Source organism: Panthera onca, chromosome X, assembly GCF_046562875.1.
Source record: "Panthera onca isolate mPanOnc1 chromosome X, mPanOnc1 haplotype 2, whole genome shotgun sequence".
In the NCBI taxonomy this organism is placed as follows: domain Eukaryota; kingdom Metazoa; phylum Chordata; class Mammalia; order Carnivora; family Felidae; genus Panthera; species Panthera onca.
The window spans coordinates 17,577,352-17,648,567 of record NC_138357.1 but is presented as its reverse complement, the minus strand read 5'-3'; the positions used below and the strand labels follow the sequence as shown (position 1 = coordinate 17,648,567).

The 71,216-nt window shown below is 44.7% G+C and overlaps 2 protein-coding genes and 1 pseudogene across 4 annotated transcripts; all 3 read left to right on the top strand.

Annotated features, from left to right (window-relative positions):
* Window positions 1-1,398, top strand: part of LOC145713692 (zinc finger protein 449-like) — a 5,009-nt pseudogene extending 3,611 nt beyond the window's left edge.
* A 21,413-nt stretch (window positions 1,399-22,811) lies between these two features.
* LOC145713675 (embryonic testis differentiation protein homolog B-like) lies at window positions 22,812-23,946 on the top strand. 2 transcript variants are annotated; one of them, XM_081792578.1, is made up of 3 exons: window positions 22,840-23,038; window positions 23,428-23,473; window positions 23,561-23,946. In XM_081792578.1, exon 3 carries the CDS (start codon window positions 23,604-23,606, stop codon window positions 23,784-23,786), a length of 183 nt encoding a protein of 60 aa, XP_081648704.1. In that variant the 5' UTR covers window positions 22,840-23,038; window positions 23,428-23,473; window positions 23,561-23,603; the 3' UTR covers window positions 23,787-23,946. The 2 variants fall into 2 exon arrangements, with proteins under 2 accessions (XP_081648705.1, XP_081648704.1); XM_081792579.1 differs by lacking the exon at window positions 23,428-23,473 and having other exon boundaries at window positions 22,812-23,038.
* Window positions 23,947-36,614: 12,668 nt separating this feature from the next.
* ZNF449 (zinc finger protein 449) lies at window positions 36,615-58,896 on the top strand. 2 transcript variants are annotated; one of them, XM_081794136.1, is made up of 5 exons: window positions 36,615-36,670; window positions 38,807-39,255; window positions 40,839-41,043; window positions 55,676-55,789; window positions 55,981-58,896. In XM_081794136.1, exons 2-5 carry the CDS (start codon window positions 38,902-38,904, stop codon window positions 56,862-56,864), a joined length of 1,557 nt encoding a protein of 518 aa, XP_081650262.1. In that variant the 5' UTR covers window positions 36,615-36,670; window positions 38,807-38,901; the 3' UTR covers window positions 56,865-58,896. The 2 variants fall into 2 exon arrangements, with proteins under 2 accessions (XP_081650262.1, XP_081650263.1); XM_081794137.1 differs by lacking the exon at window positions 36,615-36,670 and adding an exon at window positions 36,697-37,100.
* The last annotated feature ends 12,320 nt before the right edge of the window (window positions 58,897-71,216 follow it).

The following is a 71,216-nucleotide window of genomic DNA, read 5'->3' as shown; positions in this document are numbered from 1 at the left end:
GATCTTATAGCCCAGTAGCACGATGGGCAGTTGATGGGTCACTGAATTCTAAAGGGCAGCAGCAGCTTGAGGTTATAGAACCAACTGTAAGGCTCCATCTTTTCAATGGCTGGCAGATGTGGGGTGAAGTTTCCTGGGGTATGCAAAGTAGGCGGGGTCTAAATGGCTAACAGTTTGATTCTGGGACTACCTTTTAAATCACTGCGTGTGAGAGAATTTGTTTGGCACCAGCAGCAGACTTTTGAGCTAAGGGGTGTCCGTCTGTGTGGAAGAAATGAATGCCCTAGGGGCCAATACAAAGAGGGTTCGTTCATGCACTTAGGCTCATTTCTAGAAAAACCAATCTGGTGGTTGGTTATGTGGCAACACAAACTGGCTGGTGATGAGGATAAAGAGAAGAGACTCCCCATGACTTCTGAGTGCAATTCAGTGTTGGCCAAAATACCCTGGAGTCAAGCCGTAAAACACAATGGGCATCCTTCTATGGGCATGTGTTGGTAGGACAGATTTCGAAAATAGGAACAGTTGGTTAGTGGACATATATATTTATAACTTTAATAGATATGATTGGGGCGCCTGGGTGGCTCAATTGGCTAAGCATCTGACTCTTGATTTCTGCTCAGGTCATGATCTCAAGGTTTGGGAGTTCGAGCCCCACATCGGAGCCCGGTTGGGATTTCCATTGGGAAAACCAGCAGAACCGTCATGCAGAGATCGTGCAATCCCTGTCCATGATCAGAATCTCTCTCTAGGAGAAACAGCTGAGAGCTCCAACTGGGAAAATCCTTTCAGCCCCACAGCCAGTCAGCAAAACAGTTCCAGAGAGAAACTACACCAATGTATGCAGTGTGGGAGATGTTTTGTTAAAAAGAAGCTACTTAATAAGCACATGCAATTCACTCGGGAGAGCTCCCTCCTGAGTGCCTTGAGTGTGCGAAAAGATTCCTTCGTAAATCAGACCTCCTTAGGCACCATCGACTTCACACAGGGGAGATGCCCTGTGAATACTCTGTGTGTAACAAGCGATTCACTCAGGGGTCACACTTAATAATGCACCAGAGAGCCTCTCGTCAACAAGCAATGAACCGATCCTTTGAGTGTAAGAAAAGGCTTTGTGATAGATCAAGTTGTATGAGACGCCAGAAAATCCACCGAGGAGGAGAGCCCCATAAATGTCCCAGTTGTGGGAAAAGTTTTAGTCGACAGAGCGTTCTTACTTTGCACCAGAATACACACGCTGAAGAGAACCCCAAGCCAACTGTGGCATAGGTGTGAGAAGCATTCCTTTCAGCTCTAGGGCCAGTGTCCCAGTAAACAGGGATGTGCCCAATCGACGTGTATCCATGCAATATTTTAGTCATGTGGAAATGTATCTGCTTTTCCTGCTTTATTCCCACTAACCAGTTGTTGGACCAGCACGCGGATACCCCCCTACCAGGGGCAAAGAGCACTTCCCTCGACTCCCACGTAGATCACGTATCAGAATCGTGTGCGCCTGTGCAGCCATTGCTGTTGACACATCTTCTGAGCCTTTGACACAGTCCATTTTTGAAATGTGGAACAAGGGCAAGGAGAAGCATCCAACTCATAAAGGACTCTGCAAGGCAGGTAACAGTGCCCACCATGCAAGTGCCAGGAAGAGTGGAAGGAATATTTTAGCATGGAGGTCCTACCCAGGGTGAACTCTCAATACAGATTGTATTTTCATTCTCTGTTCTTTGAAATGTGAACTCATTGAAGGCATCAAACTTTACTTGAAGCCTAGCTTTGCTAACACCACAAATTGTATGCAAGGTCATTATTTATGATTTTGCAATGGTTATGCCAATTTTCACATTATTTCCTCTTTGCTCCAAGAGTTGAACAAGGTTGATATTTTCCTGCCAGGTTTTGATTATAATGCATATTCATTAATAAGTGATATTTGTTCTATTTCTGCTTTGAAGTGCATTTAGATTTTCTCGAGGACTCTCTACCAAGACCATAGAGAATAAGGGTCCTGCTTGTAGGGCATACCCTAGGAGTGGGTCCTGTGATCTACACCTATTCACCTTGTCTAAACACTGGCAAAATGTTCTACAGGTACCTTCTCCCCCTCCTTGGCTTATGGTTTCACTTGCTCATTAGTGTACCTTTATTATACCTTGATGAAGAGAAGTTTCCAGGGGTGCCTGTGTGGTTCAGTCAGTTAAGCAACTGGCTCTTGATTTGGCTCAGGTCACCCCACATCAGGCTCTGTGCTGTTGCTGAGTGTGGAGCCTCCTTAAGATTCTCTCTCTCCCTCTGCCCCTGTCTCCTGCTTGTGAGCATGCTCTCTCTCTCAAACAACTAGCTACTTGTGTATTTATTCTTGCTGGTCCTAACTGAAAATGTATGTGAGAAGTTATCTCTCTTTTGAATATTTTTTTAAGCAGTTTCCGCACCCAGTATGGGGCTTGAACTCAAAACCCTGAGCTCAAGAGCTGCATGCTCTGCCGACTGAGCCAGTCGGGTGTCCGGAGAAGTTATCTCTAAATATCAATTTTTCTCCCAGTTGTCTTCCCTATAGGTCCTACCTCCTCCTTGAGAACACTGACCACACCATCCCTCTGATAATGTCTATTTTCTGAGGCCCAAAGGCCCTCCATGTAGACCATACACTTCTCGCTGCCACTTAAAGTCTCTGTGGGAGAATAAGGGTGCCAGGTGAACCAGCCCTATATTCGCCTTGAGTCCTGAAGGGTGACAGCTCAGAAGATAGAAGTTCCTTCCTAAGTGTATCCCTGGCTTTCTGAGACCATGGCTGCCTCAACTCACACACTCTGTCATATAAAGCCAGCCCAAGGCTTTGCACTTAAGCCTATGCCCTTGGCCAACCTCTCCCATCAGCCGAGTCAGGGCTGGTGGGCAGTGAAGCCAGGCATGGAAGCCATTTGTGAATTCTGACAAAGATTCATTACTGGGTCCTCATTTCTTGTTTAAGGAGGCATTCTGAGGCCATCACTGGCTGTTCAGATTCTGGACAGTTTCTCTGCAGGAACTCTGCTCGGAGTTCCTGGGCAAGTTACGTAACTTTCCCAGACAGCAGATAGTATCTGGCTCCCCAGCTTTCCATAAGCATGCAGGCAGATGATAAGGGCAAATTGCTTAGCACAGAGCCCATCAGAAGCAGGCAACAGTCTCTGTGGGTATTCAAAATTGGGAACTTTAGAATTTTCAGATGTCACTGGTACATTTCGAGTTTCATTCTTGGTCTCATTTGCCCGGAGCTCGGAGGGGTGGGTGTAAAGTTGGCCGTGCTTCCGGACTTCGTGTTTAGCTGTGGAAGGTAACAGCATAGGATGCCTCAGAGGAAAACGTGTTCTTCGAATCTTCCCTCTAGCCCCTGTTGGATGCTGGAACCCCTTGGGAGCTCAACTATTGGCTACTTCCCACTGGGTGGTGCGCACTCATTAGAATTATTGTGAGGATTCAACTCAAAGGTGGGTCTCTGATCAACACTGACCTCTCTACTGTGTGAAATATGCCTTTAAAAAGAAGGATGGTGGGGCACCTGGGTGGCTCAGTCGGTTAAGCGTCTGACTTCGGCTCAGGTCATGATCTCATGGTTGGTGGGTTTGAGCCCCGCGACGGGCTCTGTGCTGACTGCTCAGAGCCTGGAGCCTGCTTCCGATTCTGTGTCTCCCTCTCGCTCTGCCCCTACCTCAACTCATGCTCTGTTTCTGTCTCAAAAATAAACAAACATAAAAAAAATTTTTTTAAAAAGTCATACTCTACTAAAGCGGATATAGGGGCTTCTTTGTAATTAATCACACACCAATGTCATTAGCTCATTAGGGACTTCCTCTAATCAAACACCTGGTGACAAAGCCCTGAATGAAAGTTGATTATGAAAAGAAAAGCAAATGAGAAGTTTGAAGCTAGGGGCACTGTCTGAGGGGGAGAATCACAAGTGTAGGAATCTGCACTGGCATCTTCCTGGGCATCTGGAAGGCAAGGGGGTCAAGAAGTTTACCCAGTTTCCTGCTGGTAAAAAACAGCTGACCTGGCACTCACTTCTCTCAGCTGCCAAGTTGCCCAAAGGTCACGATTTCTCTTCCTGCTGTCGCCGCTTCATTGTCGGAGGGAGCTGATTTCACCGGTTACCATGTGCCAGGCACAGTGTCAGGTTGGACTCTGCGTATTTGCTGACCGGCCTGGACCGAGGTACCTGGGATAGTATCAGGAACCAACACATGTCTGATGCTTGGGGAAGGCAAGGCCTGGCACATGAAAAGCCTCACTGCATTCAAGAAATCCCCCAGTCCGAAGAGTCACTGGCGTCACCGAAAACAAAGAAAATACTCTTGTCATTTTTTGTGTTTATTTGCATGAAAAAGAAACACACAGACTGCCTTATCTACCTACCTCTCTGTCTTTGTGGAAAATAGATGTCAGAAGCACACCCCCATCATCTGACGGAGTTTTCTTTCAGTTCTCGCCCTGTAGGAGCTACCTTAATGCAATTTAGGGCCGGGATAGGAAACACCTCAGAAAACCTTGTCGTGTTCTAATGTATTCTCATCAGTAAAATGCACACCTTCACAGGTATCCATTGAGCAGCCACAAAGTGCCAGATTTTCGAGTGGTTCCCGCCTGCTGCCAGCCTACAAATATGTCACTCATCCATGTGGCTTCCAAAGATCTGCCTGTCTCACTCCCCAATCAGAACGAATCTCTACTATTAGAAATATTGAAAGGATGCCTTTCAAGGTGACTGCATCACAAAACTTTCTATCACGAAAGAATCTTTTATGTCCCCGAGAAGGTGAAATATCAAATCACACCTGTAAGACACATTATCCGTGCCCCGCTGGCTGGATTTGGGGGCTGAGCAGCCAGTTTGGGGGCAGTCAGACAGGCGTGCGAGGTGGCCCTGGGAGACTCAGCTGCCGGCCAGGAGGAGCTCAGGGTGGCTGGTGTGACAGGCTCTGACTGCAGCTGTGACGGCCTGTTCGGATGCCCTCTCGAACCAGCCTGGCTGCTGGAATCCCCACTAGTAAAGTGAAATGCTTAAGGTTCTCCAGTACAGACTATGGCTACATTGACCTTCAGTTTAAGAAAAGCCCTTTGAAGATCCCACAGAGGGCCCTTGTGCTTGTTACATGGCTCCTGGTGCCTTTCTCATTATCGTAGGCTCCCCCTGCAGGCAGGCAAGGAGGGGGTGTGAAGAGGCCGGACCCATCCTGATCCTTGCTGGTCTGACCTTTGGCATCCCGGTGTTCTGTGGGGGGGGGGGGGCATTTTACCACTGGGGAGTCACTTACATCCAAATACCCCTGGGGTACTCCTGACATTCCAGACTTTGAAGATTAGCGCCCACCTTAGCTCTAGCAGAAGAGTCACAGTTGGGCAGGCAGTTCCTTAAGACACTGAGCAGAGCCAGGGATGATGCAATTCTGGATATTGCAGATAGCTAACAAGCAACAAGTTCACTCTGAAGGTGTCAACTGACCGCAAGTTTACAATTAGCTGATTACACTCTTTTAAGCTCTATTTTTCACCTCCTGGCCCTGGCAAAGGCTCCTGAGCAGTTCGGCCATTTAAATACATATCCTAGAATGGGGCTCCTAAGTGGCTCAGTGTGTTAAGAGGCGACTTCAGCTCAGGTCATGATTTCACGGTTCATGGGGGTTCATGGGTTCAAGACCCGCGTCGGGCTCTGTGCTGACAGCTCAGAGCCTGGAGCCTGTTTCCAATTCTGTGTCTCCCCCTCTCTGCCCCCTCCCCCACTCATGCTCTGTCTCTCTCTCAAAAATAAGTAAAACATTAAAAAAATTTTAAATATGTATCCTGGAAGAGCAGCCCTATTACTGGTACAGGAAATTTGGAGGTTATTCTGGAGACCACCAATTAGAGGTTTGAGCCTTTCTTTTAAATAGTGCTTATCGTCCATTTGTTGTAGTGGCAAATGGAAGAATGTACTGTGTCACATTTCTTATTACTAAGGAATGTATTTTGAAACTATCTAGGAATCTTATCCCTGGCCCCCGCCTCTAACTGCTTTCTGGTGGAAGGCTCTGGCAAAATCAAGTATCAGCGTAGGTTCATCTGAAATATGTTTTACGTGCTTTCTTTTTGCTGGTAACCGGGAATTGTTAAAACTCCAGAGCCAGTTTTCCAAACGTAAACACTTTCTGTTCACCAGCCCTTGTCCAGCTCTAACCTGGTTAACCAACACATTGGCCGGCATATAATTTGGGTCATTCTGTCCTTTGTCGATCAAGATGTTCTGTGTATCATGCCTTTAATGACTAGACTCCTGAGAGTCTTCTAAGGGGAAAATGTAGGTAAGTGGTTATTATTTAAAGATTAGAAACCTGTCCTTAGCACCTTGTATTAGGATGCTACCCCACTGAAGGTGGCAAGATATGGCCTGGACTCCTAGAAGACTAGACTACCACGGCTTGATTCTATGTCCTAGCTTGCAAAGAGTGATATATTCCAAAGTAACTAAATGGTCAAAATCTAAACCAACCAACCAACAAACAAAAATTCCCACATCTTTAAGCTGAAGGTTTCATGAGAAGTGCAGAAAGTTTAAACCGTGATGAACAAATAATGCTGACTAACAGGTCTCCTTGGAAACATTACCATCTTCAACCACCCTTATAATTATTTAGGAGGAGAGCATTGATGGATGCGAAAATCACTGAGTGAAAAATTGTAAGGAAATCAGGCATTTACACACGCTTAGATTCTTTATTATAAAGAGGAAATTCTCCATTAATTACAATGGAGAAATCTTGAGACGATTTAATGTTTAACTTTGGCCTGATAATGAAGAAAAATGAGACAAATGAAAATTTAGAGGCATTCTACTTAGAATGAACTTTTCAAAAACATCACACTATCTTACAAGAAAAAAAGATACTGGAGAAGAGTGGATATTTTCTATATCAAATTAGACTATGGAGATATGACAAGTAAATGTCTTGTATAGTCTTTGATTAGAAATAAGGTACAAAGAATGATGGGGATAATTGGGAATTTTTGATTGTGGACAGATAGTAGAATTATAACTATAAAGAATATGTCTGTGTAAGAGAGAGACAGAGACAGAGAAACAGAGACAGAGAAACAGAATGAGAGACAGAAGATCAAATATACATTTGACCCTTGAACAACATGGTGTTTGGGGCACCAACCACCCCTCCCCCAGGCATAGTCAAAAATTCGAGTAAAACTATTGACTCCCCAGTAGTGAAATTATTGGATCATATGGGATTTCTATTTTTAATTTTTTGAGGAAACTCCATAGTGTTTTGAAGAGTGGCTGTGCCAATTTATGTGTACAAGGGTTCCCTTTTCTCGTCATCCTCGGCAACGCTTGTTGTTCCTTGTCTTTTGGATTTTAGCCATTCTGATAGGTGTAAGGTCATATCTCGTTGTGGTTTTGACTTGTATTTCCCCGATGATTAATGATGTGGAGCATCTTTTCATGTGTACATTGGAATATGATGCTGCCATGAAAAGAATGAGATCTTGCCATTTGCTACGGCATAAATGGACCTAGCGGTGATCATGCAAAGTGAAATAAGGCAGTCTGAGAAGTAAATACCATACGATTTCACTTATACGTGGAATCTAAAACAGCAAAAGAAGTGAAAAACAAACAAAAAGGAGAATCAGACCTATAAATACAGAGAAGAAACTGATGGCTGCCAGAGGTGTGGGGGGGAGGTGAGGGGATGGGCAAAATGGATGACGGGGAGTGGGAGAAACAGGCTTCCAGTTATGGAATGACTAGGTCACAGGAATAAAAGGCATGGCATAAGGAATATAGTCAATAATATTATAATAGCACTGCATGGTGACAAATGGTAGCCACTCTTGTGGTGAGCACAGCATAACATATAAACTTGTCAAATCACTATGTTGTGCACCTGAAAGTAATGTAACATTGTGTGTCAATTACACTCAAAAAACAAAAAAACTTTTCACACCCCCCAGACTCAACTAATAGCCTACTGTTGACCAGAAGCCTTACTGATAGCATAAACAATCAATGAACACATATTTTATTTTATTTTATCTATTTATTTATTTTTAGAGAGACAGAGAGCAAGTGAGAGCAAGGGAGAGGCAGAGGGAGAGGGAGAATCCCAAGCAGGCTCCAGGCTCAGCACGGAGCCTGACATGGGACTCCATCTCAAGACCCTGAGATCATGACCTGAGCCAAAATCAAGAGTCAGTCACTTACCTGACTGAGCTACCCAGGTGCCCCAATACATATTTTATATGTTTTATGTATTATATACTGTATTCTTACAATAAAGCAAGCTAGAGAAAAGAAAACGTTATTAAGAAAGTCATAAGGAAGAGAGAGTACATTTACACACTACTGCACTGTATTTATTTTTAAAAAAAATCTGCGGGGCGCCTGGGCAGCTCAGTCAGTTAAGCGTCCGACTTCAGCTCAGGTCGTGATCTCGCAGTTCATGGGTTCGAGCCTCATGTCGGGCTCTGCACTGACAGCTCAGAGCCTGGAGCCTGCTTCAGATTCTGTCTCTCTCTCTCTCTCTGCCCCTCCCCTGCTCATGCTCTCTCTCTCTCTCAAAAATAAATAAAAACATTAAAAAAGAAAAATAAATTAAAAAATCTGCTTCTATGTGGACCTACACAGTTCAAACCCACACTGTTCGAGGATCAATAAGCTTGGAACAATTGCCGAGTCTAGGTAAATGATCTATGGGTGTTCACTGTGCTACACTCTCAACTCTTCCATAGGTTTGGAAGCTTTAAAACCTAAAAATTGGAAGAAAAATCAGGGTATGCAGAAAGACACAGGCAGAAGGTAAAAGTCGGCTCATCCTGCATATAACTTTCATTAGTTTCAGAACCACCTCTGGAGCTCCACCCTGGGTTGTGAGCTCTGGAGAATGACTCATGTCCTTTCCAAAATTGCGTCTCGAGTATCCTGGCATGGTCTTCAGAATGTATGTCAGCTAATGAGTGTGGGAGAGTGACTTCTTTCCAGGATACGCTCCAGAAGAGCAAGGGTAGAGGCATCTCTAGAGACAAACAAACCAAATGGTGTTCCCAGGCATCACGTCTTGAGGCCTTTGGGTTTCTAGAAGAACCAGATGACTGGAACTGCATCAACATAGATGTTACCGTAGAGCTGAATATCTGTGGCTGGATATTGTTCCCTGGCAATGCCCTTTGAACCTCACCTGCCTTCTTCAGCAGGAAATAGCAGAGCTTTGCAGGCCGTCTTTGCTGTCTTTCTTCCTCTTGCAGTTGGCCCTAAAGAGTCCATGAAACCCAAACTTGGCTAAAGGGCTTGACGCTCTTCATTGTACCCTCCAGTATGGGACCAGGTTTTCCGTTGCCACCCCTCTCCTTGATGTTATCAGGACTACACGAGTCAATCTTCAAATGTTGAATGAGTGTTGCATACCTGATGTAGTTTTTTGACATCTGTGAGCCAAGACATTCCCAGAGCTCTTTACCCCAATGTCACAAACCCTAGATAAGAACTTTTTGTTGCTGCCATTGGCTGGACCAGATGGCCAGACCATTGTCAACGGCCAAAGAGTCTGTAATTGCAGATTCAGGAGATTGTTGGCAAGGGCCTCTGGTCCCAGGGAAACTATCTGAAATGCAATCACATGTGTTGATCCTTGAGTCCCATCCTTTTTAGAAGCTTCTTGGTCAAGCTCCATTGCATAGGATGGTGGTGATAAGGTAGACAATCTGCCTTTGCTTTTCAGTCAGTTGATCCCATGGGCTTCCCCATTAGGTCAAGGGTTCCAGGATAAAGATGACCTACTTCAGCACTATGACATCGGGCAAGATAGTGAAGGCAGAGAATGCTACCCTGTCCTGCAGGTAGGATATGCCAGAGGGGCCAGGTTTGGCTTTACCATGTAGCAAGGAGTCTTGGTATCCATACCCAGTTTCTAGGGTGCTGCTTCCATGACCCAAGGCATAATTGGTACCTGGATATGGAGAGTCACAGGCTCATGGCCTATTTCCAGGACAGCCAGGGTGTGGCCACCGATTGCCTCCCTTATGGCATTGAGCATGTGGCCAAGTGCTTGCATCAGAAGATCATGGACTCACCGATGGTCCAGAGACTCCCAGCAATAAAAAAAAAAAAAGAAGTATTCTAAAGCTTCCACAGTGAAAGGGCTTCTGGGGGAGGCATTAATAGGAATGCCTGTTGTATTACAATTATATTAACCCTGATTCCAATTGGGGTTAAAAGTGAGTTTAAAGCTCAACTTTATAACAGTGTCTCATACTGCATTAATAAAAGTGTATTTTCTTGTCTGAGGACCCACATGTACCTCTCTGCCACCAGTGACACTGTAGATGAAGGGTGAAGTTTGGTGTGTCTGTAGGCTATGGAATCTCACGGTCTTGTCCCTGACTTGGGGTCATGGCTCCCTAAGCACCATCAGTATCACAGGCAGACCTCGGGATCCCCAATCGCCATAACTGGAATTGGGCTCATGCATGGCCTCAAGGGTAGGTAGATTCCTAGCTCTCTGGGAATATGGCACATGCTGAGTTGTTCCAGCTCAGTTTCTCAATGGCAGATGCTGGCAGAACTTTCAGGGACACAGATAGAATGTTCTGTCTCGTGAACACAAGCAACTGCATAGCCAAAGACATGACCATCAGCCATGGCGTAGAGACCAGTTTCAGACTCAGGAGCCCTGTGTCTTCTGATACTGTGAGGATCATGAGCATTGTCTTACCCCAAGCCCTCTTCTTTGGAAATGGGATGAAGGAGTAGAACAGTGCCACTTGGGTGGTGAACTTTGCAGGGACTGAATATACCTCCACCTGAGACCGTTCAAATGAGAGAGTTGACCGAGATGGCGGCACTGGTAAATGTTGTCACCCGAGCACTTCCTACCTGGGAAATCAAACAACCACTGTATTCCTTGTTGTTCAGGTTTACGGACACTCGTTGCCACTGTGGAAAATCACTTGTTCTGAGTGTTTTACTACTACCATTGTCAGTTCATCCTCACAGACTCCTAAGGGAGGAAGTCTGGTTGTCATCCCCACTTTCACAGGGCGGTGGGGAGCCTGCAGATCAGAGAGGCTAAAAGACTTGCCCAAGGTCACACTAACTTGGACCGCGAATCAAACTGCTTGTCCCTTGAGCTCATGCTCCTAACCACTCCGTGCAGCAGCAGTTTACTACCATGGGCAAATGTGAGTCCTCCTCACATTTTACAACTATTACCCAGCAGGGTTGAGGCTCATCAGGTCAATTCACTTTATAATGGCAGATGAAGATGTGACATTAACTAGCTGTGTTTTACCCAGGCCACAAGAGCTATTTGGAGTAGCCATGATGAGGTTTTTGGGGTGATGGTAGGGGTCCGGAGCCGACGGCCAAGAAAGAATTCTTGAAGACGTCTTTTGTGCAAAAAAGGTGATTTCATTAAAGCATGGGGAGGGGACCCATGGACCGGAAGAGCTGCTCTGGGGTTGTGAAAAATGACTGGTTGTATACTCCGGAGTTGGGGAGGTAAAGTCAAATGGGAGGCTTCCAGAGGGACTTTGATATGCTAAAGAGGACTCAGCTATACCAGAGGCCTGGCTATTGTCAATCAAGACTGTTTTCCCTCCAGTAAGGCATTAACATTAGAACGGTAGGGGGTTCCTGGAGAAATGTTGCACTCTGTATTTGCCTCAAGGATTTGTCAATGAGCTGCAGGTTACAAGGAAATTTAATTTGACTGCCACTTCCTTCTTGCCTTTGTTCCCCACATCACTATGGAGGGGAAGGTAATGTTGGGGCTCGAGGGGGCAGCTAATAACAGATATTTGGGTACCATCTCCATATCTGCTCCCTGTAAATTCAGCTATCTTGTCTTAGAGCCCTTTGCTGGATGATGCAAAATCTCTCCGTTCAAACTTTCCCTGTGGGGGTCACCAAAATGTCCTAATGGTGTTCATTGCATTTCAACAGGTCCACTGAGCAATGGTCAGTGACTCTGGCCTCAAGATACAATCACCCAGTGAAAGCTGCAAGGGAACTCAGTCCCAGGTAGGATTCTCTACTCTTTCCCAAACTCTGGATCCAGCCTTGGCCATGACTCTTGGCTGCCTACTTTTTAAATCCCAGCTCACAGAGGGGCGCCTGGGTGGCTCAGTCAGTTAAACATCTGACTTCAGTTCAGGTCATGATCTCACAGTTTGTGAGTTCAAGCCCCGCGTCGGGCTCTGTGCTAACAGCTCAGAGCCTGGAGCCTGCTTCCAATTCTGTGTCTCCCTCTCTCTCTCTGCCCCCTGCCCTGCTCACACTCTGTCTCTGTCTCTCAAAAAGTGAATAAACGTTAAAAAAAAATTAAAAAAATTAATCCCAGTTCACAGAAATGGCTGAAAATGATTTCAGCTGAGTAGTTATACAGCTATATCAATAACATGAAAGTGTGACCGTGTGGTTATTGTCTAGAGGTATGATGTGGATTTTCACAGGATGTTGGAGGTCTAACGGTGAGGACGGGGTTTTAGGTGAGTTATAGTGCTACTCTCCTGAAGAACAAAAAGGACTATCATATCATGAGATATGATTTGCCCCCACACCGGCTACCCCACTCAGTCTCCCATGACAACTGAGGAAACTGAGGCACAGATGCCTGTAAGGGGGACCCAGTCACACACTGCTTTTCTTGAGTGGCAGGAAATGCTCAGTCGTCTGGGTTTCTCCCCTTCCCGGATAGAACCACGTAAAGACACAAAAATACTGTGTGCCATGACCAAAACCAATAGAAGGATGAGAACTGTTTCCTTGACTTCCACAAGGATCAAGGGGAAGAATCCTGAATGGGTAGAAGGATGGGGCTCTGGAAGCAGACAAGTTGGGTTCATATCCTGGTTGTGCCACATACTAGCTATGTGACCTTGGGCCAGTTACATACCTCTCCTGTGCCTCAGTTCCCTGACCTGGATAAATGGGTGTGACAGTGGCACCCACCACAGTTGTGAGAAGCGAAATGAGCTATTGTATGTAAAGCCCTTGGTGAGGTACCTAGCAGGCAGATACCCTGAGCCCCTTATAATCTGTGAGAGACCAGAGAGTGGGTGTCAGCACATCCTTTTTCCCTCCTACGAACCCCTCAAAGTCACAGACAAGGGTAGAGAATCTTTTCTGGCCAAGTTGGCTCTCCTGCCTAGAGCTCCATTTACAGGTCGGCTCACTGTTGGTTTGACTTGGGTTTTGGTGCCTTGTTTCTGAGCTCCGGTGCCCTTCCCTTGGAGGAAACAGGTTGAGCAGATGAGACTGAGTCAACCCGCCTTGGGGTCTGCACCTCTCTCTGTCTCAAATTTATGCTTCTGAGCAATCTTGTTGCTTGGTACCTAAAGACTTTTACAGAATTCGCTTCCATGCATTTTTGCGTTCTTGTTGGAAAAAAAATACAAGACTTACATTCATAGAGATCATATGACCCCCTCCTCTCCTATACTCCACCGTCTCACACCCCCGACCAGAAGAACTGGCATTTGCAGTTTGCGGTAAACTTTTCAGATCTTACCCTTGGCATGTATCTGTATAGACAACTCTGTGAAGAAAAGACAGAGGGGATAAGATACATATTGTTTTTCAAGTTTCTTTCTTCAATTGCCACTTCTTGGAAGTTATTTCCATGTTGGTACATAGAGGATATTTCTCCAAGAATAAAATATGAAATAATAGAAATAATATATCCGGTTCACACTGGCCACAAAACACACATGAATTTCTTTTTCTTTCTTTCTTTCTTATTATTTTAAATAGTTTTTTTAATGTTTATTTTATTTTGAGAGAGAGACCACAAGTAGAGGAAGGGGCAGAGAGGGGGGAGAGAGAGGCTCCGTGCTGCCAGCGCAGAGCCCGACACGGGGCTCGATCCCACGAACCATGAGATCATGACCTGAGGGACAGAACCCTGCTTCAGACTCTGCACTGGCAATGAAAGGCCTGCTTGGGATTCTCTCACTCGCTTTCTGCCCCTCCCCCACTGGCATCCACACACTCTCAAAATAAATAAACATTTAGAGGTTAGAGTGGGAGAGAGCCAAAGCATAAGAGACTCTTAAAAACTGAGAACAAACTGAAGGTTGATGGGGGGGTGGGAAGGAAGGGAGGGTAGGTGATGGGCATTGAAGAGGGCATCTTTTTTTTTTTTTTTTTTTTTTAAATTTTTTTTTTTCAACGTTTATTTATTTTTGGGACAGAGAAAGACAGAGCATGAACGGGGGAGGGACAGAGAGAGAGGGAGACACAGAATCGGAAACAGGCTCCAGGCTCTGAGCCATCAGCCCAGAGCCTGACGCGGGGCTCGAACTCACGGATCGTGGGATCGTGAGATCGTGACCTGGCTGAAGTCGGACGCTCAACCAACTGCGCCACCCAGGCGCCCCGAAGAGGGCATCTTTTGGGATGAGCACTGGGTGTTGTATGGAAACCAATTTGACAATAAATTTCATATATTAAAACAAATAAAATAAACTATATTTCTTACTGTGTATAGCACTTTAAAGAAAAAGGAAATAAATACTGAAGAGTGCCTACTATCATAAAAAAATATATAAATAAATAAACATTTAAACAAAATGGAAATACGCATGAAACTGTTTTAGGAGTCAACTGTTTTGATGCTAAAAATACCATTTCTTGTTGGATAGGAAAATTAGTTATTGTGATCCAATGAATTCTTCCCAAAATAAATCTATGAATTCAGTGCAAGCACAGTCACGACCCTTAACAGGATTTCGCCATGAAATAAAACGAGCTGATTGTTCAATTAAATGGGAGAGAACGTATGTGGGAGTAGCCGTGATGGTGAGCTTGCCACACAAGATATGAAAATCTACACTGCAGACTTAGCGATTAAAACAGGAACTGACAATCTGTCAATGGAGCAGATTAGAGATTCTAGACACAGACCTGTGTACATGACAGAATGGAAAAAATGATAAGGCTGGCATTTCAAAACGCATGATTCTACAAAGCAACATCCTCTGACTACCCTGGAAACAGGTGCATGTGGTGTGGGGGGGTGGGGGGAAGAGGCCCCCGGGTCCACTGGCTCAACTGGGTTTCATCATCTTTCTCAGGCTTCTTCAGTTGCGCCCCTTCCGAAGCCATCTGTAGTGTTAGCCAGTCATGGACAAGGACACTCGGAAGTCAGTCCCAGCATACCCATACTGAGCATCAAGAGGAAGGCAGATGAATACTCAAAATCCAACCAGGCCTCCAAAAATGTGCTGAGCTTTTTCCTGGGTAGGCAACTAGGGAGCCACGGAAATGATCTGGATCTGTCAAAGTGGCTGTGGATGCTGACATGAGCCACACCAGGGTGGAGGTGGCCCTTGACAAAAAAATCACATAACTTACCTGCTTATGCCTACCCACAATTTTGGAAAAGGCGAAAAGAATGCTTTAGAATAACAAACTCCTGCCTTGTTTCAGCTGTCAAAATAAAAGCTGCATTTTCACTCCTATGGTTTGATACGTTTTTTTGTGCCCGAGCAGCTTCTTTCTTGGGTTAGTTACACTGGACAATGGAATGGAACGGAACGGAACCAGTGCTAACGTCATGTGCAGGAGCTCTCACGTACTGGGGGATGGTGAGCTCACACTGCGAGGCATGTCTCTCTCAACTCTAACCTGGAACAGAAGCAAGGGAACAGTGATGTAGAAGCAGGTCCCTGCAGGAACTGAGACTCCCCTCCCTAGCGTTTGCAAAGACACCCACTGTGTTCCCCTGGAAAACCCAGTTGCTACCCTGGTGAAAGACACTGGTTTAAGAACAGGCCTTGGGCTGGTTGGGAAATTTAGGAGACCCACTTTTCAAAATTCTGATGCTCATGAGAATATCCTTTAGACACTACAGCCTTGTGACTTTGTTGGTTCTATTTCATATAAAAAATCAGAGCACAAGGCATTTTAATATGGGAACATCATACTGAAACAGCACTCCAACCGGTCTTAAGGGTTAACGTGCTTGAAGCTTATGCACTCCTTCCTTACTGACCTAAGTCCCTTGGTCTGTAGTGGAACTAACCTACTTGCCTTGAGCTTTGCAGACCAATGGCCTCAAGGAGTGAAGGACCAGACTTTCTCAGAAGATAAGGCCTGACTGCATTCGAAAACAGCCATTGCAAACGCAAATCTGTTCAAGGACGTGCCAACACACGACTGACCATCTGGGCACCTGCTTCTCCTGTGCACAGCCCTCCCCCCTTTTCCCAAGCCTTCCCCTTTAAAACCCTCAGGCTTCCCCTGGATGGGAAGATGGTCATTGAGATGTATGCCCACCATCCTCCTGGGTTGCCGGCCTCCTGAATAAAGCAACCTTTCCTTACCCACCATCACTTGTCTCCCGAGTATCGATTTCTCACTGGCGAGCAGCTGAACTTGAGTTTGGAGCCTGTTCTCTGTCCAGTACCAATACCCTCAAAGCCTCCTGAAGGGAATGGCTCTTCTCACTGTCCCCAAAGTCTGGACCGGCCAGGCCCTTATCCGGCCGGGTGGGGAAAACCTGGTAGGCAGTGGTGGCTGGAAGCCGAGAATGTACTGGACTGAAGGCCCCAGCCCATCTTGGCAGTACGGGGCCCTGGATCCCCTGCGAGAGCGTACAGGGCTCGACAGTCCCTCAGGGAAGTCGGATGGGAGTGAGAACATTGGGCATTGAGAAACAAGCTGAGGCCCAGGGGAGAGCGCCCTGGGCACATGGCCAGCTCAGGGCACCAGCCAGGGACCAGCGAGAGAAGGTGCAGGAGCAGCGCAGGTGCGGGAGCAGTGAGGCACGGGCAAGACTGTCCTGGGCAGTGAGGACAGCTGCCTGACCCCAGCCCCACTGCTGGTAGGGGAAGGCCCCCCACCTCCCCCCACCTGCCCGCGGGTAGGGGCGCCTGCTCCTCCCCTCCCCTCCCCTCCGACCTTGGGTTACGCAAGACAACTCAAGCCCTCTGCATCCCATCACCTCCGCCCCGAGCCTGTGCCCTTCCCGAGTGCAATCTGGCTCGGCCTCTAGTGTCCCTGGAGGGCGGCTTCTGGCATCCTACCTCTCACGACTCACAGCAAATGGAGTTGCTATGGGCCGTGAACCTTGGGACGCAGGGGGCCACGTTCCAACAGGGAGGAAACTCACGGATAGCACCTTGAGCGACAGCACGAGCGGCGCAGAGGGACGTCGCAATGTACCCTCTGGTGCCGGGCACCGTGGGTGCACGTGTGTGCACGCAGGTCTCGACCTGGTGCAGCAGGTGGCACTGTCGCTCCTGGGACTCGGGACCCCGTGCAGCAGCCGGCACCGCCTACCCGGCATCTCCCAGGGGTGCGTGAGCCAAGCAGCAGCCCAGCTGAGGCTCCACAGAGGCCCAGCCCTGGGCAGTGACACTGCGGTGGCAAATGTGACAGGTCCGCCACTGAGGGCCCTGCTGTGAGGGGGGAGGGGGGATGAAGGGGGGCCTTGGAGGTCAGAGAGGCCTCCCCACGAGCCCCCATGGTGTGCAGATCGTACTGGAGGGACATCCCTCCACCACAATGTTACTGGAGGGATGCATTTCAGCGTCATTTGTGTCTCCAGAAGTCAGAAGCACAAGTAAGACATCCAAAGGGGCGGCGGCGGGCAGAGAGAGACCGAGATGGAGGAGAGGGAGCCAGAAAGGGGGAAGGAAAGAGAGATTGGCCCCAGAAGTCGATCCTGGGCCCCCTGCACAGGACCAGCCCAGTCCACACCCATCCTCCTTAGGAGCCTCCCGCCTTCTGGTTTGTCCAGGGGCTCAGACCCTCTTCTAGAAGAGTCCTTCCTGGGGAGCTTGACAGCATCCCCTGTCCAGTGCCTGGAGAAGCAGCGCCAAATGGCCAGGGAAGACCCTCCATCGCTCCCAGAGGCTCTGGAAGAGGGGACACAATGCCCACCCCTCCTCTGTCTTCCTGGGGTGGGGACAGGAACAGGAAGTGAAAATGTAACCAGCAAGGGGTGGGCCACCTCTCTTTCCCTCTACTCAATTGGCTGCCCTCCTCCCCTCCCCCCCCCCCCCCATTAGAGTGGCCGGAAGGAGAGAGGAGGCAGGGCTCCCTGATGTGTGTAAAGGGGCCTGTGCTCCGAAGGACACCAGAGACCCTTTAACAGAATGGTGCACGGACACGATGCTTGTGCATTACGAATACACTTATAATCCGAAGGAATCTTGCGAAAGAAAACATGCATCTGTCCAGGAACAAAAGTTCTATTAGCATCAAATACAGACTCTGACACTATGACTTCTGTCTGGAAGCAAAATTCCGTAAAAAGTACTTTGTTCCTTGGGACACGCAGTTCTCATTGACACAGGTCTCAACGTGAGGCCATCAGTCAAACAAACAAACAAACAAACAAACGCTGGCAACATACTTTTGCCTGTTCAATCTCCTACACATAGCACACTTAGAGAAACCTTTCAAAAAGTGTCCCTCTTCCCTGAAATAATTCAATTGTGGTTCATGAAATCACATTTACTGTTGTAACACTTTAGAACCGTGGAAGGCTTAGAACGGACTTCCTCTAACCCCTTCATGTTACACGCAAGGAAGCTGAGACCTGAGCAGGGCGTAGTGACTTGGGGCTGTCCCTGGTCTGTGGCTCAAACGTCCTGATGGAAGCACTCAGTCATGCTGCCTAGAGCTCTGTACTGTGTTCCTCCATGAGGTTTCAGCAGATATTTTTAGTTTCCCCAACTTGCCTCCCAGTGGCTTTTTGTAGAATAGTGAGTAGAGACTCATTGTGATAGCTGTGAGCCAAAAGTTAAAATACTGGGAATGAAATTCCATTTGCAATAATAGTAGGACTAGAATCAGACACAAACCACATATAGAGGAAGGATGCAGAGCTCTGACAAGATCTTCAGATATTATACAACGTGCAGATGTCATCAAATGCGAGAAGGGGGCGCCTGGCTGGCGCAGTTGGAGAAGCATGCAAGCCTTGATCTCGGGGCTGGGAGTTCAAGCCCCACGTCGGGTGTAGAGAGTACTTAAATAAATAAACTTTGAAAAAAAAACAAGAGAAGGAGACATTAAGGCAGGCAGGCGGGCGGGCAGGCAGGGAGCCCTCTAGATTCTAGCGCCAACAAAAGCGAGCAAAATCGGGGGCGCCTGGGTGGCTCAGTCCGTTAAGTGTCCGACTTTGGCTCGGGTCAGGCTCTCAGGGTTTGTGAGTTCGAGCCCCCTTTGGATCCTGTCTCCCTCTCCCTGCCCCTCCCCCACTCGTGCATGCGAGTACTCTGTCTCTTAAAAGTAAAAATAAAAACATAAAGGGGAGTAAAATCAGAAGTGGGAATCACATAAGAACTACCTGTTTAACTACCAGTGACCTTCCCTGTGTTCACACTCCCCGCCCCGCAATCTGTCATTAAGCAGTGTCGGCTGAGTTAAGGTTGCCGTAACTGAAATCAAGTAGTAAGCAGAAGTTTAAATAAATGAGATGGGGGGTTGATGCTACCAGAAAAAAGTAAGACAGAAAGAAAGAAGAAAGGGAACAAAGTAACACAACAAAAAAATACAAAAGGCAGAGAAAGTGTCATTCTAGGGAAAAGAATCACTACCAGGTAGTGTAAGAGAAAGTTACGCATACTCTTTTTTTAGTAGCACTAAGAAATTTTAAATAATGGAAAAAATGAACATGAAATGAACACGAAAATAAAGGACAAATGATAAGATAAAGAAGGAAATAAACAGATAACAATGAGCTGGCAAAGTTCATGTAAAAATAGGAAGAAATAGGGGCTCAGTCCGTTTGAGTGTCTGACTCTTGATTTTGGCTCAGGGCATGATCCCAGGGTCATGGGTCAAACTGTGCCTCTGGACCCCGTGCTGAGCACGGAGCCTGCTTGGGATTCTCTCTCTCTCTCTCTCTCTCTCTCTCTCTCTCTCCCTCTCTCTCTCCCTCTCTCTCTTTCTCTGCCCCTTTCCCCCTCCTGCAATGCTCTCTCTCTAAAATAAAAAATAAATAAATAAAATAAAATAAAATAAAATAAAAATACTTCTTAAAAAAACAGTAAGAAATAAAGCCATTGCTGAAATGAAGCCACATTAGAAACACCAGGAATCAGAATGAGCTGGTACAAGTAAATAGAATAGAAAAGAAAAAACACCTAAGAAACAACAGCCGCTTTAAAAAAGGCCATAAACGTGGAAGAAAAGAACAATGCGTTAACCTCTGGGTGTTTGTTATCCTTGCAACAATTGGGAACTGGGGAACTCAGTTTTACAAGGGGGAAAGAGCAGGCTGCTTTTTAAATTCTCTTCTGCGACTTGCAGCCTCAGAAGGTTCATTAGTTTGCCACAATCTCGGTGGAGGAAATAACAGAAACGTATGGAGTCACAGTTCCGGAGACGAGAAGTCAGAGGTCATGAGTGGGCAGTGTTGTTCCTTCTGAGGGCTGGGAGGGAGAATGTGTTCCAGGCCCTTGCCTAGCTTGCTGGCAAGATTTGGCATTTCTTACAGTATTATCAGGGTTCTCTGAAGAGACGGACCGAATAGGATGGACAGACAGACAGGTAGGTAGGTAGGTTGATAGAGTCAGATTTATCAGAAAGAATTAGGTCGTGGGGAGCCTTAATAAACAGTATTTATGGGATGCTTGGCTGGCTCAGTCGGTAGAGCGTGCAACTCTTGATCTCAGGGTCCTGAGTTTGAGCCCCACATTGGGCATGGAGCCTAATTAGAAAAAGCATAAATTAAAACAGTAAACCAAAAAGCAACAGAAACAGAATTGGCTTGTGTTCTTATGGAGGCTGAGAAGTCCCAAGATCTCCAGTCGGCAGTGAGCCCACGACAATGTAGGTGTAGGTTGTAGTCTGTAAGGCAGCAGGCTTGACACCCCAGAGAAGCCAATGTTTATGCCTCCACTCCCTCCCAGCTCAGGCCTGGCCCAGGCTTAAGGCCTAAGTAGGAAAGGGGGACCAGGTGTGGCACGTTCATGCCACTGTGACTGAGCCCGAATATGGCTCCCTCCCCTTTTCCAACCATTAGATCCCCACATGGAGAACTGTCCTCATTCCCCCCAGTCACCCCCTTTCGAAACTTATTTGGATTCTGACTTCTTCCCACTGTCCCCCGCAAACTCTGAGACCTCCGAGCGGCCTCCTGCAAGACCCGTCTCCTTAGTAAGTTGGAGGTGTGAGGCCTTTTCGCTCGTAAACTCAGCAGCCTTTCCAGCTTCTCCAAAGGGGGCCCCTCTCGATTCCAAATCCCCCAGACGCTGCTGCCGTGTTAGTTAGGAAACACCGTCTAAGGGTAAATAGCAGGACTTGACACGTTGGTGGCCTTTGGCTGGCACAGAGTCGGAAGCACGCAGAGCACGAGAACAAGCAACACACGAACCCAAGAGAAGTGAAATCAATGTTTCAACTTGAATGGTTTCATCAGGGGAAGGATTCGTGGACCCACACCATTTCCTGGGATTTTTCATGATCCCCAAGGATCTTGGGTGGGTCAGTCCCATGGCTTTTTGGCAAAGGCCACGTCCACCCTGGTGACCGTTGTGTCAGTGTCCACAGCCACCGGGTCAGAGCCTCATCCTTTTTTGTGCCTCCCCAGCTGCCGCCCCAGTAAAAAGCTCAGCACGTTTTAACAGGCCCAGGTGGGTTTCAGGTATTCATCTGCCTTCTTGATGCTCTGCGTGGGCGCGCTGGGACCGACTTCTCCGTGTCCTTTCTCCATGACTGGTTGACACCAGAGCCGGCTTCGGGAAGAAGCACGACTGAAAAAGCCTGTAAAAGTTGACGGGATCTAGAATTACCTCTAGGAGAGATAACAAGTGGCCCCAGAAGCTCCTCCGCACTTTAAGAATACACGCAACATGTGTACGCAAGGGCACGCGCGCACACACACACACACACACACACACACACACCAACTTAGTCATAAGATACTGCTTAAAGGTGACACCTGATGTGAAACGCCAGCTTTATCACTTACTTGATCCCCACATATATATGAAAATATTTCTAGACCCTCTAGTTTGTTCCACTGACGTGTTTGTCAATTCCTGTTTCATTGCTAATCCTATAGAGTAAGTTTTAATATCCAGTAGGGAAAACGCCCCCGTTTGGATAATCCCTCGCATTTTCTCTTCAAGGTCATTTTATACCCCAGGTACTGGTTCCAAGTATACACTCAAATTCCTGTTGTGGTTTATGATTGCGATCACACTGAAATCACACATTTAGAGGGGAATTTAGAGCAGAATCGACAACACTTCAAAGATTAGCCTTCCTTTTCCCCCAAAAAATAAATAAAAATGTTATTTCAGTGTCCAAACAGGAAGCTCATGAAAAGGTTCATGGACATTTTCCCTAGGTTTTTTTTTTTTTTAAGTTAATTATATTTGGAGGTATTTTACAATGCTCATGACGCGTTTGAATAAGACGTTTTCTTTGTATTGTATTTCCTAATAGAAGTGTCTACAAAACTTATTTTCTTATGTGTTTAACTGATGTCAGTCAACCTTTCCTGATCTACTTCCTGGGTGTCTACTTTGGTTCTCCTAAGAAGGAAATCCATTAAGAGAAAGGCAGTTTTGCCACTGTCTTGTGTTAGTCGGACACTGATAATAGTTGCCATCCCTTTCTGAGGTCTTTTAGAGACTGAACTCCGTATCTTAATGTCTTGACGTGGTTCTACTCGGTTTGGGACGACAGCTTGGAGGCTGGGCCCTCCCTGCCTCTCAGGCAAAGGAGGTCTGACCTGGTTCTCCTAGTCCTCGACTGATCCAGGTGTCACTGAATGTGGGTAACAACTGACCCCCCTCCCCCGGCCCCGGCACCACTGGCCCACTTGCAGTTTTCAGCCGTGAACCAGTAGTAACCAAGGTGATCGTGTCCAGCGCTCGGAACTTGCGTGTGGTCAAAAGGTTCTGAGAGCCATTGTGAGTCACCGTGACACCTCTGGGCTTAGCCAGTCAGGCCCTGGGGCTCAGGGCAGGAAGGATAAGACGAGGAGGAGAAGAATCCTCTCTCTCACTCCTCGACCTCTCTTCCAGACGTTCCTGAAGCGAGAGCTCGGTGGTCTGAGAGGTAAGATATCCATATCCACCAATAACATGTAATGTTTCTTTGTGACGTTACCATGCCCACCCACCTGATGACCCCCAACCCTACTGGATAAAACGGGCACTGCGTCGGGTTCAGAAATACAGCACAAAGCTTTTGGGGGGGGCAGTCTGGGGGTCGTGGTAGGGATCAGGGGTGTGGGGGTCAAGGTCAGGTATTAGGGGTGAGTGCGGTCTCCAAACGCAGTTTGTCATCACACTCACAGCGCTTGTCCTTTGCTCCTCCGGGCCTTACACAGATCCTTTCCTTAGGAAAGGATCCTTTCCTTAGATTCCTAAGGATCCTTTCCTTAGATCCTTTCCTTCTTGAAATGCCTGGAGTGGATTCTCTTTAACTGTTCTTGCCTGTTGCAGGGAACAAGGCAGATAAAGCGATCTCTGAGGACTACCCTGGAAACAGGTGCATGTGGTGGGGGGGTGGCGGGGGGAAGAGGCCCCTGGGTCCCCTGGGTCCCCCGGGTCGATTGACTTTCATCATCTTTTCCAGGAGTGGTGCTCCTTCGTGAAGCCGTCTGTGGCGTCAGCGAGTCATGGAGAAAGAAAAACCTGAAGTGAAACCCAGCACACCCGCACCCAGCAACGAGGAGAAGACAACTAGACCCTCAAGACGCCCCAGGCCTTCCCAAAATATCCTGTGCTTTTTACTGAATAGGCAGCTGGGGAGGCACAGAAGTGACGTGGACCTGTCCACGTGGGTGTGGATGCTGGACTGAGCCACGCCCCGGTGCAGGTGGCCCCTTCCAAACAGCCATGGGTCTTGCCTGCTCACCCCCACCCCCGCCCCCACCTCTTGAAAATGCGAAAGAAAAATTGATTTAAAATAACAAACACCTCTCTCGTGTCAGCTCTTGAAATAAAAGCTGCGTTTTCCTCCTTTTGGTTCGATGTGTTCTTATTGCCCGAACAGCGTCCTTAGGTCAGTGACACTGGACAGGGGATCTTACTCATGGTCACACGGAGTGCAGGAGCTCTCCTACACCGGGGGATGGCGAGGTCACACTGCAGGGCAGGTCTCTTCCACCTTTAACCCGGGACAAAAGGGAACCGCGATGTGGAAGCAGGTCCCTCCAGGAAGGGAGACTCCTCTCCCTAGGCGGTTTTGAGACACCCTCTGGGTTCCCCTGGAAAACCCAGGTACTAGCCTAGGGACACACATTGTTTCAGAACAGGCCACCAGCAGGGCGGGAAGTTGAGGACACTCCTTTGGGGTTTCTTATTCTGATGCTCAGGAGATTATCATTTAGACACGACAGCATTGCGTCATTGTTGGTTCTAGTTCATATTTTAAAAGTCAGAGCACAGGGCATTTTAATATGGGAATGTCACACCCTCTGGGCCCCCTGAAGGGAATGGCTCTTCTCACTGTCCCCAAAGTCTGGACCGGCCAGGCCCTTATCCGGCCGGGTGGGGAAAACCTGGCAGTCGGTGGTGGTGGTGGCTGGAAGCCGAGAATGTACTGGACTGAAGGCCCCAGCCCACCTCGGCAGTTCTGGGATGCGGGGTCCCCTGGAAGAGATGCTGGGGAGAGGGTGCAGGGCGCGACAGTCCCCTGGGGAAGTCGGCATGGGAGTGAGGACTTCGGGCATGGAGAAGCAAGCTAAGTGGGGAGGGTGCTCTGGCGACATGGCCAGCCCCGGGGACCAGCCAGGAGACAGGGAGAGAGGGCGGAGCTGCGAGAGCAGTGCAGCTGCAGGCATGACTGTCCTGGGCAGTGGGGACAGCTGCCTGACCCCAGCCCCGCTTTTGTTCGAGGATGGTCCCCCGCCACCCTCCACCTGCCCGCACATCAGGGCTCCTGCTCCCCACCCCACCCCTACCTTGGTTATGTAGGACAACTCTAGCCCTCTGCATCCTGTCACCTCCTCCCCGGCCTGTCCCCTTGCCATGTGAGTTCTGACTCGGCTTCTCGTGTCCCCGGAGGGGCGATTTTGCGCACCCTCTCCCACGCAGCTCACAGAAAAAGGAGGCAAGACGGCCCAAAAGGCTTGGGACCTAGAGGCCTGTGCCAACGGGGAGGAATCTCACAGATAGCACCTTGAGCGACAGCAGGAGCAGTGCAGAAGGACCTAGCAGGTAGCAGGGGGTACCTCCCAAATCTTCATGTGGGTTCTTGGTCAACTCCACGGTCTAAGGTATCTCATTGTGGTTTTGATTCGCATTTTCCTGATGACTAATCACGTTGAGCATCTTTTCATCTGGGTGTTGGCCATTGAGACTCTTTGGAGAAATGTCCATTCAAGTCCTTTGACCATTTACAAATATTGGATTGTTTGTCTTTTTGTTACAATGTAAGAATTCTTTATAGTCTGGACAATACACCTTGTCGTATGTATGATTTGAAGAATTTTTCTTTTATTCTGTGAGTTGTCACAGAACCTTCTTATAATAGTGTCCATTGATGAAAAATTTAGAAATTTTTGATAAAGCACAATTCACCTGGCTTTTCTTCTTGTTCGTCATGCTTTTGGAATCATATCTAAGCAACCACGGCCAAATCCAAAGGTCATGAAAATTCATCTCCACATTTTTTCTAAGAGTTTTATAGTTTTACGACTTACACTTAGGTCTTTGATCCATTCTGAGATATAATGAACTCTTACAACTAAACAACAAAAAGTCAAACCCCTAATTTACAAATTGGCAAAGGACTTGCATGGAAATGTCTCCAAAAAGATATACACATGGCCAACAAGCACATGAAAAGATGCTCAACATCGTTAGTTACTAGGGAAATGTAAATAAAAAGCAGACTAAGGTACCACTTCACACTCACTAGGGTAGCCAAAAAAAAACCCAAACAACACGGAAATTAACATGCACTGGAGAGAAATGGAGAAAGCGGAATCCTCACGCATTACAGGAGTGTCAAATTGTGCAGACGCTTTGCAAAATAGTCCAGCAGTTTTTCAAACGTGTAAACATAACATTACCAATGACCCAGTAATTCGACCTCTAGCATATACCCAAGGAGAAATGAAAGCATATGGCTACACAAACACTTGCAGACAAATGTGAATTTTACCTTTATTCATACCAGCCAAAAAAGAAACAACCCATACGTCCAACAAATGATTACTGGATAAACAAATTATAGATCCATATATGGAATATTATTTGGCCATACCAAGGAATGATGTGATGATACTGCTACAACATGGACAAACGTTGAAAACATCGTGCTAAGTGACAGAAGCCAGAAACAAAGTGCCACATTTTTTATATGGTTCAGTTCATATAAAAGTCCAGAACAGGGACATCTATAAAATATTCTTGTCTTGTTTCTGATCATAGGGGTATTTAATCTTTCACCATTAAGTATATTAGCTGTGGGTTTTCAGATACTCTTTACCAGGTTGAGGAATAAATTGAGGATATTAATGTTTACTGGAAGATTTATCAGGTTTCTTTTTGGTGTAGTGTGAGTATTTTTCATCTGCAACCATTTTGCGACACTGTTGAATTTACCTACGTTGTAACACACATGCTCTGCACACGTCCTTTGTATCACTGTCAGGCAAGGGGTAACCTTAAGCCTTTTTCTCTCGTGGAGGAAATGTATATAATCCACTCTTAGTAAGAAATAATATTATCAGAAAGAAATGAGATCTCATTTCAAGAATGGAAAGGAATTTTTATTAAAATTGCTTGCAAGTTAGATTGAAAGCTAAATAAATGTTTCAGGGCACCTGGGTGGCTCAGTCAGTTGAGCATCCAACTCGATTTCAGCTGGAGTCATGATCCCAAGGTTGTGGGATACAGCCCCATGTCAGGCTCCCTGCTGAGGGGCTCTCTTTCAAATAGTAAGATAGGATAGGATAGGATAGGATAGGATAGGATAGGATAAGATAAGATAAGATGTTAAATTAAACATGTTTTAAAATATATGCATTTTTTTCCTTCAACTGTTCTTGCTATTTTTTTTTTTTAAGTAGGTGTCAAGCCCAGCGTGGGGCCTGAACTCAGGGCCCTGAGATCCAGACCCGAGCTGAGATCAAGAAGAATAAGTTGGTTACTGGACTGGGCCACCCACGCACCTTGCTATTCTTGAGTCCTGACATTCAGAGTTAGGAATTCTTCTAATGTTAAGAAACGTGCTGGTAGGTTTTCCGGTAATACATATCAAGAATTAGTTATCTCAACTCTTATGAAACGTTTAGATAGACTGTAACTCTTAAACCAGCAGTGGCGATTTTGTGCATTCTAAAATTGTGTGTGTTGATGTAGTGATTCGGCAGCAATCTTTCTAACCTCCTCTTAAAAGGCTGCTGAGTCTAAAACCTCAAATTTCTGATTATGACGTTCAGATCCATACATTCCTTTACTGCTCCAGTAAAAATTTTTAGATAAAGTGACTTCCTGAAAAAAATCATACAATTCAGGCATTTTTGTTGTTATACAACAATATAACCTCCCTGCCCCAGGTCTGGTACTAGGGCTTTGATTCCATCAGTGTAGAAAGGTGGCACTGATTCTCTACCCAGCAGCCTTCTGCCCCTCTCTCATACTACCTCTGCAGCTAGGAGGCATGGCTCCTGCTCAGGGTCGGCCCATGTCTCACAGACACGCTCTTGTGGCCTCTGGGTCTTAGGGGCCAGGGGTCCTTACTGTCCCCAGCATCAACCTCACTTCTGTATAAAACCAGTTGAAATCTGTTCTGGTTTCCTTTACAGACATGTCAGAGCATAACAGCGTGTAGTACGTGATGTAAAAGTAGGAACATAAAAGGTATGAACTCAGCTGCCCCTTTGCTGTGCAGTGGTTTGGTATTAGTTCAAATCCACTTGCTTCTGACAAGACAAAAGAGTTGTTTTGAGAGAAGAATGGGCAGATTGTGTTGGGACGTCATCATCTGTCTGTTCTCACTGATAAGCACGCAGCGGCTCAGCTGCTGAAAGCCCTCGCTGGGGGCTTATCTATAAAAAACATACGAAGAAGCAACATGTCCAGATAAGGGGACATTTTGGCTATCAATACGCAGAGTTTGGGAGGGCAATCCAAAAGTGTTTGGCCTGGGCCAGGCCACACTTGGCTGATCTAAACAGTTCTCCAGAGACCTTGTGGGCAATTAGCTACTGCCACAGTAAAGGCGCCTCTTTTCCCAACAGTGATGAAAGCCACCCACTGGCCCTGGGAAGGCCATCCTCTTGCCCAGCGACACCGGTAGCCACACTGGTTCCCTAGCAACCTGCTCTAGCCACGGGGGCTTTTGCTTTTGCGGTGGTAGCTGCATGTCAGCTGTCAGCCGGCTAAGTCATCTCTGCCTAGTACCAACTCATAGAAAGGTACAGCTCAACTAAATCTGCGCTCGGTTCCTCTCATCTCCCTTACCTGGAACAACAGTGTGATCGATTTGGATCATGATGCTTCTGTATTCATTTATTAAGAGACATTACCCTGGGGGCACCTGGGGGCCTCCGTTGGTTCAGCGTCTGACTTTGGCTCGGGTCGTGATTTCGTGGTCAGTGAGTTCGAGCCCTGCGTCCGGCTCTGTGCTGACAGCCCAGAGCCTGGGGCCTGCTTCAGAGTCTGTGGCTCCTCTCTCTCTGCCTCTCCCTCATTTGTGTTCTCTCTCTCTCTCTCTCAAAAATAATTTAAAAATTTTTTAAAAGACATCACCCTGTATGCGAGTGGCTTATGAAATTCCCAAGCGAACCCGTGTTAAATACATTGCTCAGTCTCTGAGCACAGCTTGCTTCCCAAAACAAAACACCCTCGCAGGGACCTCATGGGATCCTCCAGGAAGGGGCTTGGGCCTGCTGTATGAAATACCACTACGAGAGCATGGGGCCCATCGATCCTGCCTTCCCATAGCTGGTTATCACCACAAAGTCCGGCCAGTGTTATCTGACATTGACCCCAGGGCCAGGGACTAATAAGAAAGGAAATCGGCCAGCTTACTTGTCCCCGGTCAGTACAGACACACGTGTGCACCTGGCCCATGTTTTACGTGTGATGTTTCGTAGTGACATCATCTCATGAAAACAGCAGAGAATAGCTACGCCGGTGACGTTTGCCAGCAGCGGCACAAGATTGGGGCTGGGTGAGGCCTCTCATCCGGGTGACTTTCTAGTGCCTCTCAAGTATCTGGGGCTCCTCACTGTTCTAGTTTCAAGACACAAGGCCTCAAGGAAGAGCCACATCAGTTTGATGACAGGGGAAGGTCTGCCTGGGGGAGGCGACAGTGGGGAGAGACGGTACGTTCCTCGAAGCGTGGGTTTAATATGATAAAAGAGCCTTAACCCTCATGTGTCAATATCAACCAAAACTGTATGTGACTGGGAAACTCCAGAAGGAGAAAAAAAGATGGGTAACCAGAAAAGGACCTGGGGTTCAGAGGAAAATGAGGTCAAGAATCAAAACTCCAACTGGTGTGTGCTATGCTACAAAGAGAAACAGCAAAGCCTCCCTCCACCGCCTGCAGACAGAGACTTCGGACAAGCCCGATGGCCAGAAGCGGGGATCTGGACTCCCCTCCGTATCTGGTGCTCCCTGAAGGGGCTGGGCTCCACCTTGGGCACCGCAGCGGTTGAAGAGTGACATGGTGACAGTGGAGATGGTCCCAGTAAAAGGAAACAGAAACTAACTGTGACCCCTTTGCAGAATTAGTGTCGATGTTTTCACAGTTGTGACCACTTCGTGTACTTGATGCACGAAAGCAGGTTGAAGGGTGATTCTTTCTTCCCCTGTACTTCAATGTGCTTGTGATCATAAGGTACACAGGTCTTGTTTTATGAGGTTTCCCCTTTTTTTGTGTGTGTCCCTGGGTGGGCACGAACCATGGTATTTTTAAAAGACTTTCCCCAACTCTTTCTCATGAGGATTGTCTACACACAGAAAAGTTGGAAAACTTGGACAGTGCACAGTGTATGCCCTCCACCAAAATCCAGGGATGAGCTTTGTGTCATATTTTACATTTCTGCATAACTGTTCATCACATTGCTGCACTGTAATTAATTCAGACGATCTCCCATTTTGGATATAGTCCTCGGTTCCAAATTTCCCAAACTATAAGTAACGCTTGATGAAAATCCCTAAGCACACAGAGCCTCCTTCCTGCACTTTTAAGTCCCGTGACAGCTGATAAGATGGAACATTGAGCCAGTGCCCCTAAAATTTTGTCATTGAGAAGGTGGGTAAAGATACTGATGGAGAATAGAAATACAAGAGAATTCAGAAAAACAAGGACCTTGAAATTTTAAGGAGTCAAAAACTTAGAGCAGGTGCGGTATCTTGGATGCTGTGAATGTGTGCGTGGTGCGTGTTTGGGGGTGCCAGTCGATTCTACTTTTTCTGCCGTAGGAAATCCACTATAGTGCAGCCTCCTTCCTTCCACTCGGCCAGCTGAGGCTTGAGTCCAAGGCTACTGTGCCACTTGGCAGATGTTGAACTGACCCTACACAAGGCAACATGAGGTCAAGGGATGCCTCTGGGCAGAGCCATGGAACAGAGTTTAGCGTTAAAGATAAAAAACTGCCAGTGACTTTACCGGCAAAAGTTGGGTTTATTTGGGTATCACAAGGAATTGCAATCCAGGACAAACAAGCTAGGGCAAAACCAGAGGCCAGTCTGGGGAACAAAGAAGAGGTAGGCTTTTTTAAAGAGAAAAGGGGTAAATTGGGAAGGCTGTTATAAACTAAAAGTCCATTGGGGTAAACTGGGAGTTCCAAGTATCATGCCTGAGCTGTTGGAAGGTGGGGTGGGGGGGGGTGGAATAAGGAAAGCATCTCTTCTGGCCAACTCAACTTTGACAAAGCAGGAAAGAATATCCAATGGAATAAAGACAGTCTCTTCCACAAGTGGTGCTGGGAAAACTGGACAGCGACCCACAGAAGAATGAACCTGGACCACGTTCTTACACCAGACACGGGAAAGCAGCTATTCCTGTGGCTGCAATCATAGCATAGTATCCATGTGCAAGTTCAAGTCCTCGGATGGTCAAGTCCAGCTATTCCGGTTGGGTCTGCAATTGACTAGGAGAAGCAGAGGGTGAGAGTTCCCCTTGCCGAAGCCTCCCGACCCTGTTTTAGTGAGGTTTCCTGTCACTGATTTTCACAAGAGGGGCAATTATGGACCTGCTGAGAACAGGTTTCACAGGGGAGAAGGGGAGTGGGGCTACCTTTATGATGTGGGGGAGAAAATGCAGAGGGTGCAGGCGACACGTTTCAGTGAGAGACAAAGAACCATCTGCAAGTGGCAGGAAGGGTGCCTACCAAAGGAACACGCAACAAGGAGGAAGGGCACCGGGCAGGGGGGGGGGGGACACGGTAGCATCTTCTGTGCCACCTGGTTCCATCATCTTGTCTTCCATGGCCCCCTCAGGGGAAAAGAGAGAAAGTCAGAGGACAGATAATGATGAAGGTGATAGAAGTCCCAATGACGACAGCATCCCTACTCTGTAGCACCCGATAAATTACTACAATATGGTATGCCTTCCCCCAAACCTGGTCCCTGTTCCTTAGGACTAAACACTCTAAAAAGAAAAAGCAGGATGCCTGGGTGGCTTGTCGGTGAAGCGTCCGACTCTTGGTTTCGGCTGGGGTCATGACGGCATGGTTCGTGAGTAGGAGCCCCGCATCGGGCTCCATGCTGATGGTGTGGAGCCTGCTTGGGATTCTCTCTCCCTCTCTCTTCCCCTCCATTGCTTGTTCTCTCTCTCTCCAAATAAATAAACTTAAAAAAATGAAAGTAAAAATAAAAAGAGAAGGCAATGGAGGCTTAATATTGGAAATGATGGGGACGGAGTAAAGGAATAACACTCTCTGCCTGCTGGCCTGCAGTGCTCCAAGACTCCTATCCTCTAGCAGAGGGTGAGAGTTCTGCTGACCTTGAAAAGGACTCTACTTCCTACCAAGTTCAAGGCTCCTGACACAGAGACCTGGCAACTGGGCCACAGGCAAAGGACATGCCAACACGACAAGCACCCAGCCGAGGAAGCACTCTCCTTCTCAGTCTAGCCTGAGACTCCCAGCTCTGAGTCAGAAACACCCTGAAACCGAGGGACACCAGTAAAGGGGGTCCCACCTCAACAAGGTGCCTGGCTCAGGAACCCTCCCCTTCATCACTGGGCCTGAAAATGCCCTCCCCCACCCTGAGACGCTCTGCTGTTGGGAGGCACCAGCACAGGAAATCAGGCCCCAACAAGTTCTGGGCCCAGAATGTCCCCCCCCCCCACCCCCCCGCTACTGGCAAGGGGGCAAACACCCAACACTGGAAACATTGCTTTCTCTGAAGGCAGCAGATTCTTTCCCCCAACGAGAATCATAAGGTAGGTTTCTTCTATTTTCTCAAGCAATATCCACAGGGACAAGTTGAGGCCCCAGCAGCAGCATAAACCATGCCTACCAAAATAGCACCACATAGGGGCACCTGGCTGGCTCAGTCAGTGGAGCATGAAACTCTTGATCTCCAGGACTGTGAGTTCAAGCCCCACGTTGGGTGAAGAGATTACTTAAAAAAAAAAAAAAAAAAGCACCACATAGGCTCTGAAAATCATCTTATCGTTACAATCACAGCCCTTAACGGTAGGCCAGGACCTGCGTGCCAAACCTAAACAGGAGGACTCCTTGCTAAAATACAAAGTTTAAATAGAACCCAACATCTCCTAACAGAATATCCAAAATTTCCAGGACACAAACGGAAAATCATCCTTCATACAAAGAACCAGGAATTGCACAACTTGAATGCGAAAAGACAATCAAGTGATATTAACTCCAAAATTAATTAGATGCCAGAATTATCTGGTAATGATTTTAAAGCACAGATCATAAAAATAACAATCACAACAATGCACGTTCATACCAGCTCCTTCGTAATAGTCAACAGCTAGGAACAACCCAGGTGTCCTTCAGTGGGTGACGGTTTCAACAAACTGTGGTATATCTATACAGCAATAAAAAGAAACAAATATTGTTTCACAAAATGACTTGGATAAACCTCCAGGGAATTCTGCTGAGCAGGGAAAAAAAGCCAACCTCAAAAGGTTACAGATGATATGATTCCATTTATAAAACATTACTGAAGGGGCGCCTGGGTGGCTCAGTCAGTTAAGTGTACGACTTTGGCTCAGGTCATGATCTCCCTGTTCATAAGTTCGAGCCCCACGTCAGGCTCTGTGCTGACAGCTCAGAGCCTGGAGCCTGCTTCAAATTGTATCCCCCTCTCTCTCTGTTCCTCCCCTGCTCATGCTGTGTCTCTCTCTGTCTCTCAAAAATAAACATTAAAAAAAATTATAAAAAAAAAATACTGACAAATTATGACAAAATTACATAAAGGGAGAACAGATTAGTGGTTGCCAGGGGCCAGAGGGCAGGGAATGGGTAAAAATTGTTAGATTGGCAGGACAGCATGTGGGGAAGTCTATAAAAGAGCAACAGGAGGTATCCTTAACAGCGATGAACGGTTCTGTATCCAGACTGTATTCCTGTCAATATCCTGGCTGTAGTATATAGGTTTTGCAAGACGTTACCATTTGGGAAACTACCTAAAGGGCAAAGGCCACCGCTCTATTTTTTCAACTACATGTCAACCTACAATCATGTCAAAATTAAAAGTTTAATTTAAAAAGGGACTCTACGAAGAAACTCTCCCTCCTCCAGGAAAACCCAAACCACCATTTCGGAGGTCCTTCATTCCGTATTCAAGAAACTTACTTCAGAAATTCTCTCTTATTGGAAGCTATGCTCTGCGCTGCTGGTGTCAGTAAGGCCATTCCAAAGCCCTTCTCCCCTCTCACCGGCCCATTCTATTCCTCACCTGTCTCCTTTACTACTAGCCGGTTCTTTTGGCGCTGAGGCTTAGAGGCTAATGCAGCCCGGGGCTTCCCTGAGCGTCCTTTGGCTCCAGCTTCAAGGTCAGTTACTTTCATGCTGTTTCCTGAAGCAGAGGCTGCTTCAAAAGCATTTCTGTTCCCAGCCCATTGCTTGTGACCTAAAAGCCAACCTCCCATCACTTATCATAAAAGGGCCAAACAGCAAGGGAAATTATTACAGGGATCTGAGGACAAATTTTCATAACAGACGACCGGTTTGTCACTTTGGACCCAACGAGAGTTTCAAATGGCTTCAAGAGTGGAAATGTGTGCATGTGATTGTATGTGGAGCGTGTGGGGAGACGTTCCCAGCGCACACCTTCCCCCCATACATCTTCCGATGTACTCCACTCCCTCTTTCCTTCCCCCACCAGTTCTCCCATTCCTCACTGCTGGATAACCTGACTTGGGGGTGGGGGTGGGGGTAATGACTTCAGTGCCTCAAGCCAAACTGCTTTTCTGGGCTCACCGTCAACTGAGACCCAGCTCTGCGGACGGGACCAGACTGCTGACCCTAACGTAACAACGGCTAACCGTTGTGTTTGTTTAGAGACGGGTCTCCCTATGTTGCCCAGGATGGAGGGCGGAGGTCATTCACAGGCACAAGTCCACTGCTGGTCCACCTGTGAATTTTCACCTGCTCAGTTTCCGGCCTGGGTGGGTTCGCCTCTCCTCGGGTAACCTGGTGGTCTCTCGCTTCTCAGAGATTAACCAAAGAGATGGCGACCTTGGCCCACGCACCCCGCCAGCATAGCGCTCTCCAGCCCAGAACTCCCGCGCTCCAGTGATCCTCCTTGGCTCAGCCTCCGGGGCAGCTGGACCTACAGGTTTGGCCACCAGGCCAGGCCAGCTAACAGTTTTAAGCACCAACATGCCAGCAGTGCCGTCAAATGTACACGGTGCTCCCCCTTTAGTCCTCAAAACCACCACATAAGCCTTTGAGCCACGCGGGAAGCGAGGCCCAAGGGGCAACGGTCACCTGCCCAAAGTCACATCGTCAGTGGGCAGTGAGCAGAGCCAGGACCTGAACCCCTAGGATCTACCTCGAGTGGACACTGACCATTGTAGCAGCAACACTGCCTCCCTGTGGAACAGGCCCTCTTCCCCGTTCACTCTGCGCCTGGGGAAAATCTGCAGGATCACAGTTCCAGACGAAATGAGAAAAAGTCACTTGCCCAAGTAAGCTCTACTCAGGGGAATCAAGAAAATCCGAACGGGGAAGTAAGTCTCCGTGGTGTCCCAGTCTTCGGGGCCAACCAAACCAGATAAAAGCACTCTCTCTGTCCCTCTCTCTCACCTATTCCCTCATCTCTCAAGCTCTCTGCATAGACGCTGCAAGAGGCAGAAACAGCTTCTGCACCCGGCTGTGGATGTCCTGGGACAGGAGGGCCAGGGACCGCTCGGACACCAACAGATCTAGGGCCTGCTCCAGGGTGCGCGTCTCAGGCCAAAGCCACCCACCAGTGACACAGCTCCAGGAGCCGCCTGACGGTTTCCAGGGACCTAGCGCCAGGAGCCACAGAAGCGCAAGTGGGAGGCCACCAGTCTGGGCCATCAGGTGCGGGGGGCAAGGGGGTGGGTGGGCAGGGCAGGTCCTCACTGTAGGCACAGTAACTCCTGGGGTCTCACAACAGGGGCCCTTTTTGCTCCTGGGAGCCTGGGCTAGATGCCATGGTCAGGTTCCTAGACATCCTGACCCCGAAACCAGCCGCGACCTCCGGCAAAGGTGTCCGGAGCCCCGTGCGACAATAAACAGCATGTGCAGGATCCGCATGCCCCTGGCCCCCAGTCCCAGCCCACCAGCCCAACTCCGACCCGGGGGGAGCTGTCTCCAGTGCCCGGGCCTCTGCATGTTTGGGGCGGTGGGGCGCCTGGCTCCTCATCTCACTTCTGCCCAGGTCTGGGAGGCACAATCACAGGAGGCTCTCCGTCCAGGGCCCATGCAGGACTAGGTCCTGGTCCCACGAGGGAAGTACCAGCACTAAAGTCTGTCGTCCGAACACCATCAGCACTAACCGAGGACCAATGTGAGGACTAGATCTCCCAGGAACAGCATCCCCTCTGGCCTTGTGCCAGCTCACCCAGGAGGGGAAATGTGACCCAAGCGCGGGGCTCGGGAGGCACCAATCAGAAGACAAGAGGCAGGGCCACTGGGCGAACCCAAAGTCCCAGAAGCCCGCGGGTGGCGGCGGTAGGCGGAGAGGAGCACACAGGGTAGCGAGGTTGAAGCTCGGGTCTTCAAGAGAAGAAACTAGAAAGGTAGCCCAAGGCCACTGCGGTCTGTGAGAGCCTGACCAGAGTCATAAGCCCAGGAAAGGTTGTTAAAATGCGAATTCTCGAGCTCATGCAAGCTGCGATGCTTTAGGGTGTTGGGAAGGGGCCCAGAAATCTGAAGTTTTCCCAGGCTCTCCCAAGAAATTCTTCCTGCACAGAGAGGTTTGGGAATCAGTGACCCAGTCCTAACAGAGTTAACGGAGGTCCCCACCGCTCTGATTTCTCTAGGGTTACCGGGAGAGAAGCCCTCCCTAGGATCAGGAACCGGGAACGTCCCACCCAAGCCCCTGGGCTGCAGAGGCACTTAAGACCGGAAATGGGAAGGCTTCCATAGCGGCTGGAGGCCCAGAGGAGGCCAAGGAAGTGGCGACCCCTCCCACGTCAGCTTGCTAAGGGGCACAGACGGCTGGCGGGTGTTTCGGGGCCTGCCGGGAAATGTAGTCCAAAAGGCGGGCGCGCGCCTGCGCCCTGCGCAGCTGCCCCGGGGAGCCTGGGAGAGCCGTGGGCGCCGAGGCGGTGAGTCCCCGAACGGCCAGAGGGCGTGGCCGTCCCTGGGGCGCGGGCGCGGGCGCGGGCGGAGGTGCTCCGGTCCTGCTGGGGCTACGGCAACCGTCCATCGCCAGCTCTGACCCCGCGGCGTGTGCAGGGGCGAGCGACGGGCGGCGGGCCGCTGTCCGGCCGGGACCCCACCACCGCTCCCTGCGACCGGGCCGGGCCTTCCCGAGGTTGTCCGAGACCGGGATCGCCCCTCGAGGCGGCGGGACATCGTGGGCGGGAGCGCGCTGGGGCCATGCTCGCGCCCCAGGCAGCCGATTTGTGACTGGCTTTTAGACGTTCCCACGACGTGTCCCCCCTCGCTTTTCTCCGAGTGCCCGCTCTGCAAACACCTCTCTATCCGTGGGCCGGGTGAGAGCAGGCTCGCTCTGGCGGCTTTTGGGGAGAAGCCGTGAGTCCCGGGGTGCAGTGACGTTTCTTTGCGGAAGGGCGGACGGAGGGACAGCGGGACGGTCAGGGCCCTGGTGGACGTGGTGGAGAGTTCGGCGCGTCTGGGGAGGGCTGCGGGCTGCGAGGCCGAGCACGGTAAGGGCGGGTCCACAGCCCCAGCCGGCAGAGTTCCTGGATGCCCTCCAGCGACGGTTAGGTGCCTAGGCGGGAGATGGGGAAGCTTTCTAGGAATCAGTGCTCGGGACAATAACCTTTCCTGAGTGCTTCCTCTGTGCCCCGCATGCTGTCGTTCGCTTCCGTGCAGTTGCATCCGACACAGGAAATTTTGTGAAATCGATGCTATCATCATTTTCATGTTACAGACAGAAGCGCTGGGTGTCAGGCTCACAAAGCGAGCAGGTTATCCCGCCTGGATGGTCTGCCGCTAAAGTCCAGGTTACCATCGAGATAAGGGGTGATAGGGTCACAGGGTACATTTGGGATGACTAGGTAGGAAGATCATGAGTATTTTTTTCTTTGTCCCACTCCAGGGAAGAGAACAGGTACCTGAGGCATCTTGGCAAATGCAGAGAGAGAGAGAGAGAGAGGACCCATAGCTTAGGGTGGGTGCTGGTATTGAGACACGTCTGTGACCTCAGGCATTGCCCTAAGAACATTTGGATGTTTTTAGCCATGAGCGTTGCAGGGATCTGTTCATTCTAACCTTGTCACCATTTCTGTCTGGCATTTACTGGGTGACATGGGACAAGTTATTCAGTCCTCCTGAGCCTCAACTTTCAGTTCCCTCATCTGAATTCATGGCATAATACTAGTCCCCACCTCCTCTCTTTGGGTGAGGGCTACCTGACCTAATAAATGCAGGAAGCCGAGAACAGCACTTGGACTTAGCAACATGAATGCCATCAGTGGCCTTCAGAATTAATGCAGCCCAGATGGCTGATGGCCTGCCCTGATGTAGTGTTTTTTTCTCATGAGAAAGCCAGCAGGCATGCCATAGCAGGATGAGGGTCACGCTGATGTGGGCTGAAGTACACACGCCTTGAGTGGAGAAGAATGAAAGGTTGCAGATTTGGAGCCTTTGGAGGTGTGGTTCTCCTAAGATGCCTGTTATTTAAGGCAACCAAGGGTTCCTCAATAGCACAGGGGCTTTCAGGGTGGTTCACCACTGCTCCCCTATTTCTTTTGTGGCCTGTATATATTCAGAGACACAAAATAGCTTGTATTAGTTTGGGAGTATAGTTACAGGGCAGCACATCTAGGGTGGTTCATTTAAGGGAAGAGGTTCTTAGCCTTGGGTCAATGGAATTCTAGAGTCGCACTATCGAGTAGAACTTGCTACAGCGATGTCTGTGGAGCACTTGAAATGTGACTAGTATGAATGAGAGACTGCATTTTTAATTTCAATGACTTTGAACTGAATCTACCACATGGGACTTGTGACTACCATATTGGGCAGCACAGTTCTAGAGGGTCCGTGTAGGGCGTAGAACATTTTGTAAATGTTTGGAAAATGGATGCAGCATTAGATGTGTATGTGTATTTTTCTAGGAAGTGATTCCCTGGCCTTCGTTAGATTCTCAGAATCACCAGAAAAGATTAAGGTCTGCTGCTTTAGGGCTTTGGCGGAATGTAAACAAGTTAAGGGAAGTAAGTATGGCTTCTGGTAATCACTGCTGTTTCTCCTTTCTCCTTTTGTCCTGTCCTCAGCTGTGGGTGGCTCCCCCTTGACACACGTACACAAAGAAATACTGGAATCTGAGACTTCAGGCCCCAGAGAAATTGCACACGGCCAGAAGGGGGCGATGGCTGTGGCCCTGGGTTGTGCAATCCAGGCTTCCTTGAATCAGGGCTCTGTGTTTCAAGACTATGACGCGGACTGTGAAGTCTTCCGCCAGCGCTTCAGGCAGTTCCAGTACAAAGAAGCAGCCGGGCCTCATGAAGCCTTCAACAAACTCTGGGAGCTTTGCTGTCAATGGCTCAAGCCAAAGATGCGCTCTAAGGAACAAATCCTGGAGCTGTTGGTGTTGGAGCAGTTCCTAACCATCCTGCCCACGGAGATAGAGACCTGGGTGAGGGAACATTGCCCAGAGAATAGAGAAAGAGTTGTGTCGCTGATAGAAGACTTACAGAGAGAACTTGAGATACCAGAGCAGCAGGTGAGAAGAGTTTGGGATCTTGGTAATTAGACAGAAGTAGCAGAGACGTCTGATACTAGATCAGACACTTCAATTCCAACCCCGCGCTTTCCCTGAAATGATTTTCATTTTTTCCTTCTGCTGGAATTGGCATATGGTTCCGTGATTCTCAGCTATTAAACCCAGCTTCTATTCTGTAACAAATACTTAGTAATGTCTCTTCTGCTGTCCTGAAATGAAATTTACATATAATGTAACCTTACATACACACAAAATCAAAAACAATACTACAATAAGTGGTCTGTGGGCCAAATGCAGCGCCAGGCCTGTTTTTATGCAGGCCATGAGCTAATAATGGTTATTACCTTTTTAAAAGGTTGTTAAATACAAGAAGTGTAGGTGATAGACCAACATGACCCATAAAGTGTAATTATTTAATATATGACTATAAGAAAATGTTGCCAGCCCGGGTCAGGTGGAGTCTAGAAAGGAAATCAAGGAAAGGGGACATAGTTTGCCACAATCGAATCAGCATTTGAACACACTCCCTTTTCGGGCTTGACTGCACAGAAGACTTGAAGTTGTCAGATGCCCGCATCTATGCATAAAGTCACCGGGAAGGCGACAGCCACCAGTTCAGACTGGGACAGCTCAAACACTGGGTGGCACCGCTGGTCGTGTGATTTTCCACAGTGGCAACGAGTGTCAGTCAATCTGAACAACAAGGAATACAGTGGTTGTCTGATTTCCCAGGTAGGGCTTTCCTAGAAAATTCAGGTCACGCTACCATATGCAACACTATTTGGTGTGTATATGAGCCACAGTGTGAAGTCCTTGACAGGTTCTTTTTACCTGGATGGAAGTTTGAGGGGGAACTACAGAGTTGGCGGGGACCCGGAGCAGTGCCGCACCGTGAACGGTTTATACTCCCGTCTCTGCCCACTGAGTTCCGCCGGCCACCTGCCTTCATGCCACGTCAGCCTGTGGTGGTGGCGCTACTGTCCCCTGCTCAGAAGGGCACAGGGCAGAACCTGTGGCAGGAGGGAGAAAGGGCTTCGAGTTGGGCCTTAGGTGCCCGGTGTTGTGTGTTGACGGGGCTGTGCAGTTAGCCTCACTGAACTGGAGCCTTGCAAAATTTGCTGCGCCCGCCCCAGGGCGTAAGGAATTTATGGTTTCCCTTCCTCTCTCTGTCCTCTGGGTTTGGCTTACGATAGCAGATTTTATGTGCCTGTGGCCTAATCGTGCACTGCCCAGTACGGCCGCCACCGGCCAAGTGTGGGTGGCCCTTGAGCGCTAGCGATGTGGCCAGTGCAAACTGAGATGCGCTCTAAGTGGAAAACGCTGGCCACATTCAGAAGACTGAGCATGAGAAATAAAGTAGGTGAGATATCTCCCTAGTAATGGTTGGCGTTGATTACATTCTGAACTTAGGGTATTTTAGCGGTACTGGGTTAACCGAGGCATGTTATTAAGATTGACTTCATCGCTTTCTTCTTTGTTTATGCGGGTACTGCAAAAGCAAAATGACGTACACGGGTCACACTGTCGCTACCGGGCATTGCTGGTCTAGACTTTAGAGTGATGGGTTCTGCCATTTGCCCCAGATCGATAGGCAGGAAATGCTCTTGGAAGAACTGGCACCGGTGGGAACGGCACACGTACCACCAAACATCCACCTGGAGTCACCCCCACTCCAAGTAATGGGACCTGCCCCGGAGGGCCCAGTGGCAGAGCCTTGGATCCCACAGGCAGGGCTGCAGGAGCTGAGCTATGGTGCCGCTGAGGAGTGCCAGCCCTTCCTGGACCCCGGTAAGGCAGGGGTTTTATTTCCTTTCTGAGGTTTGTACTTTGAGAGCTGAAGCGCTCTCCAGGTCTGGGGGTGGGTCAGAAACACCCACTGCTGGATGGAAGGGGACCACCGTGATGAAGCGTGGGAGGAGGGACGCCTCTCTGGGAGGAGCTGAGAACAAAGCACGGTACATCAGATGGGATTAAAAACCCTGTAAGCTAATGACCCTGCTCAAGAAGCCTGTTTTCCCCTTTTCAGTTGTTTTTATTGTTATAAAATGCACATAACATAAAATTTACCATCTTAATCATTGTGATGTGTATAGTCCAGTGGTATTGAGTGCATTATTAATGTCAAACCACTACTAACATCTGTTTCCATAACTGTTTTCACCTTGTAAAACTGAAACCCCATACTCATTTAAACAAATAATTGCCCATGTCTCTAGCCTTGGAAACCACCAGTCAGCTTTCTGTCTCTATGAATTTGACTACTCTGCGTACCTCATCTACATGGAATCATACAGTATTTGTCTTTTTGTGACTGGCTTATTTCACTTAACACATGTTCTGAAGGTTCATCCATTTTGTAGCATATGGCAGTATTTCCATCCAAGTAAAGGCTAAATAATATGCCATTGTACGTACCTACTGCATTTTCTCTATTTTCCGTAAATGTATGCTTAGTTTTCTTCCATGTTTTAGCTAGTATGCAAATATCTCTTTGAGACCCTGCTTTTACTTCTTTTGGGCATACAACTAGAGGTGGAAATGCTGAATCATACGGCAATTCTGTTTTTAATTTTTTGAGGAACAGCCACACTGGTTTCCACAGTAGTTGTACCATTTTACATTCCCGTCAATAGTGCGTAACTTTTCTAATTTGTCCACATCCTCATCAACACTTGTTATTTTCTGTTCTGTGATAGTAGCATTCTTAATGGATGTGAGGTGGTATCTCACCGTAATTTGGAATTGTGTTTCCCAAATGTTAGTGACATGGAACATCTTTTCAAGTGCTTATTGGCCATTTGTATATCTTCTTTGGAGAATGTGTATTCAAATCCTTGAACATTTCTTTTTCTTTAAGGTTTATTTGTTTATTTTGAGAGAGCGAGCGTGAGCCTGAGCATGAGTGGGGGAGGGGCAGAGAGAGGGAGAGACAGAGAATCCCAAGCAGGCTTCATGCTGTCAGCATAGAGTCTGCCACTGGGCTCGAACTCACAAACCACGGGATCATGACCTGAGCCCAAACCAAGAGTTGGACACTTAACCGACTGAGCCACCCGGGTGCCCCATTTTTTTTTAAAGTTTATTTCCCCCTGTACATTTCAAAAACGGAATGTTCTTTGTTGTTGAATTTTAGAATTCTCTATATATTCTAGATATTAATCCCTTATCAGATATGATTTGCAAATATTCTTCCCATTTGTGGGTTGCCTTTTTACTCTGCTGAAACTGTCTTTTGATGGATAAATTTTTAAATTTTTCATGAGCTACTCTGTGTCTACCTTTTCTTTTGTTGTCTATACTTTAGGTGTCATATCCAAGAAATAATTGCCGAATCCAGTGTCATGAAGCTTTCCCCTATGTTTTCTTCTAAGAGTTTCATAATTTTAGGTCCTGACTTTAGGTTTTTGATCTGTTTTGTGTTAATTTTTGCACGTGCTGTTGTGTAAGGTTCTAACTTCATTCATTTGCACACACATATCCAGTTTTTCCAGCACCATTTGTTGAAAAAAGTATTGTTTCTCCATTGAATAATCTTGGTATCATTGTTAAAAATCATTTCACCATATATATTAAGGTTTATGTATGGGCTGTCTGTTCTGTTCCATTAGTCTATATGCTAGTAAGTTTTGAAATCAGGAAGTGTGAGTCCTGTAGCTTTGTTCTTCCTTTCCACGAATTTTTGTCGTTTGGGCATCCCTGTAGAGTCCATATCATTTTAGGTATGGGTTTTGCTATTAACGCAAACAAAGTACCATTGGAATTTTCATAGAGATTGTATTGAATCTGCAGATCACTTTTGGTAGTATTGACATCTTAATAGTATCAAGTCTCCCAATCCATGAACATGGGATGTGATCTTCTTTCTTTATTTTTTTTTTGTTTTAAGAAATATTTATTTATTTTTGAGAGAGAGAGACACACACAGAGTGCAAGCAGGGGAGGGGCAGAGAGAGAGGGAGACACAGAATCAAACAGGCTCCAGGCTCTGAGCTGTCAGCACAGAGCCCGATGTGGGGCTCAAACTCACAGACCACGAGATCATGACCTGAACCAAAGTCAGATGCTCAACCGACTGAGCCACCCAGGCACTCCTATTTATATCTTCTTTAATTTATTCTACCAATGCTTTGTCATTTTTGTGGTACAAGTCTTTGATGTACTTAATTCCTAAGTATTTTATTCTTTCCGATGCTATTGTAAATGGAACTGTTTTCATAATTTCTGGAATTGTTCATTGTTCATCGTTAGTATATAGAAATGGAACTGATGTTTGCAGGTTCATTTTGTATCCTGGTACTTTGATGAATTCATTTATTTATGTTAACAGTTTTTTAATGGAATCTTCAAGGTTTCTATATACTAGATCATATAATCTGCCAATAGAGATCATTTTACTTTTTCCTTTTCAATTTGAATTCCTTTTACTTCTTTTTCTTGCCTAATTTCTCTGGCTAGAAGTTTCAGTACTGTGTTGAACAGAGTGGCCAAAGCAGGCATCCTCGCCTTCTACCTCAACTTAGAGGGAAAGTTTTCGGCCTTTTACCACTGAGTGTGATGTTCCCTGTGGGTTTTTCATATATGGCTTTTATTTATGTGGAAGTAATTTCCTTCTGTTCCTATTGTGTTGAGTGGGTTTTTTTGTTTTATCATGAAAGGATGTTGAATTTTATCAAATGCTTTTTCCACATCATTTGAAATGGTGTGTTTTTTCCCTTCATTCTGTTAAGGTGGTATATTACATTGACCGATTTTCATATGTTGAAGCAGCCTTGCATTCTAGAAGCAAATATCACTTGGTCATGTTATATAATCCTTTTAATATGTTGCTGAATTCAGTTTGCTAATATTTTGTTCAGGGTTTTTTGTATCAATGTTCATAAGGGATATTGTTGTGTCATTTTCTTATAGTGTCTTTTCTGGCTTTGGTATCAGGGTATTGTTGGCCTCAGAGGATGAGGAAAGTGTTTCCTCCCCTTCATTTTTTTTTTGGAAAAGTTTGAGAAAGATTTGTATTAGTTCTTCCCTAAATGTTTGGTAGAATCCACCAGTGAAGCCATCAGGTCTAGGGCTTTTCTTTGTCAGGAGATTTTTGATTACTGCTTCACTCTCTTTACTAGTTTACTGAATAGGTCTATTCAGATCTTTCTGTTTCTTTGTTATGTAGTCTTGGTAGGTTTTGTGGTTCTGGTAATTTATCCATTTCATCTAGGTGATCCAATTGGTTTGTATACGGTTGTTCATAGTGCTGTCTTGTAATTGTTTTTATTTCTGTAGAATGATTGGAAATATCCCGACTTTAATTTTAACAATTTTTGCCTTCTTTCTCTTTGTCTCTTTGTCTTAGTTCATCTGGCTAAAGGTTTGTCAAGTTCATTTATCTTTTCAAAAAGCCAATGTTTGGTTTCATTGATTTTCTCTATTGTCTTTCTAGTCTTTATTTTGTTTATCTCTGACTGATCTTTATTGTTTCCTTCCTTCTGCTTTGGGCTTAGTGTTTTTCTTTTCTTATTAGTTCCTTAAGTTGTAAACTTATGTTACTGTTTTGGGCTTTTTTTGTTTACTAATGTAAGTATTTATAGCTATAAATTCCCTACTTAGCCCTGCATTCATTATGTCTCAAAAGTTTTGGCACTTTGCATTTTCATTTTCATTGATCTCTAAGTATTTTCTAATTTTCTTTGTGACTTCTTCTTGCATCCATTCGTTATTTAACAGGGTGTTATTTAATTTTCACAAATTTGTCAATTTTCCAGTTTTCCTTCTGTTCTGATTTCTAACTTCATTCCATTGTGGTCAGAGTAAGTACTTTGAATGAGATCTGTGTTTTTAAATACATAGAAACGAATTTGTGGCCTAACATACCGTCTGCATCCCAGAAACTGTCTCATATGCACTTGAGAAGAATCTGAGATTTTTATTCTGGCCATCTTAGTGAGTGTGAAGTGTTTCTTCAAAGACTATAATGGTGTTGAGCATCGTTTCATGGGCTTATTGGGCGTTTGTGTATCTTCACTGGAGAAATGCCTATTTAGATTTTTTGCCTATTTTTGTTTTTTATTTTTTTATTTTTTTTAAGTAGGCTTCACACTCAACCTGGGCCTTGAACTCCGGTCCCTGAGATCAAGAGTTGGATGCTCTAACAACTGAGCCAGCTGGGCACCCCTGCCTATTTTTAAGTAGGATTATATGTGTTTTTATTACTGAGTTGTATATGATCTTTTTATATCCTAGATAAAAGTCTATTATTAGATATATGACTTATAAGTAGTCTTTCATGTTTTGTGACTGTCTTTTAACTTTCTTAATAGTGTCCTTTGTAGCGCAAAAGTTCTTTTTTTTTTTTTTTTAATTTTGATGCGGTCCAGTTTAACTATTTTTTGTTTTGTTGCTTGTGCTTTTTATGTCATACCTAAGAAACCATTGCCTGATACAAGGTCATGAAAATTTACCCCTAAATTTTCTCCTAAGAGTTTTATAGTTTTAGCTTGCATTTAATGCTTTGATTCATTTTCAATTAATTTTTGTATAAGTTGCACAGTAGCGGCCCAAATAATATGTATATTTACATATATTCTCGCATATTCAGTTGTTTCAGCATGGTTTGCTAAAAGGCTCATTCTTTTCACATTGAATGGACTTGAAACTCTTGTCCAAAATCAGTTGACTACAGGTATATGGGTTTACTGCTGGACGGTCAGCTCTAGTCTAGTGATCTATATGTCTATTCTTATGGAAATACCACACTGTCTTTATTATTGCTTTCCAGTAAGTTTGGAAATATGAGAGTGTGAGGGCTCCAATTTTGCTTTTGTTTTTCAAGATTGTCTTGGCTGCTCTGAGTTTGATACAATTCCATGTGATATTTAGCATCAGCTTATCAGTTTCTACAAAGAAGTCAGTTGGGATTCTCATAGGGGTTGTGTTGAATCTGTAGATAAGTTTGGGGAGTATTGCCATGTTAACAGTGTTAAATTTGTGATGCATACACATGTGGTGCTTTTCCATTTATTTAGATTTTCTTTCATTTTTTTTTTACATTTTTTATAGTTGCCCAAGTATAAGTTTTTATACTGCTGTTATGAAATTTGTTCCCAAGTATTCTTTTTAATGGTTTTTCCAGAGGAACTGTTTTCTTAATTTCATTTTTGGGTTGTTCATTAAAAATATATAGGATTACAGGGCGCCTGGGTGGCTCAGTCGGTTAAGCATCTGACTCTTGGTTTCAGCTCAGGTCATGATCTCACGGTTTGTGAATTCTAGCCCTGCATTGGGCTATGCATTGAGCATGGAGCCTGCTTGGGATTCTCTCTCTCCCTTTCTCTCTCTGCCCTTCCCGTGCATGTGCTCTCTTTCTCTCAAAATAAATAAACTTAATATCTCTCTATATAGGATTATAATTAATTTTTGCATATTGATCTTGTGTCCTGTAATCCTACTTGTTTAATAGTTCAAATTATTTTTTAGTGGGTTCCTTAGGATTTTCTATATCAAAGATTATGTCATCTGAAAAAAGAGATAGCTTTACTTATCTTGTTCTAATCTAGATACCTTTTCTTCCTTTTCCTTGCCAAATTACCCTGGCTAGAACCTCCAGTACAATATTCAATGTGAGTGGTGAGACCGGACATCCTTGTCTTGTTTCTGATCTCAGGGGAAATGCGTTTAGTCTTTTACTGTTATTTATGATGTTAGCTGTGGGCCTTTCCTTGATTCCTTTTATTAGGGTGAGGAAGTTCCCTTCTATTCATGGATTATTGAGTGTTTTTATCAAGAAACTCTTGAATTTTGTCACATGCTTTTTGTGCGTCTATTGAGATGATCATGGTTTTACTTTTTATTCTCTTGTAATGGTGTATTTCCTTAACTTTTGAATGTTAAACCAACATTGCATTCCTGATGCAAATGGATTACTTGATCCTGGTGTATAATTCATATTATATGTTGCTGGATTTGGTTTGCTAGTATTTTGTTGAAGATTTTTATATCTATTTTCATCGGAGATACTGTCTGTAGGTGTTTTTTTTTGGTCCTGTCTTTATCTGGTTTTGTTATCAGGGTACTATTGGCCTCATAGACTGAGTGGGAAAGTCTTTGTTCCTTTTCTATTTTTTGGATGTGTTTGTGAAGAATTTCTGTTTTTTTTCTTTTGTTGTTTATACCTTGGATGTCACATTTAAGAAACTGTTGCCTAATTCAAGGTCATGAAGATTTATAGCCATGTTTCCTTCTTTTTTTAAATATATTTTTAAAGTTTATTTCTCTTGAGAGAGAGAGAAAGCACGAACAGGGGAGGGGCAGAGAGAGGGGAGATAGTGAGAATCCCAAGCAGGCTCCACACTGACAGCGTGGAGCTGGACATGGGGCTTGAACCCACGAACTGTGAGATCATGACCGGAGCCAAAGTCAGATGCTTAACTAACTGAGCCACCCAGGTGCCCCTCTTTTTTTTTTTTTAAGAGAGAGAGAAAGTGTGAGTCAGGGGAGGGTCAGAGCGGGAGAGAGAGAGAGAGAGAGAGAGAGAGAATCTTAATCAGACTCCAGGCTTAATGCAGAGCCCAGCAGAGGGCTCAATCCCATGACCCTGGGATCATGACCTGAGCCAAAATCAAAAGTTGGATGCTCAACCAATTGAGCCACCAGGTGCCCCTGTACTTATGTTTCCTTCTAAGAGTCTTGTGGATTTAGCTCTTAAATTTAGATCATTGATCCATTATGAATTAACTTTTGTATATGGTGTGAGAAATGGGACTAGCATCATTCTTTTACATGTGCATATCTAGTTGGCCCAGCACCATTTGTTGAGGAAACTATTCTTTCCCCATTGAATTGTCATGGTACCTTTCTCAAAAATGGATTGACAATAAATGACAAGGCTATTTCTGGCTTATCAATTCTATTCCACTGATACATTTTTCTTTCCTTATGCCAGTACAGTGAGTTGGAAAGTGTTCCATTCTCTTCTGTTTTCAGTGAGAGATTATGTAGAATCGGTGTTAATTCTTTAAATGTTTGGTAGAATTCACCACTGAATCATCCAGACCTGGGCATTCTTTGTGAGAAGTGTCTTGATTACTAATTCAGTACCTTTACTTGTTATAGGTCTATTCTGATTTTATATTTCTTCTTGAATCAATTTTGGGTAGTTTTTGTGTTTCCAGGAATTTATGCATTTCATTTATCTAATTTGTTTCTGTGCAGTTGTTCATACTATTCCTTTATAATCCTTTTTATTTCTGTAAGGTTAGTAGTAATAGTTCCCCTTTCATTTATGATTATAGTAATTTGAGTTTTCTTTCTTCTTTTCTTGGTCAGTTTAGCTGAAGATTTGTCAATTTTGTTAATTTTTTTCAAAGAACCAACCTTGGTTTTATTGATTTTCTCTATTGTTTTACCGTTCTCTGTTTCATTAAATCCTGCTCTAATCTTTATTATTTTCTTCTGGTTGTTTTAGGTTTTGTTTGCTCTTATTTTTCTAATATTTTAAGGTGCAAAGTTAGGTTATTAATTTCAGATTTTTCTTTCTTTTCAATATAGGCATTCATAGCTATAAATTTCCCTTTAAGCAGTGGTTTAGGTACATTCCTAAGTTTTGGTATATTGTGTGTTCATTTTCATTTATCTCAAAGTATTTCTAATTTCTCTTTTGATTTTTTTATGATTGATTATTTATTTAAGAGTGTGTTGTTTAATGACCTTGTATTTATGAAGTCCTCAAATTTCTTTCTGTTATTTCTTTTTTAAGTAGGCTCCATACCCAGCGTGAAGCCCAATGCAGGGCTTGAACTCAGAACCCTGAAATCAAGACCTAAGCTGAAATCAAGAGTCGGACACTTAACCAACCTAGCCACCCAGGCACCCTTCTGTTATTTTTTTCTAACTTCATTCTGTTTTGGTGGGAGAATATACTTTGTAATTGTGATCCTTTCACATTTTTGAACATTTGTTTTATGGTATAGCATCTTGACTGCCCTGGAGAATTTTCCATGTGCACTTGAGAAGAACACATATTCTGTACTTCTTGGGTGGAATGTTCTATAAATGTCTGTGACATTTAGTAGGATTATAATTTTTTGTCTTCTATTAATGATCTTCTGCCTAGATATTCTATCCAGTAGTGCAAAGAGGTATTTAAGTCTCTGCTACTGCTCAGTTGTCTATTTCTTTTACTCTTTCTGTCAGTTTTTGCAGTCATGTATTTGGTACTCTGTTTTTAAGTGCATGTATGGTTAGAATTGTTATATCTTCCTGATTTGTCATTTTACCATTATAAACTGATCCTTTTTATCTCTAGAAGCTTTTTTGTTTTGATGTCCATTTTGTATGATATTAGTGTAATCAGTCTGGCTGTCTTGTGGTTGTTATTTGCATGATATATCTTTTTCCATCCCTTTACTTTCAGTTAGTATCTTTGAATCTAAAGTGTGTCTCCTGTAGACAGCATGTAGATGGATTTTTAAAACCTAGTATGATGATCTCTGCCTTTTGATTGAGTTGTTTAATGCATCTATGTTTAACCTGATTTTTGATATGGTGTAACTTACATCTGTGATTTTACTTTTTGTTTTCTATATTTCTCATATCTTTTTTGTTTCTCTGTCCTTCGTTTGCTGCTTTCTTTTGCACTGAGTAAATGTTTTGAATGTAGCACTTTACTTAATCAATTTTCACTATTTTTTAAAAATTATTTCCTTAGTGGTTACTCTAGAGATTAGCATGTACATCTTAACGTAATCAGATTTAGATTTATACTAATTTCATGCTAGTAAAATATAGAAATATTTCTTATATATACCTCTATTTTCTTCCTTTTTTGTGGTGTTACTATCATACATATTGCATTAAAAATGTTAAAACCTCAAAAAAATGTTAGAAACCCAAAAATACATTGTTAAAGATATTACTTTATATAATTTTAAGCCTTCTAAAAGAGCTAGAGAAGAAAGAAATACAAATAGATATTATGACTTTTGTTGTATTAACATTATTTATATTTCTGGTTTTCTTCATCTTTCCTGTGGATTTTAGTTATTAATTAGTCATTTTTTTACCCCCATACAGTTTTGCGCTCATCCACCTCATTTGTGCTGTTATTGGCAAATATATTACATTTCTACAGATTATTTGCCCAACAGTGCACTACATATATATTGTTCTATACACTGCTTTTAAAATCTTTTAAGAGAAGAGGGGCACTTAAGTGGCTCAGTCAGTTAAGCAACTGACTTCGGCTCAGGTCATGATCTCAGGGTTCATGAGTTGGAGCCCCGCGTCGGGCTCTGTGCTGACAGCTCAGAGCCTGGAGCCTGCTTCAGATGCTGTGTCTCCCTCTCTCTCTGCCCCTCCCCTGCTTGTTCCTTTGTTCTCTCTCTCTCTCTCTCTCTATCTGTCTCTCAGTCTTTTAAGAGAAGAAAGGAGCAGAAATTAGTATTTATACCGTCTTTTATAATTACCCTCTCTTGTTGTGCCCTTTGTTTTTTCGTGTGGATTTGAATTCCCATTTGGAATCAGTAGCTTTCAGACTGAGGAACTGCCTTTAGTATTTCTTGTTAGGCAAGACTTCTGCCAATGAATTCTCTCAGTTTTTGTTTATTAGAAATATTGTTATTCCAGATTAATTTTTTTTAATGTTTATTTGTTTTGGAGACAGAGACAGAGCATGAGAGGGGGAGGGGCAGAGAGAGAGGGAGACACAGAATCCAAAGCAGGCTCCAGGCTCTGAGCTGTCAGCACAGAGCCCGACGTGGGGCTCGAACTCATGAATGGTGAGATCATGACCTGAGCTGAAGTTGGACGCTTAACCGACTGAGCTACCCAGGCGCCCCTCACAATTCATTTTTTACAGATAGCTCTTCTGGATATAATTTCTCATTTTTCTTTGAGCACTTTGAATATGTTGTCCCACTGTCTTCTGGCCTCCAGTGTTGCTAGTGAGAACTCGGCCTTTAATTTTATTGGAGTTCCCTTGTAAGTGACAAGTCATTTTCCTCTTGCTGTCTTTCAAGGTTTTCTTCTTTTTATGTGACCTTTAGGATTTCTACTATGATATGTCTGGTTTTTTAAAATGTTTATTTTTGAGAGAGAGCAGGAGAGGGGCAGAGAGAGAGAGAGAGAGAGGGAGACAGATTATCCCAAGCAGGCTCCTCTGTGCTGACAGCAGAGAGCCCTGATGTGGGGCTCATACTCACAAACCCAGAGATCATGACCTGAGCCGAATTTGATGCTTAACTGACTGAGCCACCCAGGCTCTCTGATATGTCCGTTTGAAGATCTCTTTGTGTTTGTCCTGCTTGGAATTCATCTAGCTTCCGAGATGTGTAGATGAATGTGTTTTCAACACATTTGGGCAGTTTGGCACCACTGTTTCTTCAATTTGTTTTTTTTTTTTCTGCTCCTTTCTCTCACCCTCTCCTGGTTCTCTCATTATACATCTAGTATAATGGCACCTAGTGGTACCCGACTTTTCTCTGAGGCTCTATTCACTTCCCTTCATTCTTTTTTTCTCTCTGTTCTTCTGATAGTATAATCTCTACTGATCTGTCTTCAAGTTCACTGATTGTTCTGATAGTTCACATCCATTCTTGAGCAATTCTAGGGAATTTTTCATTTCAGTTATGGTACTTCTCAGCTCCAGAATTTCCACTGGATTCTTATTATACTTTCTACTTATTGATATTCTCTATTTGATGTGATGTGATGTGATGCTGTTTGTCATCATAATTTACTTCCTTAATCATGGATTGGTTTCGTTCTTGGATACTCATAATGGCTACTTTGAAGTCTTTGCTAAATTCACTATCTAGTCACTCACATAGGCAGAGTCCGGTCTCCACTCTTTTTTTTCTTCTAGTGTATGAGTCATACTTTCCTGTCCACATGCATGGCTCATCATGTTTTGTTGGAAACTGGACATTTTAGATAAAACATTGTAGCAACTCCGGAGTCCTTCTTTCCCCTCCCTAGGGCTTGTTATTGTTATTTGTTTGCTTATTTGTTTGGTAATGGCTGCGTTCCTTCAGTCAACTCTAGTCCACTGTGAAATGTTAACCTTTTGATGTTGCCCCTCAGGGAGCACAGTCTCGGATGTGCACACAGTCACCCTGGAAAGGCAGCACTTTTACAGGGCTTTCTTTGGCTGCCTCTTTCCCTGACCTGACCCTGCCATTAATTTCCAGCTAATTGCTCTATTGTTTTCAGCAATGCCCTGGAGCATAATTTCTCCCTGGACCAATCTAGTCAATTTCAGATACCTTTGTTGGGCTAGCTCCTGAGGTCAGGTTTTGAGATTTGTTGTGATCCCAGGAGGGCTCTTCCCAGCTTGTCTTTTTTCCCACTTCTCTTCGGCAAGCTAGTCAGCCTGCGGTTTAGGGTGTATAGTCCATAAATCTATCAAACTCTTTCCTGTTGCCTTTCATTATAATCTGTGCTCTTTTTTAGAATATCCTTAGGCTTAAATGTTCATCCTCTGTTGCAAATGAATCAGGTGTTTTTTTTGTTGTTTTTTTTTGAGAATATATTAGGAGCTACCTGTTTTAAGGCCTGCTTCTCCGAGGCCAAATCTCTGATACATTGCTCTGGAGGTGGGGGAAATGGTGTGCTTATCTCTGAGTGAAACTGCCACTTTCCAGCTGAGCACTAGGTCCGGCCCTCAGGTCTTCTTGGGTTGCATCTCCAGGCTTAGAACCACTGTCTTATAATCACAACTGCCTTACAAGGACAGACAGGGAGTACTCTAGTGTTGTCACCAATAGGACACCCAGGGTAGCTCCTCCATGCCACCAGTAGAGACTGGGCAGATAAAAGCTGTCCCCACCTTGCAGCCACAATTGTTTGGACCTTAGAATCAACAATGGGTAGCTGGGGTAGGATGAGAAATGCTGAGGTCCTGCCCCTTCCAAGAAGATAGCCCTCCTGGGGGAGAGGCCGCCTCGGTCCCTGTGCCAGTGTAGAGTGGAGCTGGGAGAGGCACCAAAGAGAACTGTTGTGGTTTAAATCCTCAAGAATCTCCCTATTACCAGGGCGCCTAGGTGGCTCAGTGGGTTAAAGGTCTGACTTCGGCTCAGGTCATGATCTCGCTGTTTCCGAGTTGAGTTCGAGCCCTGCATCGGGCTCTGTGCTGACAGCTCAGAGCCTGAAGCCTGCTTCCGGGTTCTGTGTCTCCCTTTCTCTCTGTCCCTCCCCCGCTCATGCTCTGGCTCTCTCTCAAAAATAAATAAACTTTTTTAAAAAAAGAATCTCCCTATTACCTGTGAATTTTAGAAGATTAAAAAAAAATAGATGTTTCCTAGTTTGCTGTAGGCCCTTAGGACCAATGTTTGTTTTATTTTTTTAAATTTTTTAAAAAGTTTGTTTATTTATTGAGAGAGAGAACACAAGCAGGAGAGGGGCAGCTGGAGGGAGAAAATCCCAAGCAGGCTCCTAGCTGTCAGCATGGAGCCCATTGCGGGGCTCGATCCCATGAACTGTGAGATCATAACCTGAGCCCAAATAACGCTTAACTGACTGAGCCACCCAGGTGCCCCTGTTTTTTTATTTATTAAAAAAAATTTTTTTAACGTTTATTTATTTTTGAAACAAAGAGAGACAGAGCATGAATGGGGGAGGGTCAGAGAGAGAGGGAGACACAGAATCTGAAACAGGCTCCAGGCTCTGAGCTGCCAGCACAGAGCCCAACGCGGGGCTCGAACTCACAAACCGTGAGATCATGACCTGAGTCAAAGTCGGACACTTAACCGACTGAGCCACCCAGGCGCCCCATCCTTTTTTTATTTTTAATAATTGTCACTAGTTTCATTGGGAAGTAGGTCTGCAGAGCTCCTCGTGATATGTTGGAAATCCACCTCCCCGACTACATTTCGGTTATAAATCCACATTTTACACCGAGGCCTTTGCTAGTCTGCCTCTTTCAAGTTTCAGTTTTCCCTCATGGCAGGTTTCCTTTGATCTGGAACCCCCAGTTTTGTTTGACCTGTGCCATGTTACCCTTTGATCCCATTCTTCGCTTTGCAGTCTAAACAAAAACAATGCAGTGAATTTGTTTTTCATTTTTTGTAAGCTTATGTATTTTGAGAGAAGGAGAGAGCACATGGGGGGAGAGGCAGAGAGAGAGGCCCCAGCGATCTGGGGCTCACACTCACTTACAGCAAGACCCTGACTTGAGATGAAATCAAGAGCCAGACACTTCAGACTGAGCCACCCTGGGCACCTCAACAATATAGTGAACTTAAACAAAATTGTATTTGAAATGCATTTTTGTTTGTCATTCTTAATTGCAAAAGGTCTTTTTTCCATGAAAATATAAAATAAGGTATTTTAGTCCCCTTCCTATGTTTTGACATAATGCTTTGAAACGTAAATTTTCATTCCTTTGCTAATGTATTTTAATAATGCTACTATTTTAAAAAATATTGCTGATGTTTAAACAGCATCCTGCAGTTAGATTTCAAGGCAACAGTTTTCATCCCACACTTTATTGCAGACCAATATACTTTGCCAGAGCCGAGGAAGGTGAGGAAAGGTCGTGGAAAGAGAATGTGAGCCACAGCAGCTGTCAGTGGGGAGAGAGGTGGTAGGACATGGGGACAGTGAGTGTAGGAACTTGTTCTAGTTGTTCTTAGACTGATAGAAATACCGTTGGATGGTTTTTTGGGTTAATTTCAAGAGAGTGCACTTCTAGGCTTCCCCTGAAATAAACATAAACCCTGCTTTTGCTTGTTGGAAACCTAGTCATTTTCCATTTTATTTGAAAATCTCAATAGAAAAGATTCTAGTAAATAGTTTCATAACCCATACATTTATTTATTAATTTTTTCAGCGTATTTATTTTTGAGAGAGGGCGCACATATGTGCAGGAGCGGGGAAGGGGCAGAGAGGGAGGGAGAGAGAGTATCCCATGCAGGCTCTGAGCTCTCAGCACAGAACCCGACTTGGGGCTCAAACTCACGAACCAAGAGTTCATGACCTGAGTAGAAATCAAGGGTCACGTGCTTAACTGACTGAGCCACCCAGGTGCCCCTCCTAACCCCAACTTTTAGCTTTCTCTTCACTCGGTATCAATAGCAGCATTTCTCAGTTTTATGCCAAAATACGCCAAAACTCTATGAAGATTTACTGCCTATTTTGGCTCTAACCTGAATAAATATCAGACTAGATATAGAAATCATGTAGTGTGTTGATTTCAACACAGAAATGGTTTACTCTCCTCCCACAGAGGAGAATGGCCTTGAATTGAGCACAAAAGGATGTTCTCTCATCACATGTTTTGTTTTTATCTTTAAAAAAGAGAGTCTCTTGTGAGAGATCTTGGGTGGAGTCGTAGTCATTGGGGAGAAAGTAGACCTTAAGCGGCCACATGTCCCAGATGTCGTCAGAGAAAACCCTTGATGACATAAACTATTCTGCTTCTCATCTTTCTTATGGCCAGGGTATCCAATACCAAAGCTGGACGTGAACTTTTCATTGGAGCCTCGAGAAGAGGCATGGGTGAAGGAACTACAAGATTCCAAAGAAATGAAACAGTTATTTGACTCCAAGATAGGTAAGTCATGGTTCATTGATGTCATGGAATAAAGAAAAGAAAAATTCGGCCTTCATCAGGGTAAAGAGTTTGGGATTCTACCAAGGAGTTTCTGTATTCCTGCTGGTGGTTTAATACAATCCTTCCTTTTCCCTCGTGTGTTCCTCTCTGTGGGACGCAGTGACATCTTCAGTTTCTGTTTCTTCTCTCAGGTTTTGAGATGGGGATAGAAAATGAAGAAGATTCTTCAAAACAGAAAAAACTGGAGAATATGTATCCATTTATTGTTACTTTAGAGGGGAATGCTCTCCATGGGCCCATTTTGCAAAAAGACTATGTACAGTTGGAAAATCAGTGGGAAAGTCCCCCGGAGGATCTACAGACAGATTTAACAAAACTGGTGGATCATCCGAACCCCTCTGCAGGAGAGAAACCTGAGAATTCCAACTTAGAAGAGCCTCTCGACCCCAGACCCCAGAAGAAAAAGAGTCCAGGGGACAAACCTCACCGATGCCCTCAGTGTGGAAAATGTTTTGCGCGGAAGTCGCAGCTTACAGGGCACCAGAGAATTCACTCTGGAGAGGAACCGCATAAATGCCCTGAGTGTGGAAAAAGATTCCTTCGTAGTTCAGACCTTTATAGACACCAACGGCTTCATACCGGAGAGAGGCCCTACGAATGCACTGTGTGTAAAAAGCGATTCACTCGACGGTCGCACCTTATAGGGCACCAGAGAACGCATTCTGAAGAAGAAACCTACAAATGTCTTGAGTGTGGGAAAAGCTTTTGTCATGGATCGAGTCTCAAAAGACATCTGAAAACTCATTCGGGTGAAAAACCTCACAGATGTCACAGTTGTGGGAAAAGTTTCAGTAGACTGACAGCTCTTACTTTGCATCAGAGAACTCACACCGAAGAGAGACCTTTTAAATGTACTTACTGTGGGAAAAGCTTTAGACAGAGACCGAGCCTTGTTATTCATTTAAGAATTCACACAGGGGAGAAGCCATACAAGTGTAGTCACTGTTCTAAAAGCTTCAGGCAGAGGGCAGGCCTTATTATGCACCAGGTCACTCACTTTAGAGGACTTCTTTAAGAATCTTGAAGAGAACAGGTTCCCACAGAGATTGACACTAACTAAAAAAAAAAAAAAGTTAACCAACAGCAGCCTGTTTGCCTTGGAAGAATCTTTTTTGTTTGAGCTTATGAGAACAGGTTTTAAAAACTATTTAAAAAGCCCTTCTTCCAAAGTATATGAATTCTAGACTATCTGTCTACTCTTGCAACATTCCCAGATTTGATTTATGCTCTCTTCCTTTTTTTTTTTTTTTACAATGAAATGTTTTGTGTCCTAAGTCAACTATGTCATAGATATAAGCATAAAGCATAGAATTGATGACAATCCTTTTCAGAGTAGGGTCAATATGATGGATGATCATGTCTATCAACATAACTACTAAAGCAGCACCATAATTATTCTGCTGTCATTATGAAAGGGGATGATGTTCGTGCAAAGCTTTATATGTGTCCTCTAAGTAGTAAGCAAGGAGACAGTGTATTTTGTCAAATAATAAAAATGTGTCGAGAACACATTTGCCTGGTAAGAACTGGGTTATTTCCATTGAGATTGTTTATGTCGAAGGAAATTAAGATTTTAACCTTTACTTATGAATTTTGCAAAGTTTGCTAGTCTGTTTAGTTGGCGGTCTGGGGTGATGCTGCTTAGAGCTGAGTATCAACTTGATGATTTATTTTGTTCACAGAATAAGCTCTTTGTGGAAGAATCCCTTGGACAATTGACGTCATACAAGTAGAATCTAACTTAATTTAGATTGCGAAACCAGTGTCTGTGGCTTTTTACTGTCCTTTGGTATTCACCGATGTGTCTCTCCGTGCTTTTAAGATTTTGCCCATTCTTTAATTCAGTGTCCCCCTAACCGTGTGTCATAGAGCACTTAGTTCTACAAGATATTTTACAAATAAGTTCGGGAATCCCTGCTGTCTCCACTTTTCTAGATACACAATGCACATCAGCATACAAGGATCTCTCAGAGGTCCTCCGGTAAAGGCAGAAAAAGCACCTCTTTTGGCTGAGTGTTTTCTAAACTTATTTGACGCCCAGAACCCTTTTTCATGTATACCCGGTAATAACCCACAGAACTAGTATTCTGCAAACATTCCTTGGAACACACCGCCTTTAACCATTTCTATAGCTATCAGTATAGTTTTGTTGCTCCCAAGCCTAGTTATCTTCAGTTGTTTCAAGGGTGTTATGAAAAATTCTTTACGTATATACATTTTTTTTATATAACACACACATCATTTTAAGGAGGTGAGGGTCACCAATCGAGATAATTTATCAGTCGTTCAGTGATTCTCAACCTCTTTGAATTTTACTTATAATCACACATGCATATTGCTACTTATATAAACATTGTATAATCGTGGTAAGGACTCAAATTCCTGTAGCAAGGGAGGAACTCTCTTTGTCAGTTATAGCTGTTAATACATGAAAATATTCATTCAGCCTAGTTCCTTGTTATAAAATACAAGAAGTAGGACATTCAAGTATTTTCCCTTTATGAAGACACCAGTCATTCTTTCCCTAAACTAGGAGTAGGGAAAGTGTATTTTGTTCTATTCCACTGAAGTTCTCGGAAGTGATGTTGAAAATAAGTATTTCGGGGGCAAGTACTCTGTGCCTAATTGGTCCTGTTCTAGGCTTAATGGAAACTAGTCAAGACACGAATCCGTGAGTCCGGTTCATAAGGAGTTTATAGTATCGTTAGTTAAACAAGAGTTGGGAAATAAATGGAGAACAATGCAAGAGAGTTTGTAATTAAGTGCCAAAGCATATCACGTGCTACAGCCAGGACGTATCTTTAATTCCTGTCATCCAGGTCCCTGTATGATGCTGCTATAAGTGTGGGGTTAAAACTGACATCCCAGTAGCAATAAACATGTAACACAGGAGGAGTCTGAATGTAGAGATGAAAAATACGGAATGTAATGGCTTCTCTTTTCTCTCTTGTGGACTTGCATTCAAACCAGAACAGTGCCTTAGAATGGATGTGCCCAACTGCTCTGTATCTATGCAATATTTTAATAAAGTGGAAATGTGTATGCTCTTCCTGCTTCAATCACATTAACTGATGGTTTGAACAACTCAGAAGCACTTCCGACAGCTATGGCAGCAAGTGCCACAGTTGACTGCTGCTCCCACCCAAAGGTGGGATCACTTTACTCCCTGCGGCCGTGGTGCCAGCTTCATGCATCATTCTGAGCATTTCCTACAGGCAAGTTTAGCTAGTAGGCTTAGTTGTGATCACAGCGTGAGCCACATCCTCCCCCTCATCTGTAGCGTACACACACAGCCGGGTTTTGCAGGGTAGAGAACATCCGTTACCCGTTGCCTTGTGATACTGTCCCATATGTAACACGCACCAATAAGTACTTGTGACATCGAATCAAGAAATATGTGAAATCTTGGAAACAGACATCCTAGTTAGAACATTGTGTGGATGTGTCTGATTAAATTTCTGAACATTTCAGGAAGGTAAGGGCAAAATATCTACTTACTATGAAGGGCAAAAACCAGTACCCATCTCAGCAGTGCTAAGAAGATTAAATGAGAGATGTATTGTTCAGGCCTTACACAGGATAAGCTTTCAATAAATATTCAGGATATGTCATTCATTCATTCATTCATTTGTTTATGTGTTTATTTTTGGGAGAGTGCAAGCGGGGGAGGGGCAGAGAGAGAGAGAGAGAGAGAAAGAAGCCCAAGCAGGCTCCACACTGTCAGTGCAGAGTCCAATGCGGGGCTCGGGCCCATGAACCATGAGATCATGAGCTGAGCCAAAATCAAGAGTCAGACACTTAACTGCCTGAGCCACCCAGGTGCCCCAGGATACTGTCTTTTAATTCTTTGCTGTTTAATTATAAAAAATATTTCAGTTGTTGATTTTCCTCTAAATATGGTTTTAGTCCTAGTCACATTCTATAGTTTTATATATAATGTCTGCATTAGGATTTTCTAGAGAAACAACCAATTATATATATATATATATATACATACATATATATATATATATATATATATATATATATAAAGAAAGAAAGAGAGAGAGAGATTATAGGAATTGGCTCATGCAGTTATGAAGATTGGGAAGTCCCATAATCTATCTGCCAGCTGGAGAGGCAGGAAGGCTGGCGGTATAATTCAGCCCGGGTTGGAACACGTAAGAACCAGGGGAGCCGATGGTGTAACTCCCAGTCCTAAGTTGAAGGCCTGGGAACCAGGGGGTTGCAGGTGTAAGTCCCAGACTCTGAGAATCGGAGAAGCAGAAGCTTTTAATGGTCAAGAGCAAGAAAAGATGGACATCCTAGCTCAAGAACAGAGCAAGGGAATTCACTCTTCTTCACCTGTTTGTTCTATTCAGGCCCTCAAGATTGGATGCTTGTCCATGCACTTGGTGAGTGCAGAATGCTTTACTCAGTCACTGTGTCAAATGTGGATCTCTTCTGGTAACACCCTCATGGACAGGCCCAGAAGTGATGTTTTGCCAGCTATCCAGGCATCCCTTAGTCCAGTCAAGTTGACATGTTGAATTAATCATCCCATTGTTACGACTGATGATTTCAAAATTATTTGTTACTGCAGTTTTCGTCACAATTCCCCTTGATCCAAAGCTATACGATACTGCAGTTTTCCTTTTAACTTTTGGTTTTGCCACATTGAGACTAGAAAATGAGGTTCATTCTATTTCTGCTTTTAAAGTTCATTTTAGACTTTTACAAAATTTAAGCTTCTGTTTGATAAAATTTGGGAGGTATCCCAAAGCCCTAGACAATAAGGATTCTGGACGTAAGGCACACATTTAGAATACAGTCTTGGACCTCTCCATTACTTTAATGTCTTTAGGGGCGTCTTGGTATTTGTGAAGGGAGCAGTGACACAGAAGAGATTGGTTTCCTCCTCATTCTGCCTCCCTTCACTTTTGTACTCCTTGCTCCCTTGGTAAGAAGTTTTTTTGGGAATATGTTCTGGATGTTATATAGCAGTTGTTAATAGCTGCCCAGCTGTCAAGGCCGGCAGTACAAGCAGGAGGCCAAATGACCTAGGAGAGACCTAGAGTCTCCATACCCAGCCGAGAATCTGAGCATTCCATAGTGGTCTATCCCCCTGAAAGCAGAGAGCCTGCACTGGATGCCTTGAGGTGTTTGCGACTATGGCCCTGCTGAATCAGCGGGGATTGCTTCAGAGTGTGCCGACGAGGCTACCCAGGTTCAAGTCCAGGCAATCGGGACACACAGGTGAATCAGCCCCTAGTGGCTCGCTGGCAGGTTGTGAAGCCTGCTGTCATTTCTAGCCTAGGGATATGGGCTGAATAATCTCATACATAACCAAAGCTCACACTTAAGCCCTGGGCAGCCCCGGCTTCTTTTCTAGTCCCTCTGTAACAGATGTGGAACACATGTGCAGACAGCTCACCTCCTAGCTTCTCCTTAGCATTAATAATCAGTGTACTCCGCCCCTTCCTTCCCCCCCCCCCCCCACTCCCCCTCGCCTGCCCCGAGTTCTGGAATTTTAACTACTGGGACTGAAGGGTGGTCATAGATTCTTTTCTCACCGGTGTGATGATGGATAAGTTAGTCTCTATTCAGCTTTTCCATCTTGGTTTGCCAGACAGGACTTCTCAGAGGTCTAGCAAGGCCTAAGTTCACATTTTTTGAGGATCCAAAGATAATGAAAATACTCATCTTTCCTCTGGGTGAGCGGAACCCATCACAATCCCTGATATACATGAAACACTGATTTTCAACACCGAACTTTTATCTCCAAGGATTACCTGGAAACCTGATTCATCTATTAGAAAACCAGTTTATGTTCAAAAGATACAGAACTACTGAGTCACTGAAGAATTTCTCGAGATTTTTATTCAAAATGAACAATATGAGTAGTTTGTGTTGAATGTATGCAGTCACCGCGGCACTCAGAATTTCCTTTCAACAGGGCCATGGCGGATTCCATCCGTGACCCTTGCTCTCCTGGACACTCCTACCACTGTCCTCACCTTTCAACATGGCTTGCGTTTTGAAGTGCTACATGCCGTGGAAGAAAGTCCAGGATGAATAATACTCTGTACCTCATTCCAGGCTTTTCCATATTCCTTAAACTACTCCTCTTGTCCTACTGCCTTTCAAAACAAAATTCCTGTTCTCTTAGTTTTACCAAAGCCCCTGCTCTGACTCCCACCTAAACTGACCCAGAGCTCAAGCGTCTAGAGAAGACAAAACAGTGAAATAAACCTAACCATCCCTCTGAATACGACTTCCACCTTATCCTTCAACCACTCCAGCTGCCGAAGAACTACAAGAAGTTGAATAAATCTCTCTGTTGTGTCCACGACACCTTCCATGCGAGTGGTAAGTCCAAACAGGATTCTCCTTCTATCCACCTCAATCTTCAAGTTCCATTCTGATCTCCTTGATGCACTGAGTTCTGGCAATAGTGTCTCCAAACTTTGGAATCTGGTTTTTCCCCTGAGAGGGCGTGTCTTAACTTTCTCATGCCCTTACAGTCTGATTCACCTTTTCAAAGTCCCCTGGGATTAAAAACATCAACGAGTTGTTGGATTAATACAGCCGTACCAAGACCTTACCCCATACACAAGGGAGGGGTCACCCCTATTGGTAAAGGTGGGACTGAAAGTCAATTCTTCCACGTGATGCCAGAAAGCCTCTTAGTACAAGTCATTTGCTCATAGTAAAGGTGCATGTTGCTACAGGATTTAGTTTTTGAACATCTTTAGTATGGAGAAGTGGGTTTGTCCTCAAGAAAACGGCTCTCTCCTTTTTTTCTCTGCTAAAAGCCGTTGGCTGTTGGTAGTCTGAACCCATTTGCCATTTTGGTTTTCTCACAGGGGCACTTCCATTGCCTCAAAGGGGTGTTGCTTACCATAACTTTATCTCTGAAGCCTCGGGGAGCCCTCTGCATTTCACTTTACAAAAGTCATTCAGGTTTCCCTTTCTTCTCTGTACCTGATAATGTGATGACCTAGTTCCCTCAAGGAATAAATGATCCATGGTTTCAAGTGGGCTTGTAGCATTTGAGTGTCTTACTTTTGATTTGAAACCACATCACATAAACTTGTACAGAGGTAGTCTGCTTCTTGGTCATGGCCTAAGGAGTGGTTCCTGGGATAAGTATACTTGATTGGATCTCTATGTGATTCAGGGACTTAGTAATTCTCCCGATATCAAACATACGCCGTTTGGAGCCTCTTCCTTGAGGCAGCGTGCAGGTATATGCCTTCTTAGGCATTCAGGAATAGCAGGGTCAGGCTGCCAGCCTGGACACCTGGCCTGGGAGAGTGCTGGGCACCCAGTGTTTTCTACAGGTGCCCATTAGGATTCTAGCCTGGAAAGGGTAAGTTTCACTATAAGACGTGGCACGAAGCAGACCTGGGAATAAGTTTACGTTCAAAGTGAGATAAGGGGCGCCTGGGTGGCTCGGTCGGTTAAGCGACCGACTTCAGCTCAGGTCATGCTCTCGCGGTCTGTGAGTTCGAGCCCCGCATTGGGCTCTGTGCTCACAGCTCGGAGCCTGGAGCCTGCTTCCGATTCTGTGTCTCCTTCTCTCTCTCTGCCCCTCCCCCTCTCGTGCTCTGCCTCTACCTGTCCTAAATAAATAAACATTAATTTTTTTTTTTTAAAAAGGACTGCTACCAGTCTCGGTTGGTGTGGAGGTGGGGGGGGGGGGGGGGGGGAGAAGTGCGCCTGCGCCTTAGAGCTGACTTGGGGGCCTGAGCACCCTTCCCAAGGGGCAGTGGGCTCTCATCTCTACCTCCTCTGTTTACACTCAGTGATCAGGTCCTTTACAGAAATCACATCGCACTGGATAATTGAGGAATGAAACGGGGAAGGAGCAAAGCATTGATTGCAAATGGCTTAATAATGGGCAAAGGTGGCAGGATAAATTCTATTAAAACAAGTGATCGTGGAAATCATTGACTCTCAGCGGGATGGCACATTCTGTGGAACAGATTCTGGTGGCAGAGAATGAATCTGCTCATATGCAGATTCAGACCGGTCAAAATTCAAGCCCTGCTTCAGCTCTCATTTCTGTAGCAGGATCAGGCACTGGACACGGCTCCTAAGGTATAAGTCTAGTGTGCAGTTACCTTCAGGCCCAACTGTGTGTGAGCAGGGAGCAAGTGAGACACCACAGCATTGCATGCATGCACGGTCTGATGTGGTACATTCCTGGCTGTACGTCTTCTCTGGTTACATGGCCGCATCCCGGGTTTGACGTTAAATTATTCCGTTTAAAAACGCATCATGAATGCCTGCTATGTATATCATAAAATGAAATGTGAATGTTACGGTGAGAACTTCGTACTGAGAGCTGTCATACGCTTTTGAAAAGTAAAAAGTTTTATCACTGAATACAGAAGAAAGTTTGCGGCAAAAAGAAACAAGGGACAGTTTTTTCTATTTATATGTATTTTTAATATCAAAGTATAATTGACATAGAATGTTATATTAGTTTCAGGTGTACAACATAGTCAACAATTCTATACAATATTCAGTGCTCACCGTAAGTGTAGTCCCCGAACAACGTTATATTACAATATACTATTGACTATATTCTTTATGCTGTACTTTTCATCTACATGACTTATTTTTTTATAACTGTACATTTGTATCTCCTATTCCCTGTCATCTATTTTGCCCATCTTCCCATCTTCCATTCTTCTGGCAACCACCAGTTTATTCTCTGTATTTAAGAGTCTGTTTTTGTTTGTTTGTTCATTTTAGATCCCACATGTAAGTGCAAATCATGTGATATTTTGTCTAAAAATCATATGGTATTTTGTCTTTGTCTGACTTATTTCACTTAGCAGAATTCCCTATAGGTTCATCCATGTTGTCACAAATGGCAAGATAGCATTCTTTTTTATGGCTGGGTAATATTCCGGTGTGTGTGTGTGTGTGTGTGTGTGTGAGAGAGAAAGAGAGAGAGACAGAGATAGAGAGAGAGAGAGAGGGAGAGATATCTTTATCCATTCATCTGTTGGTGGACACTTGGGCTGCTTCCATAACTTGGCTATTGTAGACAATGCTGCATTAAACATAAGGGTGCATATATCTTTTCGAATTAGTGTTTTTGTTTTCTTTGGATAAATAACCAGTAGTGGAATTACTGAATCATATGCTATTTCTATGTTTAATTTTTTTGAGGAACCTCCACACTGTTTTCCACAGTGGCTGTATCAATTTACGTTCCCACCAATAGCGTACCAGGGTTTTCTGTTCTCCACATCCTCGCCAACACTTGTTATTTCTTGTCTTTTTGATACTAGCCATTCTGACTGGTGGGAGATGAAATCTCATCATGGTTTTTATTTACATTTCCCTGATGATTAGTGATGCTGAGCATCTTTTCACGTGTCTACATACAGCCATCTGTATGTCTTCTTTGGGAAAATGTCTATTTAAGCCTCCTGCCCATTTTTTAATCAGACTGGTTTTTTGGTGTTGAGTTGTATAAGTTCTGTATATTTTTAGATATTAGCTCCTCATCAGATATATCATTTGCAAATATCTTCTCCCATTTAGTATGTTGCCTTGTTGTTTTGTTGATGGTTTCCTTTGCTGTGCAGAAGCTTTTTATTTTGGTGTAGTCCCAGTAGTTTATGTTTGCTTTTGTTTCCCTTGTCCAAGGAGACAGATCCATAAATATATTGCTAAGGCTGATGTCCCAGAAATAACTGCCTATGTTTTCTTTTAGGAGTTTTATGGTTTCAGGTCTCACATTTAGGTATTTAATCCATTTTGAGTTTATTTTCACGTATGATGTAAGAAAATAGTCTGTTTATATGTTTATATTCATCTCCTGGAAAAGTTTAAAACATGTTTTTATTATTTTTATGATGCATGCAAACACAATAAAACACAAATGTTTGTGTTTGTGTTTTATTTGTGTTGGGTTTTGTTACTAGCAATTACATATCATACTTACTAACCTACTATGAGTATGTTTGTTTTCTAAATATATATATATATATATATATATATTTATGTTTTTGTTTATATTATATTTTATTATATATTTTCATATGTTGTTTTTAACTCCCAACAAACAAGAGTCCAGGGCCACATGGCTTTCCAGAGGAATCCTACCAAACATTTAAAGAAGAGTAAACACCTATTCTTTTGAAGCTGTTCCAAAAAATAGAATGGGAGGGAAAACTTCCAAACTCATTCTACAAGGCCAGCATTACCTTGATTCTAAAACCAAAGACCCCACTAAAAAGAACTATAGACCAATTTCCCTGATGAACATGGATGCAAAAATTCTCAACAAGATACAGCAAACCAGATCCAACAATACATTAAGAGAATTATTCACCACAATCAAGTGGGATTTATACCTGGGATGCAGGGCTGGTTCAATATCTGCAAGTCAATCAATGTGATACATCACATTAATAAATGAAAGGATAAGAACCACATAATCCTCTCAATAGATGCAGAGAAAGCATTTGACAAAATACAGCATCCTTTCTTGATTAAAAACCCTTAAGAAAGTAGGGATGGAAGAAACACACCTCAACATCATAAAAGCCATATATGAAAGACCCATGGCTAATATCATCCTCAATGGGGAAAACCTGAGAGCTTTCCCCGCTAAGGTCAGGAACATGACAAGGATGTCCACCCTCACCACTGTTGTTTAACATAGTGTTGAAAGTCCTGGCTTCAGCAATCAGACAACAAAAAGAAGTAAAAGGCATCCACATCGGCAAGGAAGAAGTCAAACTTTCACTCTTTGCAGATAACATGATACACTATGTGGAAAACCCAAAAGACTCCACAAAAAAACTGCTAGAACTGATACATGAATTCAGCAAAGTTGCAAGCTATAAAATCAATGTACAGAAATCAGTTGCATTTCTATACACTAATAATGAAGCAGAAGAAAGAGAAATCAAGGAGTCGATCCCATTTACAATTGCACCAAAAAACGTAGAATACCTAGGAATAAACCTAACCAAAGAGGTGACAAATATATACACTGAAAATTATAGAAAGTTTATGAAAGAAAGTGAAGAAGACACACACAAAAAAATGGAAAAACATTCCATGCTCATGGATTGAAAGAATGAATATTTAAAATGTTGATACTACCCAAAGCAATCTACATATTCAATGCAATCCCTATCAAAATAACACTAGCATTCTTCACAGAGCAAGAACAAACAATTCTAAAATTTGTATGGAACAAGTAAAGACCTTGAATAGCCAAGGTAATGTTGAAAAAGAAAACCAAAGCTGGATGCATCACAATTCTGGACTTCAAGCTGTATTACAAAGCTCTAATCATCAAGACAATATGGTACTGACACAAAAACAGACACATAGATCAATGGAACTGAACAGAGAACTCAGAAATGGACCTACCAACGTATGACCAACTAATCTTCGACAAAACAGGAAAGAGTATCCAATGGAAAAAAAGACAGTCTCTTCAGCAAATGGTAGTGGGAAAACTGGACAGCAACACGCAGAAGAATGAACCTGGACCACTTTCTTACACCATACACAGAAATAAACTCAAAATGGATGAAGGATTTAAACGTAAGACAGGAGGCCATCAAAATCCCAGAGGAGAAAACAGGCAACAATCTCTTTGACCTCAGCTGCAGCAACTTCTTGACATGTCTTTGGAGGCAAGGGAAACAAAAGCAAAAATGAACTTTTGGGACCTCATCAACATGAAAAGCTTCTGCACAGTGGAGGAAACAATCAGCAAAACTATAAGGCAACTGACAGAATGGGAGAAGATATTTGCAAATGACATATTCAATAAAGGGTTAGTATCCAAAATCTATAAAGAACTTACCAAACTCAACACCCAAAGAACAGATAATCCCGTGAAGAAATGGGCAGAAGACATGAATAGACACTTTTCCAAAGAAGACCTCCAGATGGCTAACAGACACATGAAAAGATGCTCAATGTCACTTATCAGGGAAATACAAATCAAAACCACATTGAGATACCTCCTCAACCTGTCAGAATGGCTAACATTAACAACTCAGGCAACAACAGATGTTGGTGAGGATGCGGAGAAAGGGGAATCCTTTTGCATTGTTGGTGGGAATGCAAGCTGGTGCAGCCACTCCGGAAAACAGTATGGAGGTTCCTCAAAAAATTAAAAATAGAACTACCCTATGATTCAGCAATTGCACTATTAGGTATTTATCCAAAGGATATAAAAATGCTGATTCGAAGGGGGACATGCATCCCAATGTTTATAGCACCACAGTAGTCAAAGCATGGAAAGAGCCCAAATGTCCATCGACTGATGAATGGATAAAGAAGCTGTGGCATACATATACAATGGAATATTACTCGGTGATCAAAAAGAATGAAATCTTGGCATTTCCAACAATGTCGATGGAACTGCACTGTATTATGCTAACTGAGCAAAGTAAGTCAGTCAGAGAAAATATCAGATGATTCCACTCATATGTGGAATTTAAGAAACAAACAGGTGAACATAGAGGAAGTGAAGCAAAAAACAGAGAGACAAACCATAAGAGACTCTTCAATGCAGACAACAAACTGAGGGTTGCTGGTGAGGTGTTGGGTGGGGTGATGGGCTACATGGGCGATGGGCATTAAGGAGGGCACTTGTTGGGGTGAGCACTGGGTGTTCTATGTAAGTGATGAATCACTAAATTCTATTCCTGAAGTCATTATTACACTATGTGTTAACTAACTCAGATTTAAATTAAAAAATTTTAAAGTTAAAAAACATTTTTTTAAGATTTTGTTTTTAAATAATCTCTACACCCAATGTGGGGTTTGACCTTACAACCCTGACATCAAGAGTTGCATGCTCTATCAACTGAGCCAGCCAGGCACCCCTGCTTTCCAGATGTATTTTAAATGTAATTCTGTTTTCACTGAGTTGATTTGTGCTACAGTTTTTTTCTAAAAGAGAATGGAAAAATTTGTTTTTTTTAAGTTTATTTTTTATTTTGAGAGAGCAAGAGAGAGAGAGAGAGAGAGCAGAGGAGGGGCAGACAGAAAGGGGGAGAGAGAGAATCCCAAGCAGGTTCCATGTTGCCAGTGCAGAGCCTGATGTGGGGCTGGAACTCATGAACTGTGAGATCATGACCTGAGCCAAAACCAAATGTCGGATGCTTAACGGACTGAGCCACCCAGGCGCACTGGAAAATTTTATTTTTATTAAAAAAATGTTTTAACGTTTATTTATTTTTGAGAGACAGAGAGAGACAGAGAACAAGCAGGGGAGGAACAGAGAAACTGTCAGCGCAGAGCCCGATGCGGGGCTAGAACCCACGAACCTTGAGATCATGACCTGAGTCGAAGTCAGTTGCTTAACTGACTGAGCCACCCAGGTGCCCTGGAAAATTTTATTTTTAAACTCTAACAATTCAAGAGATTGTTTTATTTTAAATGTTTAGCACCAAACAAATGCATCCACATTTACTTTTTAAAATGACTTCCATAAGTATGTTAATGTTCAGAGCGAGACAGCAAGTATAGATGGCATTTGAAATAAAGTGAGGTTCAGTGTTTGATACCAGGCTTAGAGACCTGACTGACGGACTAGTCAGAAGGTGCAGCATTACTTCTGCAGGTGACCACTGGAGGGAGATTAAGATTCAGATTGAAAGCAGAAGCATGAGGATGACCGTTTGTACTACAAAAGCAGGCAACTCTCACAGGGAAAAGGTTATGGTTCAGTACGAGAGACCAAGTTCAGTACGATGACTGCTGAAATAAGGCTGTCCTCAGTGTGAAGAACAACCCTGAAGGTGTCTGTAGGAATGAAGTTAAGCTTCACCGGGCAGCTTAAGCAATTAGATGGCCTCTCAGAAAAGGATTGTTTCAGTTTAACACGAGGATGATGACAAATGCCACAGTGAGTTTGTTCCTCAGTGTGAGACAAAGAGCATCCAAGCTGACCGGTGGGTGAGGTTGGGTTTGGTGTGCAACAACAAGAAAGAAGATCACTGGGGGAATAAAGTTTAGTGTGACACAACAACCGTGAACTTGACGGCTGGAGTAAGGCAAAGGCTTTGAGTGTGACCACAAGCTGGAAGGTCACTGCAGGCATAGGATAACATTCAGTGTGATGCAGCAACCAAGAAAATGGCTGAGAGATTATGGTTAAGGATCAGAGTGTGACAATAGTGTGAAGAGTGGCGACTGGAATAAGGTTAATGTTCAGCGTGAGTTGGTGACTGTAGAGACAACCCCTGAATTAAGGTGATTCCAAGTGCGCGACAGAAAGCTGGGATGAGAGGCCCAGGTTTCCAGTTATGGGATGAATGTTATATGCACGGAAGGTACAGCATAGGGAACGTAGTCAGTGATATTGTAATAGCGCTTCATGGGGACAGATGGGAGCTACACTTGCGGTGAGCGCAGCGGGATGTATAGACTTGTCCAATCATTATGTTGTACACCTGAAACTAATGTAACATTGTATGTCAACTAGACTTCAATTAAAAATAAAGAGAGATAGAGTTCTTGGCGTGCCTGGGTGGCTCAGTCAGCTAAACGTCTGACTCTTGGTTTTGGTTCAGGTCATGAGGTCAGGCCCCTCGTCTGGCTCCTCGCTATCAGCTTGGGAGCCTGCTTAGGATTCTCGCTCTCCTCTCTCTCTGCCCATATGCTCACTTGCATGCGTGCTCTTGCTCTCAAAATAAGTAAGTAACCATTAAAAAAAAAAAGAGTTCTGGAACTAGAAAAAATAATTCGAGTAATACATAAGCTATGCTTAAAATGAATACAAAGCTAGGAATTGGGTGTTGGAATAAAGTTACAGTCAATGTGAGGAATGAGCATGCTGATTTGATTACTGCTGGAATGAAGGTTCAGCATGATGCTCAGGCATGTCGACGACAGTTATAACAGAAGGTCAGAACGAGATGACAAACCTGAAATATGATTAGTGCTCCACATGTGGCAATTTGTCTGAAGACATCTGCTGGAATAAGGGCAAGGTTCAGTGTGCAACAATAAACAAGTGGGTGAATTACAAAAGTGTTTAAGCTTCAGTGTGAGGCAACAAGCATAAAATGCCTGCTGGAAAAACGTTAGGGTTCAGTCTAAGAAAACAAATGTGAAGATCCTCTGGAGTAAGGACATGTTTGGTGTGAGACTACAGTTACGAAAAGGACCACTGGAAGACGGATAAGGTTGATTGTGAGGCATCAAACATGAAGCTGACCCCCCCCGCCCCCACCATCAGGCTGTTGTTCAGTGGGAGTCCACAGACCTGAAGATGACCACTGGGGTAAGTGTCATAAGATTGAACAGTGTCAGGGTCATGATTGCTTAAATAAGATTATGCTTGAGTGAGGGACAACAAGTGTAGTGGTGGCCATAGGAATTAGAT

What these genes read in the sequence shown, in the direction of transcription:
- LOC145713675 (XM_081792579.1), top strand. Translation starts at nt 23,604, where the DNA reads ATGGAGAAAGAAAAACCTGAAGTGAAACCCAGCACACCCGCACCCAGC.
- ZNF449 (XM_081794136.1), top strand. Translation starts at nt 38,902, where the DNA reads ATGGCTGTGGCCCTGGGTTGTGCAATCCAGGCTTCCTTGAATCAGGGC. An exon ending in TTGAGATACCAGAGCAGCAG is followed by an intron (nt 39,256 to 40,838) that starts GTGAGAAGAGTT and finishes CATTTGCCCCAG; the next exon opens with ATCGATAGGCAGGAAATGCT. An exon ending in GTTATTTGACTCCAAGATAG is followed by an intron (nt 55,790 to 55,980) that starts GTAAGTCATGGT and finishes TTCTTCTCTCAG; the next exon opens with GTTTTGAGATGGGGATAGAA.